This window comes from Telopea speciosissima, chromosome 3, assembly GCF_018873765.1.
Source record: "Telopea speciosissima isolate NSW1024214 ecotype Mountain lineage chromosome 3, Tspe_v1, whole genome shotgun sequence".
Classification (NCBI taxonomy): Eukaryota; Viridiplantae; Streptophyta; class Magnoliopsida; order Proteales; family Proteaceae; genus Telopea; species Telopea speciosissima.
The window spans coordinates 32306372-32378460 of record NC_057918.1 but is presented as its reverse complement, the minus strand read 5'-3'; the positions used below and the strand labels follow the sequence as shown (position 1 = coordinate 32378460).

Here is a 72089-nt window from a genome sequence, read left to right as displayed (position 1 = left end):
CATAAAATATGTGATGCTTGGATATGTCCCTTTGGTAAGTTGGGCAATTTCAACACTAAGATTGTTGTTTATTATTGCATCAATCCAAAGAAGGGTTTGGAATTTTGTTTGACATTTGAATATTCACCCAAAGGTTTGCATGTTTCTATGGAAAGTTCATGTGGTTGATGTTTCTACCAAGTGTCGGCTTCAGTCTTTCTTATCAATTGATCCCTGTTGTTTGTGTTATAAAGAAGTCGAAAGTGGGTGGCATTTGTTTTTGTCCAATGAGGGGTTCCTAAAAGAATCTTTGCAGCTGGACCTCTGGGATTGAGGACGGAATTTTTTGCATCGCCTTCAATCTATGACTTGATTGCTTCGCTTATATCTGATTCTACCACTAGTAAATTTATTTGAGAAAAGATGTATTGGTCCTACTTTAGCCACCACCTTTTATTTCACATGGATGCTATGGAATTCAGTTCTTTTTAATTAGGAAGGAAAAGCCTAACCTGATCAGTTGTTCTACTTATTTAAAAGTGGATCTATTGCGTTAAATGTTCTTCGCCTTCCTAAAGAAAACTTAGTTCCCCAAGTCTCTAATGTCCTTTTATTTCTAGAAGATTACCAAAGATTATTTGCAGGGATAGAGTGCTTGCTTATTTGTGATGGTAGTTTTGAGCCAGATTTGGGTATGGCCGAATGAACGTCTATTTTCTTACATGATTCTCAATTTCATGGTTGCAGTGTGTAGACACTAAATTTTGTCACCCCCCGGCGATGATGACAACAGGACACGGACAGACATCGGTATCTCTCTCAAAAAGGACTCTTGTCCCTACATCTAAACCAAATCACCCTAACATCCCTAAAATGACTTATAAGACCCTTTTATCAAATGCTGAAGGAGGTACTGCTCACCCTCCCCCACCACGGCGGTAAGAGGGTCTCCCCCCTCATTTCTCAAGCTTTTCTCGGGTAAGGAGACCCTCCAGGGCTTGTTTTGCCCCATTTTCGTCATCTTTTCTTTCGTCTTTTCCTCGTGAGTATGTGAGTGAGTGGAGTTCTTCGACGTGGGTAGATCCTTCGGTTACCCATCCAAGCATAGAACGATTCTGCTCTTGGGTATTGCTATCCTGTCAGTGTACGGATAACGAAAAACCCCCTTTACAGCCGTTATTCTGTCTGTATACAGATAACGAGAATCTCTTATATAGCCGTTACTCTGCCCGAAGTCTGAGTGACAAAACTCATCTCGTATAGCCTCATTCTATCCGACAAGAGAGAGAGAAGCCGATCGTCCGTCTCCACCTGAGCCGTGGGACATCACATATTTCGCCCTCGGTGCCTTTTCATTTATTTTTTGCATTTCTAGACAGGTATCTGTCTCTTTCCCTTTCATTATTTTTGGCATAATGTAGACAATTAAAGCAACTCGTTTAGTGTACATAATAAATGATTTTCTCTTCCTTTGTCAAGATTAGTGTATCATAATTTAGCCTTACATGTTAGTATAAGATATATTATCAAGGGAGAATATTAAAAAACCAGCATCTAGTAGAAAGACCGATTTATCTGGGCGAGGTGGGTGCCTAACACCTTCCCACCCTCGTAACCTGACTACTTACCTTGAATCTCTGACCAGACCATATGGAATCAAGTAGCCCTTTCCGCTAACCCCGGATGGGGCTACACCCATTGGGTCCTAGGCCCTAATCCTAGGTGGCGACTCCATTTCTTTATAAAGCAGGATCCTAATCCCCATGATGATATATTGGAATGATACGCCGTTATTCATCGAAGCCAATCTTTGTCGCCATAAGGCTGAGGAACCCTCATCCCGAGGACCACAGTACTTACACAGTGAATTATGGCTTTGTAGGGCCACCACAATAATCGAAGATTCGTGGAATGCTTCAAGGATTACAACAAGCAAAGGAGCATAGGTGACCATCGTTAACAGTATGGATGGAAAGTGAGCATGTCGTAATGTTGCGTGTGGAAATCTCTGACGCTTGGTTCGCCCACGGATGAGCCTGCAAGGACCAAGTGATGAGCACAAGAGGGCCGGTGTGGCTCCGGCCTAGGACTCTCCGATGCTCAAGTTAGATCACCAGTGCAACAGCATAACAGCTAGTAAAAAGCGAGATGAGAAATGGTGCTCCATACCTGGGTATTTATAAAGTGAGGATGAGATGAGGCGGTTGGGAGAGTCCTAGTATGGTAGGAGTCCTTCTTTCGGAAGGCTCTCTCGCGTAGAGCAGAATGGAGAGCTATTTTCGGGGCCGGGCTCTTATTAAGGTAAGAGTCCATGTAGAGTGTGATTTCGTATTGCGCTGGGATCGTGGCTCCATCCTCATCCCGTGATTCTCGGGATGTGTTGACGTGGCCTTGCGATCCCCGGTGGGGCACTATGGTAGCTTCTGTGGAGGAGGGCTCGGCCTCGGAGGTCGGTCTTGGCAGTCACCTCGGCCTCGGAGGTTGGTCTTGGCAGTCACCTCGGCCTGGGAGGTCGGCCTGAGAGGTCGGCCTGTTAGGTTGGTCTCGGCCAGGAGTTTATGGCTGACTTGTGTGGGCTTGGCTCAGAGCTCGGCCTCAGCTTCGGCCGACTTGTGTGAGCTCGGCTTTGTCAGGTGACCTATCGACGATCGGGTCAGCCCGGTTTCCTGCTCAGCTCAGTTCGGTTCTTGGATTGACCTCGGGTCGGCCACGTGGCAGCCTCTGATTGGTGGGGTGTTTTATGCCTCATCACAGGCCCCCCACTCATCAGGGGTCATCTCGGCACTGATGAGTGAAGTTTCCAGGTCTGCTTATCTGAAAGATTTTTGAGGCCGAGCCGAGCTTATTCTTTACCGTGGATTTGACGTTGCACGGTCTGACGGTTGGGCGTCAATGCCACGTCAGCTGAGTCATTATGGCAGGCTCGGGAATTCAAAACATCTTTTGATCTGGACCGTTGAATTATGTTGAGCTCTCCTCGGCCGTTGGATCAATTCAACCCAAGAGTTATAAATAGGTGACTCCTAACTGTTCATTCTTCACTGCTCCAAGTTATTGACTTCTCGACAAGCTCGAATTTCTCAGCTCTGCAGCGCTTGGTGCTTTCTGGTTCGTGATCAGCTCGGCCTTTGTTTCGTTCGCATTCAGCTCGTCCTCAGCTCTTCTTCAACCAGTAAGTCTTCTCCACTTTGTATGTCAGTTGGTAGTAGTCCCATGGGCGAGCTGCTCGCCGGGGCGGCAAAGGGCGCGAGTCCGAGCTGAGAGCTCCCCGCTCATTCTCCCACCAGAGACTTGTTGGGCTCGATTTCGAATGAGCCCGATGTAGTGGAGCCTCGTCAGGCCGAGGTGGCCGAGCCTCCGTTGCTCCTGGAGTTCGGCCACGCGGCCCAACCAATTGTCGTGGACCGAGCTGAGAACTCTGGGTCGTCCTCGTCCGATGAGGAGTCAAGTGAGGGAGATTCTTCCGAAGTGGGGGTAGGTTCGGTCAGCTCGTCCGCTAACGCCCCTAAGCTCGAAGAAGGGAGTGTCTTAGGACAACCTATGCCATCCCCGAGAACATCCAGTTACGAGCTCCCAACCCCGGGGAGATGGCCTGCTTCATCAGGCCCGGCGAGGTGGCTTTGTACGAGCTGCCTTTCAAGTACGCATTCCGGCTCCCCATCCTCGGCCTAGTGGACCAGATCTTGGACCACTTCCACCTGTCCCCAGGTCAGCTGGTGTCGAACTCTTGGCTGGCTGTGTACAGCTTCTTCGCCCTGTTCTGCGAGATGGGCCGAGGTGCAACCGTGGCGCTTTTCTCTCGGCTTTTTTTCTTGAAGAAGTCTCCTGAGAAGGGGTGGTACTATTTCAGCCGCCGATCTGGGAAGAGTGCGTCCCTGGGAGGCCATAAGTTTTTGGTCGGCACGCCGAGCTTCAATAAGCATTGGAAGCCCTGCTTTTTCTTTGCTTCCATTCCAAACAGCCCTCTCCGAACCGAGTGGAAGGAGATCAACTTAAACTATGTTAACAAGGTATTGCCCCTGACCGAGAACGAGCTGACCTTGCTTGACTTGATCCCCCAACGTCCGCCCTTCGATGTCCTTCAGCTTCAGGACGAGGGGTTTCTTCAAAGGTGGCACATGACCCCTGGTAGGAGCCCGAGCCGAGCCCGTTTCTATCGCCCGAGCTAACCTCTTCACTTAGTCTTCTTTTCTTTTTTAATTTGTTTTTGACGTTTGGTTTCTCTTGTAGTGGTCAGCCATATCCCCCCTATGGATATGGCTCGGCTAAGGGCCGAGACCCTTACGGACCGGAGGAAAAAAAATGCTGAGAAGAAGTCCCGGGGCGAGTCCTCCAAAGCCCCCAAGGGCAAGGCCGTGTTGTCGAGCCCGCCAGACGCTGTGGTCGGCCTTGAGGCAGAGAAGAGTACGGGCCCAACGGGGTCTCCGAGGAAAGGGAAGGGCCGAAAAGGTGAGAGGAGCCCGCCGAAAGATACCAAGCGTTAGAAGCTCTCGGTCAATCTGACTAGTGGTGGCCTTCCGCCCGTGGCTTCACCCCCCAACATCTCCCGATATGTCTTGGGGAGGGCCTCGACCAGCAACGTTCCAGGTGAGGCCAACCTGGTGCCTCTTCCCAGGAGACTCGGCATTGACGTCGGCTGTGCATGCCAAGGAATGGCTGGATGCAGGTCGGCACCCGGCTAACAGGGAGAAGCTCGAGGCGCTGTCTGACCCCGAGCTCCTCTCCACCCTGTTTCAGGATTTCAACATGGTAAGTTTCCTGCTCGGCTCTTGTGATTAGGTCCGACCTATGTAACCTGACCTAACTTTTGTTCTAATGCTTTCCTGTAGGGCTTCGCCAAGGCAGTGGAGACCATGCTTCATTTTGAGCGGTTCTTGACCGAGAACCACTCCATGGGCATCCAGTGGAAAAAAAGCCTACCAGGATGCCGTTCAGAGGCGTTGGGAGGCTCAAGAGAAGCTTACTGCCGTTGAGGCCGAAGTGGAGAGCTCTACGGCTGAGGTGATCAGGCAAAAGGAGAAGGTCCGGGCTCTACAGGCTCAGCTCGCCGAGGTGAGGGAGAAGGCCAAGGAGGACCTGGCCCTGGCTTGGGACTAGGCGATCAGCGACTACCTCCAATCGAAGGAGTACGTCGATGTGTGTCATGAGATCAGGAAGCCTCCTTACGTTGAAGGTTTTGAGATAGGCCGGGTTGATCTCTTGGCCGAGATCAAGGCGACCTATCCCGATCTCAATCTCTCACGTTTTGACTACGATGCGACTACCTTTACCTGGGAGTTGGGAGATGAGGAGGGAGCCGAGGTCACCCAGGCTCTGTCCATTGAGGAACCTACGCAAGCCGACCTCCTCACCCTTGACACTAAGCCCCAAGACCTCCTTGCCGAGCATACCGCCGTGGATGTTGCCGAGATCGCCTCCAAGTCTAATGCCGAGGAGATTGAGATGTAAAATTTTTTTTTTTGGGGGCCGAACTGCCCACTGTGTAACCCTGCCGAGCAGTCGGCCTATACTGAATGAGAATCTATTTTTGTCAGAATTTGTCCAAGTGTTTTAGCTCGGTATTCTTAGCCTTCTTTTTTCTTGTGTATGTTGTTTCATTTGATGTTGTGGCCGAACTGACTACCCGTTCCGCTAGCTGAGCTTAGGGACTTGGCATTTTTTTACCCATGCTTCACGGGGTCGTCGGTTCGGCCATGCCATGTCCGAGGTCAGGGTGATTTTTACCTTGGTTAACTAATTCACCGTTCTCATCGATCAGATCAGACCGGCTACCACATAAGCGGATGCGTGGCCAAGCAGCCTTCCTGGCCGAGCGCAATGCCTTAGCTTAGTTTCAAACTTTATCCAGCTCGGCCAAGGGGAGAATTTGCTCTTGTTGGTTCAGACGTCGGCCAGCCTTTGTGGGCTGGTCTTGTGACTTGATTGTCGACCTATGAGGGTCGGTCCTTGAGGCCTGCCAGGTCTATGAGGATCGGTCTTACGACTTAGTTGCCGACCTATGAGGGTCGATCTTCGAGGTCGGCCAGGTCTATGAGGACCGGTCTTATGACTTGGTTGTCGGCCTATGAGGGCCGGGCTTTGAGGTCGGCCAGGTCTATAAGGACCGGTCTTACGACTTGGTTGTCGGCCTATGAGGGCCGGGCTTTGAGGTCGGCCAGGTCTATGAGGACCGGTCTTATGACTTTGATATAAGAGCTTGCAAATACATTAAGTGGTGGAGAAAGACTTTGTTTAATTGAATCAAACGTTGGGGCTAAAGCCGAATACAAACATACTAGTCAAAAACCTTGCCGAGCAGAATACTTATGGAAGTTACTGAAAAAATTTCTTCAAATTTTTCGAGTTCCAAGGTCTCGGTACCTTCTTGCCCCCCGGAGTCTGCAAGCGATACGTCCCAGGGCGAATTTGCTTGGAGACTATGTACGGGCCTTCCCAATTTGGTGCTAACTTTCCTTGCTCCCTTGGCTGGGATGCGCTGAGCTTTCTGAGGACAAGGTCCCCTTGACGGAAGTACCGTTCTTTTACTCTTGAGTCATAGTACTTTGCCGTCCTCTGTTGGTGTGCCATGTTCCGGAGTAAGGCATTTTCTCGAACTTCGTCGAGGAAGTCAAGGTTGACTCTCAGCCCATCTTCATAGGTCTTCTCATCGAAGTTGAGCACTCAGTACGACGATGCCATAATTTCGACCGGGGTGAGGGCTTCGGTCCCACAAGTGAGGCAAAAAGGGCTCTCCCCGGTTGGTGTTCTTACTATCGTCCTATATGCCCATAGGACACTTGGGAGCTCTTCCACCCATCTTCCTTTGGCCTCATCTAACCTTCTCTTAATGCTGGTGAGTAATGTTTGGTTGGACACTTCTACTTGTCCATTTGCTTGTGGATGAGCTACTGAGATGGGTTAGAAGTCAATGTAGAAGTGTTCACAGAACTCTCGGAAGGCCGGGTTGTTGAATTACGTGACATTATCTATGATGAGCACTTTCGGTAGCCCGAACTGATAGATGACCTTATCTAGGAATAATTTTTCCATGTTCCTCTCGGTGATGGTTGCAAGGGGCTCGGCCTTGACCCATTTAGTGAAGTAATCGATCGCCACTACCACGTACTTCCTGTTTCCCGATGCCGGGGTGAAATCTCTGAGAATATCCATTTCCCACATAGCAAAAGGGATTGGGCTCAGCATTAAAGTCAACTTTGTTGCTGGTCGGCTCGGGATTGGTGCAAACAGCTGGCACTTCTTGCACGTCTTCACATACCTCATGGCCTCTTCTTGCATTCTTGGCCAATAGAATCCTTGCCGAAGTATCTTGCATGCGAGAGCTTGGCCACCCATGTGACTCCAGCATATTCCCTCATACACCTCAGCTAAGGCATACTCGGCTCCCTTCGGTCCAAGGCATCGGAGAAGAGGGGCCGAGATTGCTCTTTTGTATAGCACTCCATCGATCATGGTATACTTGGCAGCTCGGATCTTGACCTTTCTTGCTTCTTCTCGGTTCTTCGGGAGCAGGTCATTCTCCAAGTAGTTGACAATGGGGTCCAACCAGGTCGGCCCGTCCTCTTCAATGTGCTTTATATTTTCTTTTTGTAAGGATGGCTTCTCCAAGATCTCTATGTACACTGATCGGCTCAGATATTGGAGGTCGGCCTCGGCCAATTTTGACAAGGAGTCAGTCGCGGCATTCTCCTTTCTCGATATTTGAGTCATCTCAAAGTGCTCGAGTTCAGAAATCAGATCTCGTGCTCGGCTCAGGTAAGCTATCATCCTTTCGTCTTTTGCTCATAGTCTCCATTGACCTGGTTGACCACGAGTTGGGAGTCTCCTCGCACCTTCAACCGCTTTACGCCCATTGCCTTGCTGACTCGAAGTCCGGCTAGGAGGGCTTCATACTCGGCCTCATTGTTTGAGGTGGGAAACTTGAACCTCAGGGCATATTGGATTAGAAACCCCTCGGGGCTCACCAGGATCAAGCCGGCCCTGCTTCCTCTGGAGTTGCCTGAACCGTCGACATTCATGGTCCAGGTCGGGTCGATCGTAGCCCCAGCCTCTTCTACTGTCTCTTCTTCCCCGACTTCGAGGTCGGGCCCTGTGCATTCGGCAATGAAGTCGACAAGGGCTTGTCCTTTTATCACCGTCCTCAGACGATAGCTTATATTGTGCTCACTCAGCTCAACCGCCCAGGTGATCAGTAGTTCCGAAACATCAGGTTTGTGCAATATCTTCTTGAGTGGCTGGTCGGTCAGTACCACGATCGGATGAGCTTAAAAATACGGCCTTAGCTTCCTTGCAGCCGTAACAAGAGCGAATGCTACTTTCTCAAACTCAGAGTATCTCGTCTCGGCGTCGACAAGAACGTGGCTGATGTAGTATATGGGTTTTTGAGTTTGACTTTCTTCCCCAACCAACACCGCGCTGACCGCTACTGGGGTAGCGGCTAAATAAACTTGAAGCTCCTCTTTTGGCTCGGGTCGGCTGAGAAGAGGCGGGTTCTCCAAGTATTTCTTCAGCTCTTCAAAAGCTTGTTGGCATTCGTCTGACCAGATAAAGTCCTTCGGGTTTCGGATGTTCTTGAGGGCCTTAAAGAACGGCGAACACTTGTCGCCTGACCTCGACATGAATCGTGCCAACGTCGCCACTCACCCGTTTAGTCTCTGTACTTCTCGGATCGTCCTTGGAGGGCTCATCTCTTGGATGTCCCTGATTTTTTTCGGATTGGCTTCGATGCCTCTGACAGAGACCATGAAGCCGAGGAACTTTTCCGAGGTCACGCCGAATGCACACTTGGCGGGGTTTAACTTCATTTGGTTCTTCCTCAATATGCCAAAGGCTTCTTCCAGGTCTGCCAAGTGGTGCTCGGCCTTCAAGCTCTTCACCAACATGTCGTCCACATAAACTTCCATGTTTCTTCCGATCTGCCCACAGAATACATAGTTCACGAGCCGCTGGTATGTCGCTCCGGCGTTTTTCAATCCGAACGATATGACCTTGTAGCAAAAATTTTCTTGGTCAGTTCGTAATGCCGTGTATGGCTCGTCCTCCTCATGCATCATGATTTGGTTGTAGCCGGAATATGCGTCCATGAAACTCAGCATCTCGTGATCGGCCGTGGCGTCGATCAAGAGGTCGATCCAAGGTAGCGGGTACTCATCTTTTGAACAAGCCTTGTTGAGGTCGGTGTAGTCGACACACATTCTCCACTTCCCATTCGACTGGGGGACCATGACCACATTAGCCAGCCAGGTCAAGAATTTTTCTTCTCGGATGAACCCTGATCGGCGGAGCTTCTCCACCTCTTCTTTGATCGTGGTTTGTCGATCAAGGGCATAGTTCATTCTCTTCTGCCGGATTGGCTTTCGGCTTGGATCTATGTGGAGTCGGTGTTCAGCTATATGCCTGGGTATGCCCGACATGTCGGCAACCGACCAGGCAAAGACATCGGCGTTCGCCCTTAAGAAAACTCCGAGCTGATTCCTTTGATCTTCATTCAGCAATGATCCGAGCTGGACCACCTTTGCTGGGTCCTCTTCGCTGAGGGGGAATGGGGTTAGGTCTTCCACGGGTCGTCCTCTCCTCTCGATGAGCTCATCCCGTTGATCCTCAGGGAGGTGTTCGACGCACATTGCCATTCCTCGGACATTGTCTTTGTTTTGCTTGACAAAAGTAGCATAGCAATCCCGTGCCTTCTTCTGGTCGCCTTGGACTTCGTCGATACCGTTCTCAGTGGGGAACTTCATCTTCAAGTGCGTTGGGGAGATGATGGCTTGGAGAGCAGTCAATGAAGGGCGGTTGAGTATGGCGTTGAAAGCCACTACCGACCGTACTACCATGAATTTGACCTGGATCATCGCCTGGCATGGAGCTTACCCGATCGTGACCAGCAGGTCAATTGAGCCCTTGATGGTCGCGACAGCTCCCGAGAACCCGTGAAGTGAGGTGCCTTCCGGCTTGAGCGCTTCATCACCGAAGCCAAATTGTCGGTACGCGTCTAGCGACATAAGGTCCACGGATGCATCGGTATCAACCAATACTCGATGGACGGGTCTCTTCACAATTTCTACCTACACCACTAAAGCATCATCATGAGGCAAACTTATACCTTCGAGGTCAGCCTCGGTGAAGGAGATCGTCGCCGCTGGCTTGAGCTTCTTGGCGGGCATCTCAGCGACTCCGACGAAACCGTGCGTTTGCCTTGGCCTTTCGAGTAGTCTCTTGTCTGGGCCCTCCGAGGATAGTGTATATGGGAGCTCCCTTGTCATTGCTCGGCCCGGACCCGTCCTCTTTCTTCTCAGCTCAGGCTTTATTTTTGTTTCGCTTGATTCGCCTATTTTTGGGCCTCGGCTCAGTTCTTCTTTGATCGCGCTCTTCAGGTCGCCGACCCCCATGCTCTTCACGGCCTCCCTTGACATATCTCTTCAAGTGGCCCGCTTTTATCAGCTCTTTGATTGCTCTTTTCAGCTGATAACAATCCTCGATGTCGTGACCGATGTCCTTGTGGAATTGACAATACTTGTTGGGATTCTGAGATGACCCCGCTTGCATAGGTCGGGGCCGACGGATGTACCCACCATCCATTATTTGCATCAAAATCTCCTTGCGTGAGGTATTTAGCGGGGTGTAATCGGGGCTTCGAGCTCGATCCGATCTCTCGGCTCGGCGATCTGTCCTGGGCCATTTATCTTCCTTGCGGTCATCGATTGTCGGCCTTTTCCTATCTGCCTGGCCTTCGTTTCCCTTTTGGGCCTGGAGAACCTCGACCATATTTACAAATTCATTGCACCTCTCCAAGAGCTCGGCCAGGTTTCTGGTCATCTTCCGGGCCAAGTCCTTGATGAGGTCCATGTCGGCGAGCCCGTTGCTCATAGCCATATGGGCCGTGGCCTCATCCAAATCCTTGATGTCTAAGGATTCCTTGTTGAAGCGGGAGAAGAATGCTCAGATTGACTCGTCGGACCTTTGCTTCACGCTGAGGAGGTTAACCGTTGTTTTCTTATGTTTCATACTACTCTGGAAGCGCGTGACGAAGGCTCGACAAAGTTGAACGAAGATTGTTATGGAGTTTGGCGGCAACCAGGAGAACCATGAGGTCGCCGCGCCCTTGAGGGATGCAGGGAAAGTCCGACAAGAAACAATCTCGGTTCCCCCGTACATGGTCATCATCGCATTGAAGTAGTTGATGTGATCTGTCGGGTCGGTCATCCCGTCATAGCAGTCGAAGGGAGGAGGCTTGAACCCGGTCGGCAGTGGTGCGGTCATGATCTCAGGAGGATAAGGGTGGCGCCCGACCAGCGAATAGGCATCCGGGGTCGCCTATTTTTTCAATCCCTCCACTTGCTCCACCAAGTCTCGTAGCCTCCTCTCCAGCTCGATTTCAGGTGCTCGGCAGCTCAGCTCATCCACCCAGTACAAATTGTTTTGCTCGCTCGACCTAGGTCGACCATTTGGCTCCTCAGCCCGAGGTCAGTAGGCTCGGTCATCCCATTGTGGTATGCCGTTCTGGTCAGCTTGGTCAGCACCATCCCTCCTTGTTCTTCTTTTCACCTGGAAATTGGACCCACGGGGGCTCCCCTATTGTTCTTCTCGGGGAGGCGAGCTTTGACGCCCGGGGTTATGACGAGATCCTTCTCCTTGTCTCGCAATACGTCTCTCATTTGGCTCGTTCCCTTGTTCTCGAACTCTCCTCGGCTGCCCGTCCTCTCTGAGCCGTCCAAAAAATACCAACCTCCTCGCTACCGAACCTGCTGGGTCGATTTCTTGCCCTGTTTCCGAGCTTCGGTGATGCTCTTGCTCATCCCGTCGAGCGCCTATGCTAAGGTGCGGAGGAGGAGTCTTCTGACGAAATGGGTGTGAGGATGCGGCTCGGCTAGGCTCGGCCCTACATCGACCACCATTTTGCTGTAAGTTTCTCTCTGCGCAGACCGGGCCTGGAGGGGGTGCGACCAGTGGTTGGCCCATCAGCCCGCCCCGGGCCATCTGGTTCATGAAGGTACGCAGCATCTCGTTGGTGTGGAGCATCTGCAGCTGCAAGTCCATAACTTGCAATTATTTATCGGGGCTTCGGGGTCCAAACTCTCCGATATGGGTGGCGGCGCTGGTAGGCCCAGCCCGCTCAAGTTTGGCTTGGCCTGTACCCGATCAGTCGCGGTTGTGGCTAGCACACCTCCCCCATTTCCACCCTCTGGTGGGGGAATGGGATTGATCGTGGTGCCCATGATGGGCTACGCACCCGTTGCCTGAGGGGGTCTTCTGTTCACACCCTGCCGCGAAGCTTCAGGGGGCGGTGATCTCCTCGCCTGCATAATGGGCTGTGGCTCGTCCGCACGGGAAGTCGAGCCATGCTGCCCTGATCTCGTGTGCACCATTATCGTTGCTCTTGAAGTTGGTAGAAACGACGATAACCTGCTGATGTTGTTCCCACAGACGGTGCCAAATCTGTTGCGTGTGGAAATCTTTGACGCTTGGTTAGCCCACGGATGAGCCTGCAAGGACCAAGTGATGAGCACAAGAGGGCCGGTGTGGCTCTGGCCTAGGACTCTCCGATGCTCAAGTTAGATCACCAGTGCAACAGTGTAACAGCTAATAAAAAGCAAGATGAGGAATGGTGCTCCATACCTGGGTATTTATAGAATGAGGATGAGATGAGGAGGTTGGGAGAGTCTTAGTATGGTAGGAGTCCTTCTTTCGGAAGGCTCTCTCGCGTAGAGCAGAATGGAGAGCCATTTTCGGGGTCGGGCTCTTATTAAGGTAAGAGTCCATGTAGAGTGTGATTTCGTATTGCGCTGGGATCGTGGCTCGATCCTCATCCCGTGATTCTCGGGATGTACTGACGTGGCCCCGCGATCCCCGGTGGGGCGCTATGGTAGCTTCTGTGGAGGAGGGCTCAGCCTCGGAGGTCGGTCTTGGCAGTCACCTCGGCTTGGGAGGTCAGCCTAAGAGGTCGGCCTGTTAGGTTGGTCTCGGCCAGGAGTTTATGGCTGACTTGTGTGAGCTCGGCTCTGTCAGGTGACCTATCGGCGATCGGGTCGGCCCGAATTCCTGCTCAGCTCAAATCGGTTCTTGGATTGACCTCAGGTCAGCCACGTGGCAGCCTCTGATTGGTGGGGTGTTTTATGCCTCATCACGTAACATGGCTTACTCAGGAAACATTAGAAGGATGACCTAACATGGCTTCTTCTTGATACCTCAGCTCTTACCTGATGATATCTTTTCAATCTGTGAATATTGTAAAGATCGAATACTAGGGATATCTTTTCAGTCAGCAGGCTTGGACCTATCAAGCTTTGTTGGGTAGTGCAAAACTATAGGTCTTTATATAAGTAAAACTTGCCAAATCAACAGCAATGGATAAATTATATGATGGAGGACCTTATTGTTGGAAATAAACATCCTAAACATACATATCAATATATATATGTAACTAAGGGAGTTAAGATTATATATCTTTATGTAGACAAACTGAGGTCGATGACGGTAATCTCAAGCACCATATAACGCGTCATAAGTCTGAAAAACATGAAGAAACTAAAAGAATTGGTGGGATTGAGTCGTGATAAAAGTCACTCTCCTTAAGACTGTAAACGCCCCCTATGGTGCAACTAGGTTCTTGCGAATCAACCTTCAAAATAAAACAACACTCCAAACGAAGCTATCTAGTAATGATGCACTTCAAATACTAAGCTACTAAGGGCAGGGAGAGTTGCATTCAATTGGATATAAACAACGAAAAAATAATGCTAAGAGGAAAAAACAAAAGGAGATTGTCTCAAAATTATTAGAGAAATGGGCAAAACTCTTCTCTTTTTATAAGAGAAGGAAAAGCACCTCAGAAGATGTTTCCAAAGAATATGCTCACAAATCATGTCTTTTCCCATAAGACTTGTTTGTTGACCATTCAAACAAATCTTCCAATGGATACATCCATTTGTCATTTATGTGTCTATTAAAAAACGAGAAAACCCTCCAATAAACATTTTATAAAAAATAATAATATTTTAAATCAAATATTTTAAAATCATTTAAAATTCCAACACTTACTTAGCTCACTAGTCATATTTGAAGCCCCAAATAATTGGGGATGAAATTAAAATAAAAAATAAAAAAAATGTTTGATGGCCTTTACAAAGAATATCTAGAAGTCTTAATGTTAATTTGAAGTACCCGTAAGGATACACTAAAACCCTACTCTAATATCATGTAAAGTTTTCCTCCCAAAAGTTCAAACTAATAGAAGAAGAGACTTCCAAATCAAACCACTAGATCAGGTTATCTTAGGAGAACCATTATCGTTATAGAATCCACTCACTCTCTTGGATTCCATATTGGTGGCATCCAACGTATTCTTACCCTTGGGTTTGCACCCAAAGCTTATTGAGATGTGGAACTTTTTAATCGGAGAGTAGTCTTGCACTGTTGCTCTTCTTCTTCTTCTTCTTTCCCCCTTAAGTAGAATCTTTAATTTACCAAAAAAAAAAATAAATAGAATCTTTTCCCTGCCATATAGAACTGTAGAAAGGTAAACAATGCCACTTGTCAGAAGCAATGTACGTGGACCGTTGGAAGAGAGCCCTTTCCTTGAGTTATGGGCATCAACGCATCAAACTTTCATAGTAAGACCAATCCTGTGGTAGCCGATGTCCCTTAAATTGATATTTAATCGAATATCTTATGACGTCTGTGGCTTGAACCTGCAAGGAAGATTCATCTAGTCTATCGTATGGCTCAGGCTGCTCAGCACAGAAAACCCGAAGTCACAATCCCATAAGTCCCTCTTCTCATTGGGTCCCTGAGGCAGACGATCGTCGATGTGTCAATTTCTTGCGCACAAAAGAAGGGCTTCAAGCATCTGGAAAATCCCTGAGAATCTGTATTGGAATTTGGGTAATCATCGATCATGGTTTCGAATTGCCTTCGTCTCCGTCTCAATCTGCATCCCCACCTCGCCCCCAACTCTGCAGACAAACCACAGCCAAGGAATTCTTCTCTTCTCACCAATCATTTCTTAACTACAAATCTAACCGTCAGTGCCACCCATCATCAACATCACCACTTGCACTTACTCCATAGAAGAAGAGGAAGAAAAAGAAGATGCTCTCCTCCAGTGATGGCCTCAAGCCAAGATTCACTTTACTATGACAAGGACGCAGCAGGCCTTGCCAATGACGATCTCAAGCCGACGACGCCGGAACAGAGGAATTTCTCCGGGTTGGAGATGGCCAGCCTCTGGGTGGGGCTTGTGGTGGGGGTCCCTACTTATTACCTAGCCGGCAGCCTTGTGGACCTTGGCATGGCCTGGTGGCAGGGCATCGCCACCGTCGTCGCCGCCAACGTCATCCTATTGGTCCCGTTGATCCTGACAGGGCACCCCGGGACTCGCTATGGCATCTCTTTCCCAGTGCTCGCCCGCTCTGCTTTCGGGATTAGAGGTGCCCATGTCCCCACTCTCCTGCGTGCTTTGGTTGGCTGCGGTTGGTTCGGCATCGAAACCTGGATCGGCGGTGAAGCCATCTTCCTCCTCCTACCCTCCTCCCTTAAGCATGCTTCTTTTGCTCATTCCCTCCCATGGCTGGGCACCTCCCCTCTTGAGTTCTCCTGTTTCCTTGTCTTCTGGATGGCCCAGATGGCCATCATATGGAAAGGTATTGATGGTATTCGGGACCTGGAGAAGTACTCTGCGCCGGTTCTCATTCTGCTTACTTCTTCTCTCCTCTGCTGGGCTTACGTCAAAGCTGGTGGGTTGGGACATATGCTCTCCTTATCTTCTCGTCTCTCCTCCTCCGAGTTCTGGGCTCTCTTCTTCCCTTCTCTCACTGCCAATATTAGCTTCTGGGCCACTCTTGCGCTTAACATACCAGACTTCACTCGCTATGCCAAGACCCAGACTGATCAGATCATTGGCCAAGCAGGGCTTCCCATCTTCATGGGCGCATTCACTTTCGTTGGCCTCGCTGTTACGTCCTCCACCAAAGTGGTCTTTGGTCGCGTGATTTCGAATCCGATTCAACTCCTCGGACAGATTGGAGGGTTCTCCACGATGATTCTCGCCATCATTGGAATCAGTCTCGCCACACTCACCACCAACATTGCTGCTAATGTCGTCGCCCCTGCCAATGCCCTTGTCAACCTCAGCCCTTCCAAGTTCACCTTCAGAAGAGGAGCTCTTCTCACTGCTTTGCTGGGGATTGTTTGTCAGCCTTGGAGACTTCTCCAATCGAGCGAGAGCTTCGTCTATACTTGGCTTGTCGGCTACTCTGCGCTACTTGGTCCGATTGGAGGCATAATTCTTGTTGATTACTACCTCCTGCGTCGCACTAATTTAAATGTCAATGACTTGTATTCCACAAAGCCTACTGGAGCTTACCATTACACTGGAGGATACAATCTCGCAGCAATGGCGGCTCTGATTATTGGGATTCTGCCCGTCATCCCAGGTTTCCTTCACAAGGTCGGAATCTTAACTTCAATCTCAGACACATTTGTCATCTTTTACAACAATGCCTGGTTCATTAGTTTCTTCTCTGCTGGTATTATTTATTGGATACTTTCATCTTTCGGAGGAGCCAAAAGGAATTATCAGTCTTCAGACCCCTTGCTGCCCACTACAGAGTAGTATTCTTAATATGTACATGGATGGGATTTTGCGCGCGTGATTGCAGACTTCCTTAGCCAGTTAATAACCTCAAGCTCAATCTCAGACACGTCTGTTGTTGTTAGCAGCAACACCAGATTCATTTGTGATTTTTCTCCATTGAGAAATTGCAACAAACAGAACCCCTTCATTAGACTGCACCACCACAGTTCTTGTATTTCAGTTGAAACAAATCATATTTGAGAGTCTAGGACTCTCGTGAAATTCTTGGAGATTTCTGGTCAATTATGTCACTACTGATTGCTCCTATAAAAGTCCAAGGTTTCTGTTATGCATTCCTCTTCTCTGCACTATTATTGGTATTTGGACAAGAGCTACAAACAATTTGTACTATTGTTTTGCAAACCAAGGGTAAGAATAATCCCTTGAAAGAACCTTAATTGAATGATGCTTTCTCCACTAGCTTCAGTCTTTAGTCTCATAAGAGACATCACAAAGAACATTTTATGCCATTTACAGCTCCTACTGTAGAACCTTAGTCCATCAAGTAAGAGAGCTCAAAACCCAATTCTGAATCTTGTGAATGATAGTATGTAACTATTTTTTGTGATGGTTTGTCCTACCTAACAAGAAACGCTAAAATGGTGGCTTTTGTGTGATCCACTGTTCTGATAATGATTATACGTGTCTCTATTGTTATTCCCATAGCAAAATAGTTGACTAATTAAATGGCAAATAGAGTAAGAACATGAATATTTTTTAAAATGAGAAAAGCTTTCCTTCTACTTTACTAATCCTTGGATGCAATGCTAATCCAAGTAGTGACCCCAACTCAGTCTCTTTATTTGTTAGATGTGTAACAATTGGAGTATTGTCTTAATCTGATGGCTCTCTATAATAGGTCCTTTCTTCCTCATGGATCCTAAGATATTAAACACTCTCTATTCGGCATGTCAGAAGCAGAATCTAGATTTAAGAAGCCATTTCAGGACTTTGCGGCTTAACTGATTAAAACATTGAAGTGAGCTGACTGATTCAAAATATATTCTACCCATTGAAGTGAGCAGATGGTTTCCATGCCACTAGATTTCTCCATTAAGTTTCTCTGAATCTTTTCTTCTTCAGCTGCTACTGATTAGCACCCCAACTTTTCTCTTGGCTTTCCCAGTGTTTTACATGAAGGTAAGGACTCACCCAAGGCCTCCTACCTGATAAGTATATCTCAAAAAGAAACTTTAATGGAAAAGTTCAATACATTACCTGTTATGTTCACTTGCATCCTAAGGTGGCTTGCCTTCTCTGAAGGCCTCTGGTTGCAGTCCTTTGACCACAGTGCAGATTGAGTGGTTGCTTGAGCAGTATGTGGGAAATTCATACTGAAAGGTCTTCATGGTATTAGCAAAAACAAACCACCACTGCAACTACTTCTGATGAAGATAATTATCTGAGCATTAGGGCCGTCAATGGGTCGGATTTGAGTCGACCCCTGTCCGACCTGAATCCAATTAGGGAATGGACTGACAAGATCCGGTCTGATACTCTGATGAATCACTCAATTTTTGTTTTTTTTGCTTTTAATAGATGGATTAGTCACACAATTATATGAATTTAATATGCCCCAATCCAGTTATGTAATATCTTATTATTGGTCTTTTAAAGAAATATGGAAATAGTATACACTTTTTGACAAGAAAGAGGGAAAATGATCAAATTGTGTCTCCAACCCACCTAAAAAATGTTTTAGAGAAATATTGTAGTATTCTATCGATACTACATGTGTGTTGTAATGTCGATCAGATCAGGTCAGGTCTGGATCAAGAACATATTAAAGCTTTCTATACCAGAGAACTCTAATTATATGTTGAACTTGCAGCTTATATTAGGATTCGTCATCCAATTGTAAGTCAATTCATAATGCCAAATGACCTGTTTATCATGCCGAATACACCTAATGAGGTGGTTCTTTGTGAAAGGAGGAGAGCTGATTATTAATCACCTTCTGTTAGGGTGTAACCGTGCTGAAGGGATCTGTTGTGGGCTTTCATAGTCAGGCTGGACTGCTGTCTTAATGCCAATGAAGAATTAGTATTGTATTCAAATGGGTCAGTATGGGGGGAAAGACAATGTGCAACTTAAGATTTCTTGGTATCACATGTATATGTATTATGTAATCTATTTTGTCCAACTTAAGTTGTGTTCTGAAAGGAATTCTCCTTGAGACGTATAGGGTGTATTGAATTAAAGCAAATTGGTAAGAAGTCAAATATCTAGCAATTAACCAATGAGAGAATCAGGGATCTTAAGACTTACATAGTAACAAGTCCTCTCTGGCTCAAGTCTCACAATCTCACCTAACCTTCATGAAATAATTTTCTTGCTGTAGTTTAGACCATAGAGCTGCCTGTCCCCCGTTTTTACATTTTGTATTAGCATTAAACAATGGATTGATGAGATAAAACAAATAGTTAACTGGGAAACAGCAAATATTTGTGTCTTGATTAGTCAAAATATAATTAGACATTTGGATACTTGGGTTCAAGGCATTATACATAGGTATTTAATTAGAAAGAAATCTCAGATCATTTTTCTTATTGATGTTCTTTAACATTTTATAGGGTTCCTGAAGAACCTGTTCTGATAAACATATTGAACTACAGAAAGGCACATTGACATACATGAACTTTGACATGTGGCTAATTGATATGTTGTCCAATTAATCCAACAATTAATTGATCAAAATCAACTGTCCGTATAACCCAAAATGATGAACCATTTGGATAAACAGGTTTGGGATACAAAATCTAAACATCTATCCGATGACAACCTAGAGTGATTCCTAGGAGATAGAAGTTGAAATTTGAAACTGTAGTTTTTTAAACAAGATTAGAGTGTGAAGCTTGAAAAAGGTCCTGTTGGCCAAAACTGCGAGGGCACAAACCAAAAAAGGGTGATTTCAGTTTTTCATTTGATCCAATTTTACTATGGTCTAAACTAGAGGTTTTTAGCACTAATTCATAGAGGCTGTGGAATCATCTCACCAGAACGCGAGGTAGCCAATTAGAATCAAAGATCTTCTTCTGGTTAAAACTTGTTGAACTTCCACCGAATTCCATTTGGACCATTTGCATTTTCAGTGTATAATCTTTCTCCTTTTCTGCATGATTCATGGTTGATGAGGGAGAAATACTCAAGTCACGGCAGGCCCAAAGGCTAGTGTTCTAAACAGTGCATAGCCACAAACAATAAAAATTAGAGACTTATTAAGAGTAATAAACTCTTAGCTAGTCATGAGGTTGGTTGGATTTTCCTTCTTCTTTATGGTTTATCCACTGCTTTTTCTTTGATTGGTAAGGATTCATCCTTAATCTGTAGTTGACTTGACTTGTGTGAGACTCATCCACTTTCTTATCTGAATTATGAAATCAATCTTGAGTTTCTCTCTCTCTCCCCCACCCCCAACTTATTGGTTTTTCTTTTTTGGTTAAAGGAGGCTGGTTATTGGTTTTGTAGTCTATATTCTATATAGGTCCTGTTAATTTAATTGTTTCTGCTTTTAGAGCACATTTGATGAATTTTGGGTAGTTAAGAATGGAAAGTTTTAAATAGTTTAGAATCATATATACTTACAACTTTGGTCTAACTTGGAAGTGTACATGGAATCTGTCTCGACCAGTAGAATGCCCATTTTAGATCCCTCAACTTACAGAGCAGTGGTCCTCTGGCATCTCCTCTTCATAGAACAGTCACAAGTTCTTAAAATAAAAGTGCAAAAGAGTAGTGAAGGTGTTTGGATTAGCCATGTGAGCACTACCCCTTTAATACTAGATTAAGTCATGAATGGTGAACCAACCACAGGCAATTTGCACTTCTTTTTTGTTCTTGCACTTGCTAAATTGACAGTGAAGGAACTCACTCCATTGAATTGAAGAACTCTCAGTAGGTGGTGTTTGGAAAATTTCACCAAATGATTAAAACCTCTACCATCATAATCAGAAACCTCCTGAAAACTATAAACTTAATTTCACACAAAAAATTCCATCAACTGTAAAACCATAATCTAGTCGCCACAGAGATTGTTGGAGAACATAGTGTTGGGGCCAGGGAAAGAGTGTTGAAGTTACAGAATTGACATAACTGCGAAGGCATTGAAGGAGGAGGAGGAGACGCCATCGGATTAGATCAAAAAGTTGTAGAAGTGCCAGTCAAGCAATGCGTCTAAAGCCAGTCTAGAGAATCTTTTTAAATGCAAGAAACTTGAAGGCTGTGTTAGTATGCATTCTCGGAATAGATTCTGGGTCTAGAATGTATTCTGAAACAGTGAAACTCAATTCTTCTCTATTTTCTCGCTTCAGAATGTATTCTAGATGACCCAGAATCTATTCTGAGAATACATGCCAAACACAGCTTTAGAACTATGATTACTCCAAAAGTTTGGATGAAATTCTGGTATTTCAAAAGGATTTAAGTTTGATCCAAATTCTTAGAATTTCAAGCACTATTAATTTGTAGTAAAATGCAAATCAAAACATCTAATGGTGTTCCTAATTATTTGTTTATTTATTGTGTAATTACTTAATACCATCACAGCCCCTATGATCTTTGGAATAGATCAATTGGATTTTTTAATTAATCAACAATTAAATATTCAGTCTCCCTATCAATACAAACCATAACAGGGCCAGGTCAGGTTGGGTTAGGTAATTGATTGATTTTGAACAAGGCCTAACCCTATCAAAAAACCCTTTTTTTTTTTTTTTTTAAATTGTATGGAAAAATAAACCCTATCTTTAGCCTCTGGGAAGTTGTTGAAAAGCTATAATAAGAATTTCAAGAAATTAAGTCAAAAATAAAAACTAATTAACATTATGGCAAGCAAACCTGTTAGAACCTACCAAACAAAAATTGACAAATCACTAAAGTGGAAAATAAAGTAAGAGAAGAAGAAGAAGAAGAAAAAAAAAAAAAGGAACCGAAAGTAAAATAGAGACACAAAAAAATAAGTTGGTAATCCATATTTCTTATCATAATAAGGTGGTAATTAGGTTTTTATATTCTTATTCACACTTAGTCATAATAAGAAAAGATACACTACAACAACATGTGTTAATTAAATCGTATTACTGTCATTGCCATGGTCAATAATCAAATCTCGAATGTCGCCGTCTGATATAAATCTGAGATTTAGGAGTGAGATTATGAACCATAAACCAATCAGCAGTCATCATAACATCAATTATGATCTGTTATGTCCAACATTGATAGTTGACACACACAAAATTTTCATTTCATTGTGTTTACTAATGATTTGATTAATAAAAAGATAGAACCTGATTTCTGGTTTCTTACTCTCAGATTCTCTGTGGGAACTCTTTAGAAAAAAGAAAATTGTTTCCATCAAGCTTGTACTTGGGGCTCTTCTATCTCATTTGGTGCTTTTCAACCAAATGTATATGAAATTGACAAGTTGACTATTGGTAAATATGAGACCCTTTGGTGGCCTATCCATATATGGTCTCTCCCTCTTGATTTTCCAACATTTTAGGAATTCATGTTGTATTCACCTTTTAGACCTTTCAAAAAAATTTTAAAAAAGAAAACCTTTAGAATGACACATGGGATGTCAAAATGGTTTGGTACAAAATTTTACATCTATGATTCTTAATTGTTCAACTGTAACTTTCTTTACAATTGACATGAGTCATAATCCTCTCATCAAGAAACACCTGGCATAAGAATCTACTATTCTTTATAATGTACTTTTCAATCCATGTATGAAATATGTTTATTTATTAATGACAATATAATTTAAGTTATAATAAAAATAAATAAAAAGAAAAACATATGGCATGCATGTAAGTCTCAGATTTATAAATGATTTAGGTGCCCAAGAGATTTTGCAAGGAGAAAATGATAGCAATACTAAAGAACATAAATGGAGGGGCTAGGGGTTTTTATGGTCCATACTCCATATAGGGATGTAACGGATCGGGATCGGATCGGATCGGATGTGATCGGGCGGATATTCCTGGCGAATCGGATACTCTAACGGATTCGGATGCGGATCGATTCGATTTTCACCATCCGTTACATATCGCCTTGTGTAACCGGACCTTCTCCCCTAGCGGATACAATTCTCTCTCAATCCATATCTCTTAGATCATGATTCTCTTTTCATCATATTCTAGAACTTGTTTAATCTTCAAAACCTAAAAATCATTATTTACTTAATTTTTATTATTAAGTATTGGATTTTTGACTTTTAATCGAGTATTGGATTATTTTCTCATTGATTCGTTATCCATTTACATCCTAACTCCATATAATAGCTCTACTCAACTTGAGTCAAGCTTCAAATCTTATTTCTACTTTGTGACCCATCCTGTAAGGATTTCTACTCTTGTTTTTCCAATCTTTAAACCAAGGTTGTCAAGTTTGATTGGGGAAGGTTTGTATACGGGAATTTCTCTCATCAACTCCATCAAATAGAGGGACTAGGGGTTTTTATGTCATTTCAGATTGACGTATATTTATGCCAATCTAACTGCATTTAATGCAGGTTGTACACACAGCCGTGCATGAAAACTTTTGCCTCAAATAATTTTTGAAAGTTTAAATCGTTGCAAGAAAAACAGTATTGGGCTCAAACTTGTGAGTTGATAGATGTTTACATGAACATGTCCAAACAGTGAGGCCATATGGAAGATATTTGGCCATAGAGCAAAGAATTTCTTTCTCTCTTTCTCTTGATGTCATTAGAGGAATAGGGACAAGATTTATGGTTTAGTGAACCCCAAAAACTTTATGAAGTGTCCAATACATGCTAGAAATTTAAAAAAACTACTTTAAACCTCATAGATGGTCACGTTTATATTTCGAGACCTATCTTCAAAAAGCTCATTGGAAAGTTTCCTTGATAGGCAGTTTGGCAACTTTGCTCAGTGTTAGAGTTGGAGAGGTGATACAGAAAAATAAGTGTGCACAGTAACTAACGTGGTTCGATTTCTTTGCAAACCTACATCTATACAACTTGGTAGTTTTTCATTATATCAAAAGTCCAACAATTCTCTTATTTTGAAGAGGTATGAGATGAGCGAATCATGAAGAGAAAACATGGCAGTTTACAAAAGGATAATTACAAGGGATAATACAAGGAAGATAAGCTTAAAAACTACCAAGAGCAAGGGGGAAAAGCACCTTGAGCTTGTTGATAAGGAAGATGAATCACGGTTGAAAAGGGCCTTAGTGAATATGTCGGCAATCTGATATTTAGTAGATGTGAAGCGAACAACAAAGTCGCCTTTGGCAACCTTATCATGGATAAAGTGGAAGTAAATCTCCACATGTTTTATCCAGGCATGGAAAACCGGGTTCGCAGTGAGATAGGTAGCGGCGACATTATCACATCAGAGTACGGGCACATAAGAGAGGTATATACCAAGTTCCTTGAGAAGGGATTGGAGCCAAGTGAGCTCGGCTGCGACATTAGCAACATCATGATACTCAAATTCTATACAAAAGTGGTCCATGGTAGCCTGCTTGTGAGAGCTCCAAGATATAAGATTAGTGTCATGGTAAATAGAAAATCCGTCATTAGATTTTCTGTCATCAGGGCAACCAATCAATCAACATCAAAGTAGGCAAAGAGTTGTATGGTAGACTGTTTATGAAAGAAGTGGCCTTGCGTGATAGTGAATTTGAAGTAACGAAGTATCCACTTGACGACTGCCCAGTGATCTATAGTAAATTGATGCATAAATTGCAAACTTTGTTGATGACAAAAGCCATGTCAGAACAAGTGAGTGTGGCATACTTCAAAGCACCGACAACACTGCAATACAACATCGAATCATCCACGGGTTAACTTGACAATTTTGATAGCTGATGAGAAGTGGAGATATGAGTGGAAATAGGCTTACAATTTGTCATATTTTTACGATCAAGAATATCTAAAATATATTGTCGTTGCGAAAGGAGATTGTTAGGCTCCTGGCTCACATTGATGCCAAGGGGAAAATTCAATGGTCCCAAGTCCTTGATGGCAAAGTAAATTTAGAGAAAAATGAGGCATTGTTACCAGCGAAGATAATATCATCGACGTAGACAAGAAGATATATGGTGACACCGACGGTGTTGTAGATAAACAATGATGTATCAGTCTTGGAGCCAATGAACCCAGATTCAATAAGAAAAGTACTGATCAACCAATCAAACCAAGTCTGGGGAGCCTGTTTAAGGCCATAAAAGAGACTTGTGTAGCCTGCAGATAATGACGAGGAAGGTGAGGATTGGTAAGCTAGAGGGCTGGGTCATAGACACCTCTTCTTATAAAATTCCATGTAGGAAGGCATTCTGAATATCAAGTTTCCGGATCATCCAACCATGTGAAATAGTAATGGGGAGAATCAAATGAATAACTGTTTGTTCCACCACAAGGCTAAATGTCTCAGTATAGTCAAGGCCCTTTTATTGATGATGGCCCTTGGCCACCAAACAGGCTTTATAACGTCCGATCTTGCCGTTTGCCTTTCTTTTAATGCTAAACACCCACTTACAACCGACAACATTCATAGTGGGATATGATTCAAGGGAACCATAGTCCATGTGTCGTTCTTTAGAAGGGCATTGAATTAAACATCATGTTGAGATAGTATGTAATGAATATGTTTCTAGTAATTACTAACTTGTGTTTTATTGTTAAAAATCCTTAAGTATGAATGATTCATTTAGTACCCTCTCAAGCATTAATACTTGTATGGAAAACTTACCCAAGCTACAGGAAGGAGTTATTGAGCAAGCATCTCAATAGAAGATCCAAGACTAGCTCGAATGACAAATGGCATGAAGTTGAGAAGCCCATTGACTCGAGTTTCACTTCAGTATGGTCAATGCCATGACGAGTTGAAGATCAAGTTTCAAAATACCTTCATGAAAATCAAGACTTAGGAATCAATTTCAATCCAGTAAATGCTTTATTTCGTAAGTGTTTGTAATAGAGTTCAATATCCCTAATTAAGTAACAAAGAACCTAAAAGAACAGACTCTCAAACTTAGGAAGTTCAATTTTGTGACTTGCTCTATTCGGACACAAAATAATTATGTCACGGACATCCACGTACACTTGAGTACGCATCTCCACTTTTGGACAGACCTCTGCGCGCACCCTTGCGGCTTTGTCCAAATGTCTGAACCAAAAGAAAACTTTTTGAGTGGTTTCTAGGACCTTTGTATACAGACGTCCACATGACAGCTCAAATGTCCCTTTGAGATTTGACATCTATTCCCTTTGACTTCATATGTTGAGATATGTTGAGATGTTGGGAGTTATATAGGTATATATAGTCTTACATCGGTTATCTAAGACCTTGGTTGTATCTTAATAGTAAAGTTGATAATAGTAGAGTCTAATTTAGTAGCACCAACAACAGGGGGAAATTTAGGTGGGGCACTTGGCCGATCCTACGACCATGCGCCATGGAGATCACCTCCACGAAGGATGGGTACGTATGAACTGAGAATACCAAAGAAGGTAGTTCGAGTCCTTCAGTTTGATAGAGATTTCGTGATTCAGATATGGAAACAGGGGTGGAAGAGGATGAACCTAGAAGAGGTGTAGTGTTGATGGAACTCATGGGAGCCTGGTCTTCTAATACCATGTTAGAGTTGGAGAGATGATAGAGAAAGAGAAAAGTGTGCACAATGATTAACGTGGTTCGATTTCCTTAGAAACCTACGTCCACACAACTTGGTAGTTTTTCACTATATCAAAAGTCCAACGATTCTCTCATTTTAAAGATGTATGAGATAAGAGGTCATGGAGAGAAAACATGTTAATTTACAAAAAGATAATTACAAGGGATAATACAATGAAATTAGGCTATTAGGATAAAAATCCTTTATCTAATCATTTGTATCTTTCCTTGTGCATGCGTGGATATTAAGAATGACTCAATTAGTTAGGTGGTTGCTGCGCACATTGCTTGTGTGGAGTCCTTATCTATTATACCAAGTCAGAAACCGTTATCCTTATCCATAGTTCTACAACTTGATTTAAATAAATTGTAGTTTGTTAAATTATATTTTGTAAATTAAGAGAAAATTAGTAAATTATATATATATATATCCCTTGGACTTCATATGTTGAGATGTTGGGAGTTATATAGGTATAGATAGTCTTACATCGGTTATCTAAGACCTCGGTTGTATCTTAATATACCCTTGACCGTCTCCACCTAATACTTAAGGTTTTGGGTTGGATCCACAATTGATTTTTCATGGGTTTTCTCACTTTATTCACCATGGTATCAGAGTTAGGTCTGTTATAAGAAGTGTTGAAATGTTAGGAGTTATAAAGGTATTGTCTCATGGATGCCATCTGACCTTGAATATATCTTAACGTACCATTAGCTTATCTCTCCCTTATGTCTTCTAATGCTTTAAAGGTTTTGGGATTCCATTCTCTCTCTCTCTCTCTCTCTCTCTCTCTCTCTCACACACACACACACATCAAGCATCCATTTTTTGTCTATAGGAAGTAGTAATCATGAATCAGGATCTTTATCCACTTCAATTCTTTGCCCGGTCCAGTTCCTCAGTGCTCCTAACAAGGGGGGCTACAATGATCACCCTACCCCTGTCCGAACACTCTACCCAGGAGGGGTCCACCCCCCTTATTAAAGGCATTGGACCAGGCTGGGAACTGGTGGAGATAATTTTTCTCATGAATCATGATACCAAATAGTGCTCCCATTAACATAGAGATCCTAAGTTTGGTGGCCAACAAGATAGTAGTAGAAAGTTGTTTCAATGTTTATTTTAGTCACTAACCAAGATGGATATGCCATCTTTAATTGGATTGGCCTTCTATTTTGTCAAATCATACTCTTAAGATGCTTTTTAAGTATTCATACATAAAGCCTGCCTTGGTTTGGTTTTCCGTTAGTGATGTCATGTTCGATCTCCATCTCATACTACCCTGGCCTGGCCCCTTGATGGTAACAATTTATCCACCTCTCCTAATAATTTTGATCTGCATGCAAGCATCCATCACTGCACTTTGCTCATATATGAGGTGATCATGGCGTCTCCAAAGCAAAAAAGGGTTACATGCAACGTAAGGGATTAGCTAGCTACACTTGGGTCACTAATTAACCAAGTTGCTCACGTAGGCCTTATTGATAGATATGATCCGATCGTTGGATCTTAAGGGGACCCACTAAACTACCTCAATTTTATATCCCACCATGCCTTGGAATTTTCTCTTATTTTATCAGCCGTCCAACTTTTTTATACTTAATAAAAAGGTTGACATTTCAACTATTTTTTTATAGATTTTTTTTTTACTATCTGGGTTTAAAGTTTTTAAAAATTTGAGTAAAGCGTGATGAGGACAACATGTGGATTCCTTTCCGATTGACACCTACAATACATTACCACGTGTCAAGTTTTTGAACTCCATTACCAAATAATATAAATTGAGCTAGATTCATTTGAGGACTGGAATTCATTTATGGATGGTGCATGGAATTATATATGCTTAATGTCTAAATGTCAATGATACATATACATAAAGTGCATTCATTTGGAATAGATTATGTTAACATTTAAAAAAAAGAGAAAAAAAAAGGGTAAATTACACATCATCCTTTGGTTTTCAAACGAAACTCAGTACACCTCCTGATTTTTGAAAAAACTCAATCACCCTCTGGTTTAGACCCCAATATGACAAATTAGTCTTTATCGTTAGTTTTATGCTTTAAGTGATGATGTCGATCGATTAAATAAATTTAAATCCCTAAACTACCCTTGACCAATGTTGAGGATGAAGGAAGGGTGAAGGAAGGGTAGTATTGTAAATTTAATTCTAACGTTTTAGTACAAGGGTAAAATAGTCTTTTCACACCAATAACTAACAGCAGGCTAACACCGTTATTGTAGAAGGGGTAATTTGAGTTTTTTCAAAAATCAGGAGGTGATCCGAGTTTCGTTTGAAAATCAGGGGGCGACGTGTAATTTACTTAAAAAAAATTATGTACTAAAATCTAAGAAAGAGAAAGGTATATTAATTTATGGGAAAGTGATCTTTGAGCTGATAGGGTGGGAGAGCCAACCAATGAAGAGAGCGGGAGACAAAAAAGAGAGAGAGTGTCAAGAAGAAAGAGAGATAGAGAGACGAATATAGAGTGCTGTCTTAGCGTTCGCTGCTAACTTAGAGACCTTAAGAGAGAGAGAGGGGGGGGGATGGCCGGATGGGACAGCATATAAAACATATGGATTATTAATAAGCAATAGGTGATTAGGAACTAATTAAGGTATGTTCAACGAATGGAGAACAAAGGACAAAGAAAACTTTGGACCAGCTTGCATGGCAGCAAATTTCTCCAATAGGTTAAGGAAACAAAGCGGCCCTATTTGCTAGCTAGGTTTGGGTTCTTCTGTACTCTGATTAGGTTGACTTGAGACTTGAGAGTTTTTTTTTTTTTTTTTTTTTTTTTGGGTAACTTGAGACTTGAGAGTTGAGAGGGTGGTGTAAGGTCAGTATTACGTAGTAAAAATGGATGGTAGGGTCTTACATATATATGACCTAATCAGACATGAGGGGTACACGGTTTCTCAACTATCAACATTACATTTAATTGATTTCATTACTGAGAGGTACCGTGGAGAGAATCAAACTCAAAAGTTGATGTTCATCAGCAACCTCTACAATTATTAGTAATCTAGCTATCAACCTCCAACCATCCTCCCAAAGTTTTATATATATATTAAAAAAAAAAAAAGAGAACAAGTTCACTGCACTTAAATGGTCCCTGACCTAGTTCTAAGACATAAAAAAGAGAGGAACTAATCTAACACATACTATAAGTCTATAACTAGAAACAAAAACATCTCAAATCTCTTATGTCTACCTTTGTTTAATTAGGCAGTGTTTGGTATCCAAGTCAGTGAGAATACGAAATCAACCTAGAATGTATTCTAAGAATACATATCAAATACAGCCTTAATCTACTTGTGGTTCTATGGTTCTCCAAATCAATATGGCAGAAATTGAAAATATAAGACACCTGGGTTCTCTCAGACTCAATTGGATTTTGGGTGGAAACTGAATCATGATGAGTTGATCTGGTGAAGCTAGCATGGCTTGGTTTAATTGATGAAAAAATTTGATCTATTCATTTCTCCAAGGTTGTACAATTTTTCTTGGAGAAAGTTTTTCTTCACCATGAGAGGAGAAATCCACCACGACAATCTCATGATGACTCTCTCTCGAATGTGGTGAAGGTCCATCCAAGCACCAGAAACCATAGATTAAAAGATTTTCTCTTCACCGTGAGTGAAAGAAATTCCTCTATATATATATTTGTAACTTTTCTATAAAATGTATAGTTGTGGTGTAAAGCTTGAACTAGCCAAAGGTGGGGAAATATTAGGCTTTTTTTTTGTGTTTTGGGGTTGTATTCGTCCTTAGTTCTTGTATTTTTTTCCTATCCTGGTGGTTTTTAATATATGATCTTTTAGCAAAAAATAAATAAATAAATAAAGCTTGAGCTAGCTTCTAGTCCAAGGTTTAAAATTTAATCTTTTGGGGTATTTGAGTGTGGACTAATAATCCCAAAATTAAATTCTAGGTTTCCTAGTTTTTTTTTTTTCTTCTCAAAATTAATAGGCTCTCTCTCTCTCTCTCTCTCTCTCTCACACACACACACACACACACACACTCTCTGAGAAGTAAGTGTTTGGAGGATTCAAAGAAGAAGAAAGTGAAGATAGGATTCAATCCCAAGACTTCGCTACATACTCTCATGCTAAGGCAAGTGGCACATTAATCGATTTTTTTGTAGAAACAAGATCCTAAAACAATGCAGAAAACAAACAGAAAGAGCAATCAATCATACAATGGTAGGATTAACGTGGTTCGGCAATGTGATAAAACCACAGAGAGATGAGAGCAATTTTTAATAACAATGGAGAGAAAGGGCTGTAAGCTCTCTTCCTCATGCCTCTCTGTGTTTACAAAGAATTTATCGTAACTCTAATAACCACCATCGAAACAATTTATAGGGAAAAAAGGGATTCAAAATTTCCTGAATTACTCCTACATAAATCCTAAAAACCCTACCAGCTTTTAATGACTATTCAGAAGCAGCCCACAACCCAATCCACAAAGTACAAGCAGACATCAATTCTCAACACCCTTTTAGTTATAAATAAAAGGATAAAAGAGCGTTGCTTGGTCGAATAGCCCCAACACTAGCATGGGGGCCAATGAGAGCATGCGCAAAGGCATCAACGTAGATGAGATTTCTTTACTTCAGGTGCTCTTGTGTCTACCTAGGCGTAGGTTCCACACGACCAAGCAGCGTTTGTTTTCTTTAATTAAAAAAAAAATAGATTAATTTTGTTTTTGATTGAGTTTCCCTTCCTCCTTCGTTGATGGGTGTCACTGTGTCATCACCTTGTGATAGTCATAGAAAACAAGAATGATTTAGGTTCTCGTATGATAACCATTCTTGTACACCAGATGGTGAACAAATGGAATCCAAAAGAGTGAGTGGATTTCATCTCTGCACCATCTGATGTACGAAAACCTAATCCAGCATCATGAAAAACAATGGGAGGTTTAATTATTTTCGATGTGAAACTATAGGGTGATAGAATAATTAAAACTCTAGGATGGTGGGTGAACCAACCACAAGGATGGTAGCTTTTGTTTTTTCCGATATATGGAAAAGGGCTAATACTTGAACAATTTGTTGAATCCAAAGATGATTTCATGGAAGTCTTGAGCCTTTGCAGGGGAGGAGGAGGAGGAGATATTTCTTTCCTTTTTGGATTGCAAATGAACTCATGAATCATGAGTATACGTTGCTCCTTGGACTTCTGTGACAAGTCAAAATAAAGATTGGTTTGTTATTATCGATGACTTCTTTTTGTTTTTTTAGAAAAATCTTAGCTATGGCTTATGAGCTATGATATTGTTTCTTTCTGCTATGTTCTTCGAACTAAAATTAAAACAAGTCCCCCCTTCACCCCCCCCCCCCCCTAATTCACCTTGGAGAGAGAAAGAGAGAGAGAGGCCGGTCTAATACTCTTTAATTAATTAATTTAAGGTAATGGGTTTGCATGTCTTCCTTCATCCCATGTAATTAAGAGTTTAAATTAAGTACTTGTACTGATCATGTACTTATCTCAATTACTAATTAGAGTAATTTGTATACTTCATATCCTACCATGTGCAACGTACGTGTTTCCTAATTGGCGGTGTGGTCTCTTTGTACACATTTTATATTTATAGATACATATATATACACATATATACAAATAATGTCGACCTTTTAAGATGTCCTTTCATGATTAATTAAGATCGTGGACCCAAATCACCTACCTGTATAATTAGTTGATGACATTTATCCCTCCTGCTGCCATTAAGAGTGCATGAAGGAATATTTATGCGAGAAAAAAAAACACACTCACGGAGGTAGATTAATCTTTAACTAATTTACTCTTGACAGCTAATCCAGTGATTAATGACATCTAGCTAGCTCCCTTCTATCTTATAAGTAGAATTATATATATTATTTGGGTTTGTATATATATATATATATATACGTCTTTCTTGTTATGTGCATGGCGGCATTAATCTATAAATAAATTTCCTATGGAGGGTAATGATCGAGCTGTGGTCAACTAATTAATAAAACCCGGCCCCACTCTAAGGTCTAAGGTCATGCACCAAATTATTTTATCAAATAAATGAATGGTAATGCTATGATATGGAAGAAGAAATTTTGTCTCAAAGAAGCTTCGTTATCATATATTAAATATATATTATATTAAATATATATATACAAGTCAATAAAGGAAAGGAAGAAAGAAAACTTCACTTCACAAGGTGAGCCATAACTCTCCCATTTTTTATTTTTTTTTTATTTTAATTTTGTCAACTCTTTTGAAGTCATCTATTGGTGCATATGAGACCATAGATATGACCATTAGATAGATCAGAGAGAGATAATTGGTTGCTTAGGTTAGTCACAAGTGGAGGGCTATAAGAGAGAGAGAGAGAGAGACAAAGCTCAGAGTTGAAATTTAGAGACAGTGAGAGAGAGAGAGAGTGGTAGGTCGTGTGTCTTGACTGCAACTTTTGTCAACGTTCTTGTTGGGTTGTGCAAGTAGTCTTCTTCTGGTTTCCCCAAAATCCGAAACCGGCCGGTTTTAACAAAACTAGCTACTTTGTGTTTTAGTAATTCCCTCTATAAATACACTGCTTCCCCTCTCAATTCTCTCATCTCTCACTCTCTAGCTATATATTCTCTTCTATTTGATCTCTTCATCATCTCTCTCTTTCTCAACTCTCAAGGTTAGAGTGGTTAATTTTCTTGTCCAAACCAAAGTATGTATACTAGTAGTACTCCAACTTAACCTAGTTGCTTTTTCTTTATATATTTGACAGGAAATTGGGTTCAGCTAGCTTCTATGGGTGGTTTGGTAGTAGCTGATCAGAACAAAAGAGAAGATCAAGATCATCATCATCATTCCTCATCAGAGAGTCAATACCAGAAAGGAGTGAAACATCTATGTGAAAATGGCATTACTAGAGTTCCCAACAAGTATGTATTGCCGGTGCCGGACAGACCCAATCTCCGGGAACAACAAAATGCCACCACCACCACCGCCTACGGTAACCATATTAAGTTGCCCATCATCGACTTTGCTCAGTTACAAGGTCCTGAAAGATCACAAGTTCTTAAGACCTTATCAAAAGCTTGTGAAGAATATGGCTTCTTTCAGGTGTGTGTGTGTGTGTGTGTGCCTCATAATAATTATTATATAGAGCTAGAAAGATGAAAAATGCGAGATAGAAAAGCTTAACAAAAAATGGGTTTCCATTAATTTTTCTATTACAGGTGACCAACCATGGCATTCCCACTGATGTTATACGTAATATGATCGATGTAAGCAAACGGTTCTTCGAGCTTCCTTATGAAGAGAGGGCCAAGTATATGACACCAGATCTGAGTTCTCCAGTTCGTTATGGGACCAGCTTTAATCAGACTAAAGATGGAGTTTTCTGTTGGAGAGATTTCTTAAAGCTTGTCTGCAATCCCCTTCCTGATATCCTTCCTCTTTGGCCTTCCTTTCCTCTTGACTTGAGGTGATCTCTCTCTCTCAATTAATTATTCTTTTTTGGGGGGTTGGGAGGGTTTTTTCCTTGAATTGATTAATGTTTTAATAATCTAAAAAATGCACATGCTTGCTTTCTCCCCCTCTCAATCTCTGGGGAGAATCAAGGAAGTTGGTTGGCATTGTTTATTTACATTTGCGACAGTCATTTCGTGTACGGCTGTGTCTGAGCACAGGTACATGCTGCGCTGCATAATCTCTGGTGACTGAATTGTGAGGTTGTTTTGGGGGGGGGGTGTTCGAGGAAGCTTCACCAACTGAAATTTAATACTAATCTAGTTCTACTTTATATGTAATTACTTTACTCTTTTAGATTAATTAATTTATTAATTGGGTAACTAATTAAACAGGCAATCGGCGGTTACTTACTCCGAAGAAACCAAATCCTTATTCGCCATGCTTATGAAAGCAATCCTAGAGAGCCTAGGATTGGTGGGAAGAGACAAAGAAGAAGATGGTGATGATGATGAAGATGAGATCAATAAGGAAATATTAAAACAATTCCAAGATGGAAGCCAGCTAATGGTGATTAACTGTTTCCCACCATGCCCAGAACCTGAACTTACTCTAGGTATGCCTCCTCATTCTGACTATGGCTCCCTCACTCTTGTTCTTCAAGATGAAGTAGAGGGTCTTCAGATACAGTATCAAGGACAATGGTTCACTGTCCAACCTCTCCCCAACTCTTTCGTCGTCAATGTAGGTGATCATCTTGAGGTAAATGATCAATTGGTTCATTCACAAATTCGTATTATTAAGCTTCCATCTTAAAATCAATTGGTTCGAAATAGGATGGTCTCTTGTGGCTCTTATACTTGAACATATGAGAATGGGTTAACCAACCATCCAGATGGCATCCACGAACTATGTGTGGGTCCCACCATAATGGATGCCATCTAGATGGTTGGAACTCATTGAACGTACGAGAATGTGAATCCATCTCGCACCCACAACCGATGTGGAATTATTACCTCATTAATTAATTGTTTTATTGAATGTTGTGTTGCAGATATTCAGTAATGGAAGATATAAGAGTGTATTACATAGGGTTCTGGTGAACTCAACAAGGTCTCGTTTGTCGGTGGCTTCTTTGCACAGTTTACCTTTCGAGACTGTGGTCCGACCAGCACCAAAACTGATCAATGAATCTAATCCAAGACGTTACAAAGATACTGACTTTGCTGCTTTCCTTAAATACTTGTCATCTTGCGAACCAAAGAAGAAAAATTTTCTTGAGTCAAGGAAATTGACTACTCATAATCATTCTTCTGTCTCTAGAAGTTCAAAATCTAAGAATGAGTCTAAGTAGTCAAGTTAACTTTGCTTGACTTTTGTAGCTAATTAAGAGCAATATTATTAATAGGTAAACCAGCAATAATTTGTTGGGAGTGATCATGTAACTTAATTTGTCAAGGAATAGCATCAAGTATATATAGTTTTCATCCCTAAGGAATATCATATCTTACATGAAATAAAGTAAAAAGGATAATTAATGACAACCTTTATAATCCAACTCGATCGATCTTCTCTTGCCCATTTTTTCTGTTTCACACTGCATGAACGAGTGTGGAAACAATCTCTTTGCTAAAGTAGGAGTAAGGTTACCTACATTATGGCAATGGGAGCTTCCACTACGTATGCCCATTTTTACACTCGTATGAACGAGAGGGAGCATTCTCAAAGACTAATCAAACACTTGGAAACATCTCATGTAGAATGGCAAGTTTCGCCCGCCCTTAACCCAATTGGGCCTACGTTGGGTTTTTCAGCTCAAAAGCAGGCCAGGGTTCAGAATCCTAGGCTCAAGCTAGGGCTGGGCTGGGTTTGGGCTAATGTGTTGAGCTAAGCCCGATCCAACGTGGTTTTGTATATAATTTGGTTGGGAATTGGGTTGTTGGGCTAGATAAATCCAACAAATCCAAGGGAATGAAAGTTTATAAATAAGAGGGAGAGATGGTGGATATTTTCAAAGGTGTTTGAATTAATAAATACCTTCATTGGTTGGCTAAGTGTTTTGCCTGCTCATTTAGTGACAAAGTTGGTCTTCCACCCTGTTAATTCAAAAACTCTTGGACTTCTTATTCACCAAAAAAAAAAAAAAAACTCTTGAACTTCTATTTTAGACCAATATGTATAAAAGTCTTTCTTGTATGATTTTTGTAAAGATAAGGATGTGTGAACTGTGGACTATGACCATAGGACCTCATAGTCTCCACCCATCTAAATCACTACTAAGTAGGGATTAGGGAAGTGCTTCAAAAGTCAGTCCAAAGTGACACAAAATTATATTACAAGACATTACTAGAAGGATCGAGTTTTCTGTACGCTAGCACCTTCCCTCTCTATCTCATATAAAATGACCTTGCTACCTCTTTTATATATGAAACCATTCCGTTGTACCTCATTGGCCTTTACTCTTCTGTATATATTGCATGCTTAAAGACCTCGTCCATAAAGTTTTAAGTGTGAAAGTGAAAAAAATTGAAACAAATAAATAAATAAATTATGAAAAAACACTTTCAATAGGGGTTCTAGGTAGCTAGGATTACTAGAGATCGATGATGTAAAGTGATCCAAAGAGATGTGGATCCAGAACATAGAGATGGTAAGAGGTGTACAAAAATATCAATGAAACAAAGTGAAATAGAATTTTGCTACTATCTTTAATATGTAATTGAGGTAATTACTAAATTGTTTTTGGTAAATGATTAGAAAATTTTCCATTTTACGTACGTTTCTATATATGGACCTCATTAGAGAACCTCAAATAATGCTTTAAAACAATATTTGAGTTAGAAATATGGGTAAATTACATGTCAGCCCCTTGGTTTTCAAACGAAACTCAAATCATCCCTTGGTTTTTGAAAAAGCTCAAATCACCCCCTCTACAGTAAGTCAGTAACGGTGTTAGTCTACTGTTAGTTATTGGTGTGAAAGGACTATTTTACCCTTATACTAAAACATTAGAACTTTCTTTACAATACTACCATTCCTTCATCTTCAACATTGGTCATTGGTCATTGGTCAAGGGTAGTTTAGGGATTTAAATTTATTTAACTGGTTGACATCATCACTTAATAGCATAAAACTAACGGTAGGGACTAATTTGTCATATTGGGGTCTAAACCAGGGGCTGATTTGAGTTTTTTCAAAAATTAGGGGTTGACGTGTATTTTACCCTATAAATATTTCATGATGGTTCATTTCAAGTGAAAGTTGATGTGATAATTCTTATTGTTGGATAAATAGGGGAAGCGACCATTTTGATATGTCTCTACTGATCAAATTTCGGATTGACAGTGAGAATAACCAACATGCCAAACAGTCCCTTTTAGGGATTCAACATATAGAGGAGTCATGATGACCTTAGATTTGTGGCTGAACGTACCCTTCATCTTTATCATGGGTGAAGAAAAACTTTCACTATTTCTTTTTTTATATGTAATTCATGGGAAAGGGTTCTCATGCCACCATCCCACACTAAGAAAATCCACATGGTTAGGGAAAAGAGAGTGTCCGTGCATGCCCACATGGTAAGGGTGTGAGAGAAATTGAAAAAGGGATCATCCCTACACTATTGGCATGGGGAATTTTTTTTTTCAATAATTCAACATCAGTGATATATATAACTCAGAAAATTAAATGCAGTTTCTTCTCAGATTGAAACTTAATTTGCAATTTCTCTTCCCACAAAAAAAAGAAAAGGGACCCGAATTTCTAAGAGGCCCCATTTAGAGAGAGTTTTCATTGCAGGACTTGTTTCTACCATTTGTCATTTAGTAACTTTATGCACAGGTGGACCTTAGGTTTCCTACTCACAAGTCGCGCTTACCCTGTTTTATAGAGAAGTTTTTTCTCGATTCGAATCCATGACCACTAGGTCACAATGGAGCAACCTTACCGTTTCGGTTGCACCAAGGTTCACTCTCTAAATTTGAGTTTGCTAAGTAATTAAATAAAATTATAAAAAAATTTCAAGATTTTAGATAGGGTACATAAGAAAACATAGATACTTGACAAATACAAGGATGCATAGAGGTACATTGAATTGGAGTTTAAAACTTGACACGGTTAATCCAAACCTGACATTGGCTCGATAGGTATATTTAACGTGTTCCATTAGCTTTGGAGCTTTTGACGTATCAGTCAAGTACCTAACATTTGATATCAGAGTCAGACACCATGTCATGGATTCGAGTCACAAAAAGGACTACCTAAGAAAGGACTACCTGGAGTAGAATGAAAACCGTCAAGAATAGATTAATACTGCCAAGTATAAACCCTGGGTCAACGAATTTTTATCCGCTGCTGTATGCATCATGCGGCGCAGCAGCAGCCATGTGTGCACAGCAAGCCCCACTATGCAGACATGGCCGCTGCTGCACCACACGATGCGTACAGCAGCGAATAAAGGTCCGGCAGAGTGAATCCCCTTGAAAAGGACTACCTACCTTTTTCTATGGAAGACTTCTATAGTTGGAACTCTTGATGAAGATTTGAGGGCAAAAATTTTTGAAAATGGTCCAGGTTAATTTAGTCATTCCCTACCTGACCCGAGCAAGACGTGAGGATGGAGCAACCAGGCCCAATTAAACCACACCAAACATATTTGGGTAGCTTCGAATTAACCTTACTCATATTGGAGTTGTACAAGCACAGAGAAGGTACGAAATCCAAATGGGGATGGGGAGTTCGTTTTGGATTTAGGACCAAGTATTCCAATACCAATATGACTCATGGGTTTTAGTGGTTAGATGAGACTCCTGAAATAATGGGGAGGTTAGTTCAGATATTCACAAAGAGGAGATAGGTCATTATAGTATCCCAATAACGGGTTTCGATTCACCAATGGTGAAATAAAACTTTCACCATGATAGAAAAGGCTGAGGCATTGGGGGCTTTCTTGCCTTTAATCATCCATAAAAGAGAGGGAACAAAAAAATTGAGTTTGGTCCAATTCCAATGGTCTCAGGGCCAAAACAAATTGGGTTGGGCTCAAATGTCCCTTTAAAAGCTCCTTTACCATTCAGCTATGCTCAAAAATGGGAATTTACATCAACAAGTTTTACTAGAGAGTTTAAGTTTTCTTCAGCTTTGGAGAAGAATTCTTTCATTAATACTAATGATGTGACCTTATGATTGGATTATTGTATCATCATTAACCATCACTCTCTTTTGTATAGGATTGAAAATACATTTTTGCATACTAATCAAAATATCAACACAGTGAAGAGAGATTTTTTTTCACCATGGATGAAAAGAATCTGGATATACTTTACTTATTATTTACTTTATATGCTAATTTCTTGTTGGCAAGAGATAGCTTCTTAGTCGGGTCACCCTACATTAATGCACAAGCCAATGAGAGTGGGCACCTCAAAAAAATATTATTCCTCATTATTCCTCCGGTCATCCAAAAAAATTATGCGATAATAGCTGCTACCATCATGCAAAATGAATAGTCGTCTACAATTATTTTTCGCAACAATATTTTTTACCGTCACTCCAAAGACCTCACTATCACTATGGACACTAAATATACAGTGATAACTCATTTCTACTGTAGCATTATCTATATATATAGCGATGTCTATTATTTTACTATCATGGTAAACCTATATACAACGATGGATCTTCTTTTATTGTCGTAATAAATAATTTTGGGTAGTATACATAAAGTTTTCGTCATAAAAACTCAAATTGGGTAACGAGCATAATTCTACTATTGTAGTAAATGCTTTAAGGTGACAAATTTTTTTTTATTACCATCAGCATAAATAATATATGGTGACGATAATAAAAAGTTCGTCGCCCAATTTCGTAGCCAAAAATGGCTTTTCTTGTAGAAGTAGAGGCATCAACACCGATGAACTTTTTATTTTATTTTAGGAGGGACTAGGCAGTAATTCGTGCACTCCTGTATCTGGGTGCAGGAGCCATGCGGTCAAGCAACTTTCTTTTTCCCATTCTTCTTTAACCTATCATCACTCAACTGCCAGTATAGCAATATCTGTACCTTTTTCAAAAATCTTTATGAATCTATTGATTCTTTGGATGCTAATAATTAATTACTTCAATGCTTGTTTACCAAATATTGGTAAAACGCCAGCTCAAAAGTGAAATTGCACACCTCAAATATCATTGTTTATGTTAGGGATGATATGTCATAAATACCCCTCCCCTTTTCTTTTCTTTTTTTGTTTTTTTATTGTAACCAAAGCGAAAACAGCACTAGTGATGCGCCATAGAATCCCCCAACCAACCAAAAGCTGCCACGTAAACATACTGGGACTGCATCCAAGGATCGAGCCGAGCTATCATGGAACCGAGCCAAACTCAAGGACCGAGCCGACCTGGCTGAACCGAGCCAAGGGACCCCAAACCGAGCACCGGGGGCGAGCATCGCATTCGCCAACCACTAAGCCGAGCACATCAAGCTCGGTTGAAAGGGAAATCATCGCTAAGCACGAATGCCTAGTCAAGCCCCAATCCAGTTTAAGGGCTGAGCTGAGCCAAACGGTGCGACACCAAACACAGCCGAGCACGGAGGCTGAAGGAGAAGACCATCACCCTGATCACCAACACGGCCGAGCATTGTGGCCGAGCACTGAAGCTAAGGCCAAGGCCGAGCACTGAGGCCACGGCCGCCCGAGGCAGAGGCCGAGCACTGAGGCCATGATAGGGCATAAAATCACCTCACCAATTAGAAGCTGCCACGTGGCCGACCTAAGGTCAGTCCAAGAACCGAACTGAGCTGAGTAGGAAACTGGGCCGACCCGATCTTCGATAGGTCACCTGACAGAGCCGAGCTCACACAAGTCAGTCGGGGCTGAGGCCGAGCTCGCACAAGCCAGCCATAAACTCCTGACCGAGCATACACAGGACAGCCTAGGCCGAGGTGACTGCTGAGACCGACCTACCAGGCCGACCTCCTAGGCCGACCTCCGAGGCCGAGCCCTCCACCAAGGTCATCATAATGACCCGCCAAAAATTACGGAGCCACTTCAGCACATCCCAAGAATCACAGGATAAGGATCGAGCCACAATCCCAACGCGATACAAAATCACGCCAAGTATGGACTCTTACCTTAACAAGAGTCTGACCCCGAAAATGACTCTCCATTCCGCTCTAAGCGAGAGAGCCTTCCAAAAGAAGAACTCCTACCATACTAGGACTCTCCCAACCGCCTCACCTCATCCACACTCTATAAATACCCAGGTATGGAGCACAATTCCACATCTCACTTTTTACTAGCTGTTACACTGTTGCACTGGAGACCTGATTTGAGCGTCGGAGATTCCTAGGCGGAGCCGCACCAGCACTCTTGCGTTCACTCATCTTTTTGCAGGCTCATCCATGGGCGAACCAGACGACGGAGGTTTTTACACGCAACAACTAGAAAACAGAGTCCATACAAGCATTACAAGCTAAGTTTGTAACTACAATCCTACTAAATTTACAACTGATAGGACGGAAGGAGACATTCTGGGTTAGATCTGAGATTTGTAATAACTGAGGAACTAAGTGCCATAGCCATTGGCATTTGGTTGGAGATGGTAGAGATTCAATGATCCATTGATTATCACACCAAATTTCCTTAATCTGCAATCCAATACCGGCGGCATGGTTGAGACCCTTAAGGATTGCAACAGCATAAGGTTCTACATCCACTGTACAAAGCAGCTTTCCTGCATAAAAAAACTTAAACTTGCCATCAACCAAAAGGAGATAGGCCCACCCCGCCCCTGTTAGTCCAAGTGTACTGAATCCTGCACAGATCAATATAGAATAATCATAATGAGGCAAAGCAAAAACCGGTGAGGTTAGAGAAGTTGTAGCATCAGGGATACACCCAATTTGTGTACAATTCGAGTTGAAAATAGTTATATTCAAGTCCGCCAGCCATTGTGAGACCACCTGTAATACTCGTGAAGGATTAGGTTGTATAGACTGAAGTAAAAACCTATTTCGACATGACCATATGAAATAACATGTTATTATGAAAGTACTAAAAAACCACTTTAACAAAGCCTTATCAGTGCAAAATTGTAAATGAAAGAACCGACAGAATTGGAGTAAAGTATCAAAGGCTAGAGAGTCAGTCCTCAGCGCCAAAGGTCCAGCTGCCCAAAGCCGTTTAACCCAATCACAAGAAAGAAAAAGGTGGCAAGGTGTTTCAACCGCAGTTCAACAGAGAGCACATATCGAGTCAATCTGGCTCCACCTTGATAGAACATCCTTGGTAAGAAGTCCTGCATTAAGCAAACGCCAAAAGAAAGCTTTAAATTTAGGATGAAGTGGAAGTTTCCAAAAAAAAAATTCACCAGGCGGTCGCATTTTCAGAGCTTGCACTAGAGCAAGAAATTAAATGCTTGACAGTAAGTTTAGTGGTGAAATTTCCTGAATTAGAGTGCAGGCAGTACCATTGATCATTAGATGCATAGAAAGTAATAGATTGAATGAGAGGAACAACAGTTGGGGGAATATGTCGATTAATGAGTTCGTAGTTCCAAGTAGAGCCCTCCTTGAAATCACAAACATTTAGTAATTTAGTATTATTGGAAATGTGATTAAGGGCGGAGCAAGCAAGATTATCAGGAAGGGAAGGAAGCCATTTATCATACCAGAAGGAGGTAGATCGTCCCCTTTTTGTTTATCACATAAACGCTCTTCACATGATCAGTGATATGTGAGGAGGTGTGCAATTTCACTTTTGAGCTGGCGTTTTGCCTAACCCTCTCCCATAAAAAAATTATTGAAGAAAGTTTTCAATGGAGGAGAGTGTACTGTCCATGCCCAAAGATAGAGGGGGCAAATTGATCACCCCCACCCTATGAAAGGTGTTCGTTCTCATTGGCCCCGTGCACACGCATGGACCATGAAATAAGTGTAGCAGCAAAATTTTGTCCCCAACCAACTGCCCAAGAGAACTCCGAACCTAAAATTCAAGAAATCATTGGAGCTGCTGATGAATTAATCTTTCAGCACCTTGAGGCATTTATGTTCTACTGAAAAATAAAAGAGGAACTTTATCGCTCTTAAGAACACTTGGAGACCATAAATCTGCTTATCCATCAAAACTACTCACATAATCCCATAACTACACACGAAGACGCAATTGTTATGCCAGTTATTAGATGCTAGAGTACAATGTACAGGGTGGGAATGAGCCTTATTGAGCGTTAGGGTGTTAGATAAGATGGTGTTTGATTTGGGAAAGGGGTAAGGCGGGCATGTCCCCCCATTTGTATTCTGATTTTTATTGATTTTCATTAATAAAGTTTTAGGGGTCAGTCCGGGTCCTAGAGAATATTTGGATTTAAAAAAAAAAAAAAAAAAATCTCATAACTAAATCCCTCTTTAAATTTTTTATTTTTATTTTTTACAGAAAGAAGCTTTACTGATAAACGGGTGATGAGCCAAGAGCTTCATTAGAACATACTCTATGAAGATGCATTTATCCCTCCTTAAATTACTTCTAATATCCTGAAGATGCATTTTTATCCCTTTCACATCATGGAAGATGAATCGATTTGAGAGAGAGAGAGATGGAGTAAGGGACCCTTCACGTGGCTTATCACCTCCAGGCTCCAACACATTACTTGGTTTGTTAATAGCCACTTGGATCACAACCAAAGCTTGCAACCTTGCCGGTGGAAGAAGGTATGGAAATCACCCATTCTCCCAAGACACAGAATTAGAATTTAGAAAAATATCATCCTTTTACTAGAAAAGGAAGTGTGATCCTTATTTCTCCTTCTGTAATGGTCATACGTTACATACTCTTCAATTCCTACTCTACAGTCTGATAAGGATCAGCCGTATGTATTTAGCCACATGTATCTTCTATGTATTTTGGAATCCCTTTAAAGATATGTATAAATAGATTACTGAGAGATGAATAAAGATACAGTTCATTTCATAACATGGTATCTGTTTGAGTTAAAATAATACCGCAAGCGTACGGGTCAATCGTAGCTACGGGTCGAACACGAGGAGATATATGCCACTCTATTTAATTAACTTAAAAGTAATGTAAAGTGAACCAAATTAAAGTGTTAAATTAAACTAATTAAACTAATGAAAATTAATGCATCCTAACTCATAAGCATCTAACAAAATTAAGGGATTAAATTGACGTCCTAACACATGAGCATCTAACCTATCAAACTAAAGCGAATTGAAAGGAATAACAAAAGCGCAGCCACACTTCATAATCACATAAAAAGAAATAAGGGAATAAAAGTGCATCCACATACCACAATCATATAAAAAAAATAAAAGAAATAGAGGGAGAAGAAGAAGAAGATAGAGAGAGATAGAGGAAAGGGAGAATGAGATTAAGGGTTTAGAGAATGAGATACCTTGATGTGCTTGAATACTTGAATAAACTCACCATGGCTTCCTCTTCTAAATCTCCATGTCTTGTCATCAACATAGGAACTTAGACTAGGAAGCTTTAAACTAAAACTATTACAACCATTAAACTAGACTTATGAAATCAAAACTAAGAACTTGAAATCAAAACTAAGAACTTAAGCCAAAAATAGGAAAAGAAGAGAAAATTTCACTAAGTGAATGAAATAAAAATTACACTAAAAAACTGAATTAAAATTGAACTAGAAACTAACTAAAAACTGAACTAAAACTACTAACTTCTTACAACCCAGAGGGTAAGGGGTATTTATAAGAGGAAGAGAGGAGAAGAGAGAAGAGGGAAGTGTAGGAGAAATATTCCCTAAGAAAAGAGAATATTCTCTTCTCCTTCCTCTTTACAATGCCTTGAATCCTAAGAAAAAAGAAAAATAGAAAGAAAAAGAAGAGAAGATTGTTTACATGAACTTCTATTTCTAGAAAAGTAAACTTCCAATTCTAACAAGTGCTTCATTTTCTTTGTAGATATCTTCTCCAAGCAATAAAATCAAAGCATCTTTGATTTTTCAACTTTCCATAGGTGAGAGAATATCTTTCAAAATAAATCTATCCCAAGTAGAATTCCAGAAGTGCCCTTGAGAAGTTGGAGGAGAAAGAGAGTAAGGGTGATGACTAGGATTCCTTCAAGAATAAATAAAATATCTATTCTGTCCTTCAGAAAACGTGGAGCATGGGGTGCTTATATAGGCCTCACCATTGTGTTCCTTGCGAAAAATCACCCAAAATAGACCCAAATTTCGTCCAATTTGGAGTTCGGGAGCCCAAGATATCTCAAGTTGAAGTTGGACTGTCCAGAGCCCTCCAAATGGAATCTTTCGGGTACAAGAAATATAACTTCTGGTTATTGCGTTAAGACCCCTGGCATCTGAACTTTTGCTTCATTTTGTCCCTGTCCGACTGTCGCATCTGAACTTTTGCTTCATTTTGTCCCTGTCCGACTGTCAATAATTACAAATAAACCCCTATAGACCATTTTCGCACTGCGTTATGGAAACATCCATAACTTCTTCGTTTCAACTCGGAATCAAGTGCCGTTTGAACCGTTGCGAAGCTGACTCGATGGGCTACGCATCCAAGCCATTAACACCTCTAAACAGCTTAAAAACATTTCCTTAGCATCATCTCCTCCATTTTCACAAGAATTCACCTAAAACCTGAAAAGCACAAGAAAGCACCGAGTAACTCTGTCCAATGTGGTAAAATATATGTTTTATGCCCTAAGATTTCACACATAAATGTGCTCATCAGTATCAGTTTAGTCTTTTTTGCTCTCACGAGTTTTGTCTTTTCGCTCACACGAGCTCTTCCTGGTTCTGGAGCCTTCTGTTCCACTTCATTTTTTTTCGCTGCTTTCTTGATTTTTCTTCTCTGATTCGTCTCTCATGGAGACTCCATCAGCTACTCCGAGTTCTTGTTCGCCGCTGGTTACTCTCAATGTCTCACCATACCTTTCTCTCAAGCTTTCTGCAATTAATTTCCCTTTGTGGCGCGCTCAATTCATCCCGCTGCTTAGAGGTTACGATCTATTAGGTTTCATTGACGGCAGTTGTCCTCGTCCATTGCCGCCAGCTGATTCGCCTGATTCGAATGAGGCTGCCCTAGCTCTGCAATGGGACAGGCAAGATCAACTCATACTGAGTTGGATCATATCCTCGTTGTCAGAGAATGCTCTGTCTCAGGTTGTGGCTTCTCCCACCTTCAAGCATGCTTGGGATACACTTGCAAGAATCTATGCTCCCTCCTCTCGCACGCGTATCTGGGATCTCAAAGATCGCCTCTCTCGTCTACAGAAGGGATCGGATTCTATTGCTGCCTATCTTTTGAAACTCAGATCCATCTCGGATGCTCTGGCTGCCATTGATCAGCCGATCAGCGATGAAGATCTAGTGCTAACCACACTTCACGGTTTGGGCCCTGATTATCGCGATTTTGTGACATCTATTTGCCTGAGAGCTGATCCGGTTTGCTTTGTGGATCTTACCGATCTACTTCTCGGTCATGAGAGCTTCCTTTACTCCATCACCGATGAGGTTGCATCTTCTATTGCTACGGCCAATGTGGCATCTGATTCAGCCAGAAATGCTCTATATCAAAGCAATAAGCGATATGTGAACGCTCGTTTCAATCGCAACCGTGGTAACCGACGCCAATTCCAGCGCTCTGCTTCTCGCTCTATAGATCATGAACAATATTCTTTCAACCCTGTTGCTCAAAGATCTCAAGATCAAGTTCAAGATTCTGGATCCAACACTCATTCTCGCAGTTATGGCAAATCTGTGAGTACTCAATCTCAGAATGGTTCTGGCTTTGGTGTTCCAACATCTTCTTCTCGATCTGGCTTTGGTAATGGTTGTCAAATCTATGGTAACGAAGGACACTCAGCCTCACTGTGTCCCCAACATTACAACCATGCTTTTCTTGGTAATTTCTATTTCTCTTCTTCTGCTCAATCTTCTTGCACTAATTCGCAGTCTTCTTACACTACCTGGTTGCTAGATTCCGGTTCTAATAACCACCTGACTGCATATATGAGCAATCTTGCTCTGAGTGAACCATTTTCTGGTACTGAGCATATAATAGTAGGCAATGGTCAAGGTCTGTCAATAACTAGCACTGGTTCTGCTTCTTTACTTGCTCCTTCTTGCTATTTTAAGCTTTCAAATATTCTCTGTGTGCCTGAAATTCATAGAAATTTACTTTCTATTCAACGTTTTTGTCAAGACAACCACACCTTTTTTGAATTTCATTCTGGTTGGTTTTTTATCAAGGATCAGGGGACCGGCCAGACATTATACCAAGGCCAGAGTAAAAATGGGCTCTATGAGCTGCACCTCCCACTGCTGGGTACTTCTGTTTCTCATTCTGTTGTTCATGCTTCCATGGATAACTGGAATTCAAGACTTGGACATCCCTCCTTTCGTATTGTGAAACATATTGTTCATTCATTTGCTTTACCTGTATCTAGTACCATTTCTACTATTTGTAAGGCATGTAACTGCTCTAAGAGTCACAGACTCCATCTTCCCATCACACATACTATTAGTACTGCACCTTTGGATTTACTGCACTGTGACGTTTGGGGACCAGCCCCGGTTATCTCTCATGATAAATACCGCTATTATGTTCTGTTTGTAGATGACTACAGCAAGTACTCTTGGCTGCATCCTCTCTCTAAGAAATCCGATGTGTTACCTATATTTTCTCGGTTCAAACTCATGGTGGAAAACTTCTTTTCTACAACAATTAAATGTTTACAAACAGATGGTGGTGGGGAATTTTTGGGTTTGGATCCCTTCTTGGGCTCTCATGGCATTTCAAGGAGAATCTCTTGTCCTCATACTCAGGCCCAGAATGGAGCAGCAGAATGCAAGCATCGCCACATTATAGAGTCCGGGCTTGCCCTGCTGTTCCATGCTGGTCTACCAACTTCCTTTTGGTCTTATGCCTTTTCTACTGCAATTTACTTGATAAATAGATTGCCTTCTTCCTTGCTTCAGCACGATAATCCCTTACACTGTCTTTTTGATACCCAACCAGACTATTCCTTTTTGAAAACATTCGGTTGTCTCTGCTTCCCTTGGCTACGGCCTTACAGTACACATAAACTTGAGCCACGATCAAAATCGTGTGTGTTTCTGGGCTATTCCCTAACTCATAAGGGATATAAGTGTTTTGATGCTTCTGCAAATAAGATGTACATCAGCCGACATGTTGTTTTTGTTGAAGATGTCTATCCACTTCAAACCACATCCACTTGGAATGGGTCACTCCAACACATTATTGATACTTGGTCCCAACTGAGCAATCCATCTTCTGGATTAGATTCTGCACCTGAGGTCTCAACCGTGCCCGTCCAACCACCACCGTTTGTAGCAGGCCCATGTGGCCCATTGCAACCTACTGAAGTTACTGCTTCTTTGCAGCCACATGTGGTAGTTACAGGTCCGTTAAGTGGTTTTGGCCCATTTGATGATACTGACTCTTCCCGCATCTCTATATCTGATGTCCAACTTATTGGCCCATCAAGTGGTCCACCTGCTCCTTCCAGCCCAACACGGGGTACAGAGTGTGACCGTGCAGCATTACCTAACATGAGTGCACCAATGCACCCTATGACCACTCATTCTAGAACTGGGTCCTTACGTGCGCCAACGCGCTTTAATCTCATCGTTGCCTCTCCTAGTATTCCGGCTGCCATGGAGCCTACTTGTTACACGCAGGCAATGACGGATCCCGCATGGCGTGCCGCCATGAATGAGGAATTTGATGCGCTACTGCGCAACGGCACATGGTCTCTTGTGGCTCCCATGCCGAAGCAGAATGTGGTGGGCTGCAAATGGATTTTCCACATAAAGTGCCACTCCAATGGCACCATCGAGCGCTACAAGGCCCGCCTTGTGGCCAAAGGATTTCATCAATGACCGGGTATTGACTATACGGAAACATTTAGTCCAGTGGTTAAACCGGCAACAATCCGTTTGGTTCTCTCTATTGCTGTATCTAAACAGTGGCCTGTGCGGCAATTAGACATTAATAATGCCTTTTTACATGGCTTGTTGACCGAAGATGTGTTTATGGTCCAGCCACCAGGTTTTGTGGATCCAGCTCATCCTAATTACGTTTGCCACCTTCACAAGTCACTATATGGGCTCAAGCAAGCCCCTCGTGCTTGGTATACCCGGCTTCGTGAGTTCCTTGTTGCTTATGGCTTTCTTGCCTCCAAAACGGACACATCCTTGTTCATTTACACTCGTGGTGCTGTGGTTTTATATTGCCTGGTTTATGTTGATGACCTTCTCATCACAGGCAGCTCCGCCACTGCCATTCAAGGTCTTATCTCCACTCTTTCAGCAACTTCTGTGTTGAAGGACCTTGGTGCTCTCAACTATTTTTTGGGGATTGAGGTGTCACACTCTCCGGCTGGCATATTTCTTTCTTAGCACAAGTATGTCACTGATCTTCTTCGTAGCACGGGAATGATTGAGGCAAAACCAATCTCCACGCCATTAGCCATCAGTCCAAATTTGAATCTTCACTCAGGCACACCTCTTGTGGATGGGACAGAGTATCGGCGTGTTATTGGGGCATTCCAATATCTTCTAATGACTAGGCCCGATATCAGCTTTGTTATCAATAAATTGGCCCAATTTATGCATCAGCCCACGGATATGCATTGGTCTGCTGCCAAGCGTGTCTTACGCTATCTCAAGTACACATTGAATGATGGAATTTTGCTACGCCCTTCTATCATTGGCTTACAGGCCTATGCGGACTTAGATTGGGCTGGATGCCTTGATGATAGGAAATCCACTACTGGTTACGCAGTTTTTCTTGGGTGTAATCTCATTTCATGGAGCTCCAAGAAACAAAAAACTGTCTCTCGATCATCAACTAAGGCAGAGTACAGGGCTGTTGCTGCTGCTGCCACTGAGATAGTTTGGTTACGTTCCCTACTCCATGAGTTGGGTGTTTTTGTCCCATCTCAGCCTCTTATTCGCTGTGACAACATTGGTGCGACCTACTTATCGGCAAATCCGGTGTTTCACGTCCGCATGAAACACATCGAAATTGATTTTCACTTTGTTCGTGATATGGTTGCTACTTAACAGCTCACTGTTCATTATATCTCGACTGTTGATCAAATTGCTGATGTTCTCACCAAAGCTTTGTCACGGCAACGATTTACGTGGTTAAAAGGCAAGCTTACGGTTGGCTCTCCACCCGTTCAGCTTGAGGGGGGTGATAAGGATCAGCCGTATGTATTTAGCCACGTGTATCTTCTATGTATTCTGGAGTCCCTTTAAAGATATTTATAAATGGATTACTGAGAGATAAAGATGCAGTTCATTTCATAACACAGTCTACACACTCCCAACTTGTGAGCGTAAGAGTTGGGAGAGAAAGAATTCTCAAATAAGACATCCCTGCAAGTTCAGCACAATGGCAGTTAGCTGAAATCATTTTTTGTTGCTCGCTTTCACCATGGCTTCTTCATTATCTATTGCTTCTCTTCCCCCTTTCGCCAGCCCCAATCAGCAGCCACTCCGTAAACCCATCTCTCTCCTTCCAAGAAACCCTCCTTATTCTCTCCCCATTATATCCTGCTTGGGCAGAGATGACTCTTCTTCTTCTTCTTCTTCTGCTGATTCCAGCAAGAAATCAGGCAGCAATGGGTCATGGGTCAGTCCAGATTGGCTCACATCATTTACCCGGCTCCTTAGCATCGGCCGTGATGATTCTGGTATACCAGTCGCCAGTGCCAAGCTCGAAGATGTCTCTGATCTACTGGGCGGTGCCCTTTTCCTCCCTCTGTTCAAATGGATGAACGAGTACGGACCCATCTATCGCCTCGCCGCAGGGCCTCGTAATTTTGTTATAGTCAGTGACCCGGCTATCGCAAAGCATGTGTTGAGGAATTATGGCAAATATGCCAAGGGCCTTGTTTCTGAGGTCTCTGAGTTCTTGTTTGGGTCTGGCTTTGCCATTGCCGAAGGCTCACTTTGGACGGTAATCCTACAAAACTCACTTTTGTAGTTTTTTTTTTGTTTTTTAAGCTTGAAAATCCTTACACAGTTAATTTAGTTCGCTCAGTTTGTTTTTTGTGTGTTCTTGCGTGCGTGAGTGTCTGATGTAACGTTCAATTTGTATCAACGGTAGTTATTTGGAATGGCTTATCTCAGTAATAATGTGAACCCAGTTTTCCAAGTATGGGGTTCACAGTGGAGCTAGTTTGCTTTGCAACACTGTTGTTTGACATGGATTCACTTTCACATTTTTGTGGAGCATTACCATGTTTGTATTCCCCTGTCAAATTTACTACATTCTCTTAGACATCTTTAATCAACTGGGGTGAAATTGAAGCTTGGATATGGTTCAATAAATGATCGAATTTCTAGTTGAATCAAAAAAATGAAACTCATTGGACTCATATTTGATATCACTTATTAAATGGATCCAAAAACATGATTGTTGAGAGTTTTCTTGGGGAGATTTTTTTCGGGTTACATTATAATAAAATTTTGAACTTATTCTATATTCCTCGATTTCCAGTTTTTCCTTCTTTTATTTTCTTTCTTTTGGCACATCATGTTATATTTGTATGTATATCACATGTCAAATCATGGTATTGAAGGATAATTTGATGTCATGCGACCCCATGTCAATTTGAGTTTACTTGATTTAAATACTTCCATGCCTAGAAACTTTTTATATGGTCTCTGAACTCTTTTTATAGATAGGCCTGTTGTTTTAATTCATAATTTGACAGGCACGACGCAGGGCTGTTGTTCCATCTCTTCACAAGAAGTATTTGTCTGTAATTGTTGACAAAGTATTCTGCACATGTGCCAAGAGATTGGTGGAGAAGCTCGAATCTGATGCACTCAGTGGTGCTCCAGTGAACATGGAGGCCAAATTCTCTCAATTAACTTTAGATGTCATTGGTTTGTCAATATTTAACTACAACTTTGATTCTCTTAATACAGACAGTCCTGTTATTGATGCAGTTTATACTGCATTAAAGGAAGCAGAGGCTCGTTCAACCGATCTTTTACCATATTGGAAGGCAGGTTATTTCCCATACCCTTTGCTCCACCCCTCTTTTTTGTTTCATAATGAAAAATAAAATCTTATCTCCTCCTCCCCTTTTTCTGGGTTCATGTTGCAGATTAAAGCATTATGCAAGTTTACTCCTAGACAAATTAAAGCAGAAAAAGCAGTTGACATTATCAGGAGAACTGTTGAGGAGCTTATCGAAAAGTGCAAAGAGATTGTGGAAAAAGAAGGTGAAGAGATTGATGGGGAGGAGTACGTAAATGACACAGATCCAAGTATTCTTCGTTTCTTGCTTGCCAGCAGAGAGGAGGTGTGACCACTGCTCTTTGATAGTTGATTCATGTTTCAGTTTTTCAAACCCTGATGTCACATGTTTTGAGATTTTTCTTGTGATAATTACACTTACTTGGATGCCCAGTTATGCAACTTTGCATAACATTTTAAAAATGGACTTCAGTTTCTTATTTGGAAATTGGTATGATAAAAGAATGGAGGAGAGAGCCCACAGTGGACCATCAGCTCCATCCCTACACCCTTGACCATTCATTCTTAGCCCCATTACAATGCCCTGCCAATCCAGAAATAGCTTACTATACCACAAATCCAAAAACCACTAATGAAACCACTGGAATGCATCCCATTTACTTTGACGTTCCACATACAATTCCAGTTGACAAGACTTGAGGGGATCTAAGCTTTCTGGCTGGTCATCCTAGTCTCCAATCACATATTCTAGTCATTCATTTGACATTTGAAGTTTTCATCACTCACAAACTGAAAGGCACCTAAGTGGGAGGGAGGTATGAGCTGTTTGAGACTTGTGCAGTTAATAACTTAGTATCCATGTAGATTTGTTACTTTATTTTTAGAAAATAGAGCAAAAAAAATTGATTACTCATGGAATATGATATGAATCATCCAATTTCTATGTTCGTTTTAGTTGGAGAGAAAGGGTGATAACAACTGAAAGTTTGATAAGGTAAAATTTTAGTTTTAAGAAATAAAATGAAAAAAAAACATGAGGAAATAAAAAAATATATATATGGAAGTTATGTGTTCCCAAAGAGCAGATGGATGTCATGAACAGTTGAAGATGAAAGGTGAGGTCCTTCAGCTCCAAAAAAACATCTCATCCTCATGGAAACCGAGATCTCGCAATGCAGTTGCAGATTCATTAGCTAGAGACAGATGGGGAGAGAATTTCTGTACATTGGGCCTTACCTATAGATGATTTAAAGATTGGGGGATTTGTTTGTTTGTAGATAATGCACCACTCTGGGTTTTGTATAGTATACTGTCCCTGTTGGGGTGGACCTGGACATTCTCTTTGGCAATATGGCCAACAAATTATTCTGTTATCTGTCAAAAAATAAAATAAAATAAAATAAAAGATTCATGGCAGTCACAGCAAAGTGGAGTCAACTAGGCAGAGTCACTGAATTTACTCTGAGTCGGTAAGTTATGCCATTGATTGGTGTAGTCTCCTGGTTAGTTGGTTATATGTTAACCACCAGCTCATGGGTAGACTGTTTTCTTATTATACTTCAGGCATTATGCTTATATACCCTATACTGGTAAGCTTCTGTGCTGTTCCTATTCATTAGTAACCATGCATTTCCTGATGACTTATATTTTAGCCCCCGCTCCCCCCACCCCCCCCCCCCCCCAAAAAAAAAAAAAAAAGGATCCAGTTCAACCAGTCATTAATTTGGATGCGGATTTTGGACATTGAAATGTCTAATGTCTTAATGAGAGCTCTCTCTCTCTCTGTATACGAGTGGCATGACTAAAAATGTTCATGACTCTTAAAGCCGTTGGTCTTCTGCAATTCTTGTAATTGTGGTGGTTTATAAATTTGACCTTCTGCTTTCTAGTTACTAGACATATGAGCTAATATTTAGTTTCAAGTATGATTCATCAAAAAGAGAAGAAGAGAAAGAAGAAAAGGGAGGGGAAAAAATCCCATTTAACTACTATGTTTGACTTCCATTTTCCAACAATGGCTTAAGATTAACTGGTTTGTTTGAACCTGATCCAATATTGAAGATGCTCTTTTTTTGTTTTTGCTTCACAACTAATATGATATTTTAATGTATTGCAGGTCTCAAGTGTACAACTACGAGATGACCTTTTGTCAATGTTAGTTGCTGGCCATGAAACAACTGGCTCAGTCTTAACATGGACTCTCTATCTTCTTAGTAAGGTATCGTCATTATTGCATTTTCTTGTCATGGTATGTGCTATTTTCTTGTTCTCTGAAAGACAATTCTGATTATTGTCAGTGATGCAATCCAAATCCATACACTGAGGATGGGAAACATGAAATGACGTCAAACGGCATATACAACAACAACAACATCATACCCTTATCCCAACTAAATGGGATCGGCTACATGGATCCTTACTCTCCAATCAGCTCTATTCAAAGTCATACATAATACAACTCTTAAGCTATGCATGTCTTTTCTCTTTTTTTTATTCTTTCTTTTTTTCTTTTAAAAAAAAAAAACCAAACATTACCTGGGACCCGGGCCAGCCCCTGCAATTTTATTGAAAACCAAAAATTGAATAAAGAATACAAGGGGGAGACATGCCGCCTTACCCCAACCCAAAGGAGTAAACACTCTCACCTCAAAGCTGAACCCAAACCATACAATCAAAGACAATTCAAGAAACAACCTACCCTATTTCCTTAGGACTGGCAAGCCAGCCCTGTCTTCCCGGAGAATGCGCTGGAATTCCCCTGGAGGCTGGCTGCCATTGTGGAACAGGGAGGATGAGCCAGAATCACAGGCAAGATTCGCCATCCAATCAGCCGCCCTGTTACTTTCCCTGTAAGCAAAAGAAACCAGAGCACAAGTAGAATCAATTAAGGTCATGACTCATGACTTTCTGGAAGCAGTATCAACCCCTCCACAAGCTACACCTTTTGAGTTTGATCATCTTGAGAGTGGAAGCAGAGTCCGAATTAACCACAATATCATAGAAGCCCAACTCATGGCACAACTTCAAACCATCTCTCAAGGCCCTCAGTTCTCCCAATGAGTTCGTGCAATCCCCATAGAAGCTCGAGAAGGCTGCCAGCATAAAACATTTCTTGTCCTATGCATGTCTTTCCTCACCACCTCTCCTATGGTAATTTTAGGCCTGGCTCTTTTAGTTCCTTAAATCCAAATCAAATCACTCCTCCGTATTGGAACATCCCAAGGCCTCCGTTGTATATGGTCATGCCACCTCAAACGACTTTCTCGTAGCTTATCATGTATCGGAGCTACTCCCAAATCAGCTCTAATATGGTCATTCCTTATGTTTGAGAGGAATGAATGGACTGTCTGAGAGACAACCCTACTTTATTTATAATAACTGACACATAGGTACTAGTACATTAATGTCTCTATGGACATATTTACCCTTGTACCCATATTACAACACTCCCCCTCAAGTTGGTGCATAGATGTGACACATGCCCAACTTGCACACTATAGGATGAAACAACTTACTACTTAAGCCTTTTGTAAAAAGTTCTGCTAACTGATCTCCAGATCTTATGAAAGGAATACAAATCAGTCCATGATCCAACTTCTCTTTGATGAAATGATGATCTACCTCCACATGCTTGGTGCGATCGTGCTGAACTGGATTGTGAGCAATACTGATAGTGGACTTGCTATCACAATTGTTGGAACCGCTTCCTCTAAAAGGCCGATCTTATAGGAAAGGGAGGAAACAATATGTATATCATACAGGAGTTCTAACATGGTGGACTATCCAAAGGGGGACACGGGTGGAAAAATAAGTTTTTTAACACCTGCCCGCTTCCAGGGGGACTCGATACCGTGACTCTTGCCTGCTTTGATACCATGTTGGAACCGCATCCTCTAAAAAACCGACCTTGTAAAAAAGGGAGGAAAAAATATGTATATCATACAAGAGCTGTAACACGTCGGACTATCCAAAGGGGGGCACGAGCGGATAAATAATTTTTTAACAACAATAAAGCATCATAGAAAGGAAAACGGGGAGGTCCAAATCTTTCAAGAGACCTTGAAGCCACATCATTTCACAGATGCCATGAGACATGACACGAAATTCAGTTTCAATACTGGACCGAGCTGCAACTGTCTGCTTCTTACTCCTCCAAATAACTAGGTTGCCTCCCACAAAAGTACCATAACCTGTGGTAGATTGCGATCATCTAGAGAGTTGGTCCAATCAGCATCCGTAAAGGCCTCAACTCGTGGATGGCCATGAGAAGAGAGGAGGATTTCCTTTCTTTATGCAGAATTCAAGTAGCACAAGATCCGGAACACGGCTTCTAAGTGTGAGGAATAAGGATCAAGCATATACTGGCTTACCAGACTAACAACAAAGGCAATGTTAGGATGAGTGTGGGATAGGTAAATCAACTTTCCAGCCAATCGTTGATACTATCCCTTATCCATTGGATTGTCAGTCTTACTAGAGAGATGAACATTCGCTTCAAAAGGAGTATCTAAAGGCCTACAACCCAGCTTCCCCATTTCAGATAAAAGATCAAGAGTATATTTCCATTGAGATAGGAAAATATCCTTGGTGGAATGCATAGTTATCAAGGCGGCAAGGCGACCATGGCGTTTGAGGGCCTTCCTAAGCGCCTTGGCGATAGGGCGGTCTCAAGGCGTCGCCTTGGCGAACAAGGCGTTCTAGTGTTCTTTTTTTATATGACCATTTTATTAGGCATGAATAGCATATTAATTTTTATATAATTCTACTTGTATCCTAAATAAATATGAAAGAATTGAAGTACATAATCAAGGAATTGCAAAATAGCATAATCATGACATGTTGGCAAAGGGTAGGGCATATCTACAAACACCTTAAAGACCTCCATGGAAAAGAGGGAAAGATAAAACGAAACGAAAAGACCTCTCTCCTAAGTCCAGCCAAATGCAGCCAAGAGAGCGGCCCAATCAAAAGTTCAAAACCATTCATAAATATGAAATATTTACAAGTTTTGGTCTTGTGATCACTTCATTTTAGTCCAATAAAGAAATCATTCAATTTTGTGAAAAAAAAGGAGGAAAAGAAAGAAAGACAAGATTGAATGAAGTTAAAGGAATTGTTTGTTACTTCACAGTCCACGGTCCTCTTTAGAAACAAACAAAAGAACATACAAGGCTGGAGATGTCGATGGAGAGTGGAGATGTTAGAGGGGGTTTAGGTTTAGAAGGAAAAAAGAAGAAAAAAAAAAGCACAATACTTACAAGGTTGGAGATGTCGCCGGTGGGGGTGGAGGTTGCTTCTCTCGCCGGTGGGGGTGGATGCTCGAGATGGGGGTGTCGGTGGAGAGGAGAGGTTACAAGTTAGAACTTAAAAAGGGGAACGGGGTTTAGATTTTAGAAGGAAAAAGGGAAAAAAAAAACACGATACTTACAATTAGCCTCGCCGGACGCCGGTGGAGGATGGAGACTGAGAGGGAGGACTGAGAACTTGAGAAGGAGTCGAAGGATTGAGGTCTGAGCTTTGACAGAGTCGCTGCAAGTCGCCACCTCGCCAGACGCCGGTGGAGGATGGGGACTGAGAGAGAGGACTGAGAAGGAGTCGAAGCCTTGAAGGACTGAGGTCTGAGCTGAGCTCTGTTGGAGTCGCTGCAAGTCGCCGCTGCGCTGCTTCTTTTCTCTTTCGTTTTTTTCTTTTTGATTTTGGTATGTCCCGCGAAGGTGATTAGGTGAATCGAGTTTGGCATTGGTATTTAGGTTGTGGTTTTTTTTCTTAAGTTTATAACATATGATTCCATGCTTCTCACAGCATGGAACCAAAAATGTACAACCAATGACATATTTTCAATTAGAATAACTTAAAGTACCTAAAAAAAGTTAAAAAAATATATATAAAAAAAAACACCAAAAAGCGACCGCCTTGCTCACAAGGCGTCCTAAGGCGTCGCCTTGGTCGCCTAGGAGACGCCTTGGTGACCAAGGCGGTCGCCTTTCTTACATACCACAAGGCGCCCCATCGCCATACCCCCAGATTTCTGCCTGGACACCATGGCGACGCCTTGATAACTATGGTGGAATGGGCAACCTCAATACCAAGAAAACAACGCAGTTTACTTAGGTCCTTGATCTCAAACTCTTGACCAAGGTAAACCTTTAGGCGAGACATTTCCTTAATGTCATTCCTAGTGACTGCAATGTCATCAATGTACACAATGAGAATAGCAATCTTGGATCCAGTCTGCTTCATGAACAAAGTGTGATCAACATTGCTTTGAGTGTAGCCTACCGACACCATAGCTTTGTGAATCTCCCAAACCAGGCACGAGGAGATTGCTTTAACCCATACAAAGCTCGCTTGAGCTTGCAAACCTTTCCCTTGGTTTTTGTACATGAGAAACCAAGAGCGATTTCCATGTACACTTCTTCCAGTTCATCATGAAGGAATGCATTCTTGACGTCAAGTTGTTTCAAGTCCCATCCTAGATTCACAACACATGAAAGAATCACATGGATGGTATTCATTTTTGCAACTGGTGCAAACATCTCCTAGTAATCTAGGCCATAAGTCTAAGTAAATCCTCTCGCAACCAACCTGTTCTTGTATCGGTCCACTGTCCCATCCATATTTTGTTTTACAGTGAAAACCCATTTGCAACTCATTGTCCTTTTCTGCAGTGGAAGAGAGACCAAATCCTAGGTACCATTCTTTTTCAAGGTTTGCATTTCTTCAATCATGGCGGCCTTCCTGCATGGTTCTGCGGTAACTTCCTGTCAATTCTGGGCAATAGAAAGTAGATGACCACCAAAACAACGGCCTCTACCACATCCACGACTGGCAGTTAAGGCAGAATTATCTCTGGAGGAAGAATCAGGCTTTGCAGCAACATGTTGAAGGTGAGAATATGTATCATTAAGTGTAGGAACAGTATCTTCAACAAGTAGATGACCTTTCACAGCCTTCACGTCAGGGTGCAAACTAGCTAAGAACTTAGACACAAAAAAATTCATTTTGTTGAGCCTCGAGTTTCTCAATATCAATAGTAAGAGGCTGAAAGACATTTAACTCTTCAATCATGCCTTTGAAGGCATTGTAGTAATCCTGTAAAGGCTTATCCCTCTACTGAAACTGAAATAGCTTTTCATACAGATCGTAAATACCGGTCATTTTCTTCCCCTGAGAATATGTCTCCTTTAAGTAGTCCCAAACACCCTTAGCAGTGGTGTGGAACATAACATTAGCAGCTATGTCTGGTTCCATACTATTCCACAACCAAATGAGTATGATAGCATTGTCTTTCATCCACTCACCATATTCCTTATCAGTAGTAGCAGGAGGGCCAGAGGTATTATACTGGAGCTTATCTTTGGCTATGGTATACACTTTCACAGCCTGAGCCCATAACTGATAATTAGAGCTCCCTTCGAGCTTAATGGGTATGGTTTGAACATTCACATGGTCTGTAGTAGGGGTAGAGGACTTGGTCTCAGCCATATATGTGAATCCAAAGTACGGACAACAACTATAGTATCAATATAAGCAGCAGTAGATGCACACAAGGCAACATAAAAAAACTTGCAAACCATGCAGCAAGGAAGTCAAAAACAGCTCCCACAAACAAAATCCATAACCCTTAAGGGTTTTCAAAAATACAAATAACTTGGTCCAGCAATGACTGTATCAATACGAGCAGCAATAGAGAACCAATATAGAGAAACTAACAATCAGCAGTAGAGTAATCTTCACACATTGAAGAACAACAGCAAACCATAAACCCAAAGATCGATTTTGCAGGGTTGGGAGGGAGAAGCAAGAAATCGATGTCACCTGGTCAGAAGACTTATAGATCTTGAGGACCTACTGAGAAACAACATAAATCACCATTGAACAATCCCAGATCTAAAGAAAGCAGCAACCAAAAAGCACCAAAGAAAAAAATCGATTTAGCAGGGTTTTCCTTGTGAAATCAATTTTTGTAGGAAAGAGTGGAAATCAATTCTTACTCCACAAGTTATTCAAATCAGAAACTGTAGATCATCAAGTAGGTAGAACAACAATACTCCATTGATGAGGGAGTAACTCTTACATCATAGTAGGTGGCTGCTCACCACAGGTTTTGAAAGAAAAAGGAATTCAGCAGAAATGAGATGGAGAAAACTAAATCTGATTATAGGATCTCTGATACCATGTTAGAAGTCCAGGATCCTGCAACCAAATTAGTGAAGAGAAAGGAGAAGAGAGAAGAAGAGGAGGAGAGGAGAGGAGAGAGCGATCAAGACAAGCAGCCAAGGGGAGGAGGCTACCTGCTGTTAGTTTAGAATACCTAGCCGCAGGCCTCTCCATCAATATATATAACCTCCAAAATAATAGAGTACAAATGACAGCCCCTAAAAACTCAACAATCATTATGAGTCCCATGACTCTATCCTTCAAGTCCAGTTGATACAATAGAGTCAGCCAACATAGTTACCACTCTAGTTGATGCAAGGCGCTTCGAACAATCGAAGGAGAGATGAAGCCTTGAAGGGATCGATGATCATCACGAAGGACTTACAAAAAGTCGATTAGAGGATCAAAACCCTGAAAAAGTCGATCCATGCCTCAAAACCCAAAAAAACTCAAATCTCATCTCAAAAGCCTGAAAATTTTGATAGGAACATAGAAGTGCTCCCAGATCATTTATTCAAGGGAGATCTGAGAACCCAACAGGAGAGGGGATCACCCTCAGTAGCCTAGGATAGACCCTCCGAGAGCAGCTGTGGAAGGTAAGAAAGAGAGAGATGCTGAGAGAAGTCGGAGAAGAGAGAAAGAGTGGCGGTGGAGGGTGAAACTGAGGGGAAAAAAAAGAGAGAGAAAGAGTGGTGGCGGCTAAGGCTGGGATCCCGAGGTGGATCTCAGCTCTGATACCTTGTTTGATTGAGAGAAATGAATTGACTGCCTGGGATACAGCCCTACTTTATTTATAATAAGTGACATTCAGGTACAAGTACAATAATGCTCCTATGGACATATTTATCCTTATACCCATATTACAACACCTTACTTTATCCCTCTTAGTTTTGCCACACATCCATCTCAACATCCTCATCTTTGCTACACTTAATTTATCCATTTGATGCTTCTTAACTGCCCAACATTCCACACCATACATCAATAGCTGGTTGTATGATAGTCTGATAAAATTTTCCTTTTACCTTTAAAGGAATACGTCGATCACACAACACTCCAGACGCACTTCTCCACTCTATCCGTCCTATTTTAATTCTTTGAGCAACATCATCCTCTCTATCACATTCTTTATTTATTATTGAGCCTAGATACCTAAAGTAGTCACTTTGTTGAATCTCCCTCATCAATTTTCACCACCTCATTAATCGTTCTAGTGTAACTAAAGTTACACACCATATTCTCTGTCTTTGTTCTACTTATCTTAAAACCTTTTGATTCCATGGTTGATCTCCGGAACTCCACTTAGCGTTAATCCATGCTTCTGTCTCATCCACCAAAACTATATCAGCAGCAAAAACTATACACTAAGGAACCTCATCTTGAATGTCTCTAGTTATGTCATCTATGATATGCACAAACAAATAAGGTCTTAAGGTTGATCCTTGATGTAACTCAATTGCAATTGGTAATTTACAACCTTGACCTCCCACAATTCTTACGCTAGTCACCACACCATCATTCATATCTTTAATTATGTTGACATATTTACTTGAAACCCGTCTCTTTCTCGAGAATATGCCAGATCAACTCTCTACGGACTCTGTCGTATGCTTTTTCTAGATCAATAAAAACCATATGGCGATCCTTTTTGCTCTCTCTAAATCTTTTCATAAGCCTCCTTAGTAAGAAAATAGCTTCCATCGTGGATCTTTGTGGCATAAAACCAAATTGGTTCTCCGAATAGTAGTTTCTTTTCTTAGGTGGGTTTCAATAGCTCTCTCCCATAACTTCATAGTATGACTCATTAGTTTTTTGCCTCTATAGTTATTGCAACTCTGAATATCACCTTATTTTTGTAAATTGGGACCACTATGCTTCTCCTCCATTCATCTAGCATTTCCCTTGTGCTCATAATCTTATTAAACAGTGTGGTTAGCCAAGATAAACCACAGATTCCTAAGCTCTTCGATACTTCTGTTGGGACCTAGTATAGACCTATAGCCTTGCCTACTTTCATCTTTCTTAAAGCCTCTTTAACTTCATATACCCTAATTTTGCGTATATATCAATGACATGTGGTGTCTAGATGAGTAATACAGTCTTCTAGAGCACTATTACTTGGAATGACTTCATTTAGTAGGGTGTGGCAATACTCTTTCCATCTCTCCTTAATGTCCTCATCCCTTACTAGGAATCTACCATCTTCACTTTTAATGCATCTATTATGGTCAAAATCTCTACTCTTTCTTTCTCTCATTCTAGCTACCTCAAACAGCATATAGGACTAATAAAATTTATTTTAATGATTATCACGGACATTCATCTGTTTGACATTGGCCGATGGTTCACAATGACCTTGACTTTAGGGATGCAGCAAATAGTCTCATACTCTCATAAGCTATGTATTTTATGCATCCTATACTCGTTTTATTATCATAGGCTTCTATTTCATCATGTTGAATATTTAGTGTAAAAAAAAGAACCCTAACTTTAAATATCTCTAGGGTGATTTACTTCCAGAATAACTTGTGATCATAGTTATCAAGGCGTCGCCATGCCATGACGTCCAGGCTCCTTGGTCGCCTTGGACGCCTTGGACGCCTTGCCACCATTGTGGTGTTGCCTTGAATTTTGCCCCTCTAAAATGCCATGGTCGCTTTCCTGCCTTGATAACTGTGCTTGTGATTTTGTGTTGTCACAAGTAATGCCTTTGCAATGCATTGTTCTATCTTGTTAAGCTCTGTTTATATGCATTATTATTATTGTTGTTGTTTTTCTTTTTCTTCATTTTTTTCACTTTCTTTAGGCCATTGATTCTTGTTCGAAGTCATTCAGTTCATCAGTTAGTTAATTTGTCTACCATGATGCATGACATCAGTCCTGTGGATGTGGTCTCTATTTCTTGTTCCCCTCTCTCTTATGCAGGATTTGTCCTCTTTGAGAAAGGCACAAGAAGAAGTTGACAGAGTTCTACAAGGAAGAATGCCTACCTATGAAGACATAAAAGAGCTGAAGTACTTAACACGTTGCATAAACGAGTCACTGCGTCTCTACCCACATCCTCCTGTAGGTTGCAACTTTCATCTTATTATTAATTAAATGGATTTTCCTTCTAGATACTGAGTTTTGTTTTAATGTTTCTTTGTTCCAATATTTATAGGTGTTAATAAGGAGAGCTGAAGTTTCTGATGTGCTTCCTGGAAATTACAGGGTTGATCCTGGTCAAGATATAATGATTTCAGTGTATAATATCCACCACTCCTCGCAGGTATCATCTTATTGTCTGCTGCTTTTTTGTTTATTTTTGTTTTGTTTATTGATTTTATTTCAGCAGTATAAATGCACTTCTACTCATTTTGAGAATCGAGTATCAACATGACAATATGTGGCCTATTCAGACCAATTTGACCTATAGGCTTCAGTTAAGTCTAACTTTCAAAAAAAAATTTTCTTAAGAAAGGAAAAAAAGAAGGGATTATGGGCATTTTTTTTTACTGGTCTTGTTGGTACTTATGCCCAATTGGTTTGTGCTTGTAATTTCCTAGGTATGGGAAAGAGCAGAAGAATTTGTGCCTGAAAGATTTGATCTGGAAGGACCAATTCCTAATGAAACAAACACTGATTACAGGTGATCATTTATTATAAATCTTTCTTTAGCTTTTTGTTCCCCCACCCCCAACAAGGTGTGAGATCATTGGAAATGTTCAGAAAATTACAACTTTTGATGCACCTACACCTAAAGATATCTATGGGAACGACCAATGTTTTTCCTACTCTGCATTAGTTCTTTGCTTTATCATTCATATTTATTCTCTTTTTGTTTGACGCTAATTGATTCTTACTTGGGAAACATATGCTCTAGATTCATTCCTTTCAGTGGAGGGCCTCGAAAGTGTGTTGGTGATCAGTTTGCCTTGCTGGAAGCAATTGTTGCCCTTGCAATTTTTCTGCAACACATGAACTTTGAGCTGATTCCTGACCAGAACATTAGCATGACTACTGGGGCAACAATCCATACAACAAATGTAATAGTTATTTTCTTATTTTCTTCTTTTAGATCTGCAGCGCACACAACTCAGATGCACTAAGATGCTTCCGTAGAGGTTCTGCATTTTCCCTTTGTCATGAATCTGTCTTTTAGCAAACCTGAAGAAGTTTCACTGTTCTTTTTTTCGGGGCTGAGGTTGCGGGGGGGGGGGGAGGCGAATTTAGATTTTTCTACTTAGAACAATACTGCTGGACCAGATGTAAAGATATGTGTGTGTATTACTAACGCAGGGCTTGTACATGAAACTAAGTCAACGGAAAACTCAGCCAGTATTTGCTTCATCTTCTAGGTAAGTCCTTTTACATTAACCTCTTTGTTTCCAATATCAACTTGTATTATAGTACAAACTTGAAAGAAATGAATGTCATTTGTATTTCTCTTGATTGTCTTCCCCATACTTAATTTTAGTAAGAGAAACAGCAAAGAGTGAATTTTGAAAACGGTAACTAATCGAAGTCCTTCCTACTGTTTTATATTCATAAGAAAAAAGATATGAAAAATCTCGACACTAGATTGATGCAGTTGCATTACATATTAATCTCGTATGAAGGCCTATGCGCAACCTTGGGAGGCTCACAAGCATGGAACTAAATCTCGGCATAGTTATCAAGGTGTCACCTAGGCATTCAGGCTCCTTGGTCCCCTTGGGCGCCTTGCCGCCTTGATGGTGTCACCTTGATTTTGGACCCTCAAAAAACGCCATGGTCGTCTTGCTGCCTTGAAAACTATGAATCCCCGTCAAAGCTGTACGAAATCTCCGAGTTGTCTCAGTTTCGGACCTAGCCAAAACGAAACCCATGGTTAATACCCAACTTTTGACCTAGGTTTCAACCCAAGGAGACCCAGGGTCAAAACCTACTGTCGAAACCTCGAAACGAGATCCGTCACGTCTTGGTTTCAAGCCTGACCGAAACCAGGTCCGAAACTGAGATCTTGATCCTTGCTCACGAGGTGTTAATGCAAATCCAATGGGCTGAAATTGACCTTTGGGCAGTTATGTAATAGGTTGGGCTTTTATTTTTTTGAGGTTTCATTGTAACATGCCTAATTTATAAGCTCATAAAGTGGGTGAAGTTTGTTCCGATTTATAAGAATAAATGTGATATCCCGAATTGCAATAACTATAGAGGCATAAAACTAATGAGTCATACCATGAAACTATGGGAAAAAATCATTGAAGCCCACTTAAGAAAAGAAACTGATATATCGGAGAACCAATTTGGTTTTATGCCAAGGAGATCCACGACAGAAGCTATTTATCTTCTAAGGAGGCTTATGGAAATATTTAGAGCTTACAAAAGAAACCTCCATATGATCTTTATCGACCTAGAAAAGGACTATGATAGAGTCCCTAGAGAGCTCATTTGGCAAGTCATAGGGAAGAGAAGGAGCTCCGGTAACTATGTGGATATAATTAAGGACATGTATGAGGGCATGGTGACAAGTGTCAGAACGGCAGAGGGCCAAAGTAGTGAATTCCCTATTACAATTGGGTTACACCAAGGGTCAGCTCTAAGCCCTTATTTGTTTGCGCTCATCATAGATGATTTAACTAGACACATCTAAGATGAGGTCCCTTGGTGTATGCTTTTCCCTGATGATATTGTTTTGATTGATGAGACAGTGGAAGGGATTAAGGCAAAGTTGGAGTTATGGAGATCAAACTTGGAATCACAAGGTTTTAAGTTAAGCAAAACAAAGACAGAATATATGATGCGTAACTTCAGTCAAACTAGGAGAGGTGATGAAGTGGTGAAACGTGAGGAGCGAGAGTTACCACAAAGCGAATGCTTTAGATACCTGGGATCAACCATTAACAAAGAGGGTGATATAGAGGATGATGTCTCCAACAGAATTAAAGTAGGATGGATGAAGTGGAAAGGTGCTTTGGGAGTTTTATGTGACAAACGCATGCCTATTAAACTTAAGGGGAAATTCTACAGGACAATAATAACACCGGCCATGACTTATGGGGCAGAATGCTGGACAGTTAAGAAGAGTTATATAGATAAGATGAGTGTAGCAGAGATGAGGATGTTGAGAAGGATGTGTGGCAAGACCAAGAGAGATAGAGTAAGGAATGATTGTATTATAACCGAACTGGGAGTTGCACCAATTCAAGAGAAGCTCTGTGAGAGCCGCTTGAGGTGGTATGGTCATGTACAACGGAGACCTATGGATGCACCGGTAAGGAAGAGTGACCAGATTCAGTTTGACGGGGCTAAAAGAGGTAGGGGAAGGCCTATATTGACTATTGGAGAAGTAGTAAGAAAAGATATGTATATGGTAGGGCTCGATCCTAGTATGACCGCAGATAGAGTAGTTTGGAGGACAAAGACCCGTGTAGCCGACCCCTTGTGGGGGAATGTTCCTGGGATGCTGCTTTGACTACTGCTTGGACTTCTTCCTTTACTTATTGTCTTTTTTACTTTCTTTTACTCCTCTTACGCCTTTTTACTTCTCTTATCTCTATTACTGTCATAGCCTCTATCAGATTCATGTAGCCGACCCCATTTAATTGGGATAAGGTTATGGTGGTTGTTGTTTGTTGTTATAGGCCCCAAGGAGAGTTGAAATCATGACCTCTTAATTGTGAGGTGTTGGTCCTTTCCAACTGAGCTACCCCTTGGGGTTTAGTATACGGGATTAGTAGTTAAGTGTTTGAGTTGGATTAAGATACTTAATAGCTTTTAAGAGTTCTGTCTTGAGTTTATTTACTTTATTTAGTGTATGGGAGTGGTTAGGAGTCCTTTTATGAGTCAAATTAGGAATTTCAGAAAGTCTTTATATATGTAGTAAATCCCTCATCAATTAAAGATGTTTAGAGTTGACAAATTTGAGTTTTTTTTTTTCAAGAGTTTTGGTGTGGTTGAGCAGTGCATACGGGATTGGTATCCCCAGACCTGATTTCTTCTTCTTCTTCTGATCTAGTTTTATCAGATGTGATCTTACCCTTGTCTCTTCTTTTATTCTTTTTCTTCTTATTTCTCTTGATTCCACACCAGGTGGAACCCTGTTTCTGGTTCAATTTTCAGAGTGCTAGATTTGGTCATATTCCTTATTCTGGTTTCGTTTCATCCAGTATTTGCCCTGCTCTGTTCTATTGATTCTACATAGATCCTGATATTATTGTAGTTCTTGTTTCTAGAATCTTTTCTAGAACCCTGTACTACATTATTTGTATTTATGAGCTCCACTAACTAAATACAGAGAGTTTCTTGAGAGGTATACCCAATTATCAACCACTCAGAGCTCAGGAAGATCACTTTGCATGAAAATCAAGAAAACCCCCTACATACCATAAGATAGATGCAGTTTTGTGTTATGATATATGCTGTTTATGTTTCCTATTGTTCTAATTTAAAAAAGATAAGTAAATCCATCATCTGTTGCACATTTACTACGGGATGAAGGTCTTTGTATTTCAATATTTTTGTTAGAGTGAAACAAAGGAGCCCCATGATTCTGGAGGTGTTAGAAGAGTTCTTTGATGCTGCTTGAGAAGTACAGAAACTGCCTGAATTGCTGCTAGAAAGAAACTTTGATGGATTTCCATTTTGAAGGAGAATCTTGTGAAAGTAGTTACTAAATCATCCATACAAGGAAGAGAAATGACCCTAAAGTACCATCACTTTCTCTCTCTTCCTACTCCCCGCCTGATGCCTCCATTTTTTCTTTTCCTTTCTCCCCCACTCTTCCAAAGGAGTCTAATCCTTTTGTGTCTCCTTCCATAATCACTTTTATTGTACCAGCCTAACTGTGGTTGGTATTCATATCCTGAAAGGGATCCAGTGCTGTTAGGGATTGGTCAAAATGTTTTCCCAGCATTTACTTTTTCTTTTCCTTTTCCTTTTTTTCCCTGTTTTTTCTCCTGCTCTTCTAAGCGACACCCTGAGACCATCCTTTACGTTCATTTATGCCCTTTCCTAGGGGTAAATGAGACTCAATGTTTAATAGTACAATTGAACTCAACTCAACTAAGCCCTTTCCCAACTAAATGGAGATTCAACTCTACTTAAGGCCATGTTAGTTGTCAAGTCTAAGCTACTCATATCTTTGTTCACATCTTACTGTTCAACAATAAATTAATTTTTTTTGGCAACTCCCAAAGTCCATGATTTCTCCAGCATGCAAGTCATACTTCCAGACTTTGCTCAAATTCTCTTTGTCCACATCCACTTGACATCCCACAAACACTTTTCATGTTTATTTGCACTAATTTTGGAACATAATTTCACCTAGGAATGCGTATATTAACCTATCAATTGTTGAATGAGCATTAACGGTATTTTGTTGCCAACTGCTTCACTCTAATCCTATGACCTCCTTCAAGGTCTTGTATTTTGGAACTTGGAAGCAACAAATTCTAGCCGAGTGAAAGTCCATTTTCCTACTAATAAGTAGGTCCAACCAGTCTGACCATTGGATCAATCGTTGCTGTGATGAATAGCTTAACAAATAGGGACTATAATATTACAATTCTTAAGAAGTGAAACATGTCAAAATATATAAAAGATTGTTAATGCTCATGAAAATTTACTTCCCAAGTAACATATATGCTCTCTCTTTTGTCTGTTTATGCATCACAAGGGACACGTTTCCTCAAAGGGCTGTCAGACATCCACTTTTTTTTTTTTGTTGGTTTGAGCCTGTTGGACATCCACATGGAACTCCATTGGCCACAGTAGGCTCTACTCATGATAAGTTTAAGGAAATTCATTATGTTGTCCACATTAGGCAATCCACCATGTGAGAAAATAAAGGCAGTTCTTTTGAATGTTTGTTACCCAGAAAATTCAATATTTTGACAACTGAAATTTGAGCAAATTCAATACTTTATTAGCCATACAGTTGAGTTAGACCATGAAATTTGACATGTGGCTCGACCACAGTGGGAACCCAATTGTTCAAACAGTCAGAATAGCCACATCAGTACTACCCAAAAAAAGAAAAAAGAATAGCCACATCAATCCTCCATATGAACCTAAAATATCTGCCCCTTCATTTTACTCAAAGTAGCCATTTCCGCATCAGTGTGGATGTGGGATACCTTGTCAGATCCTCGTATTGCATTCTCATTAATTTTTTTGGTCTGGTAAGTGCCCTGTCATTGACATCATAACTATTGCTGGAATGCTAATCTGCTACTCAACTTGGTTCACTTTGTTTTGTGCCATATTGCAACTTCATAATTACATATTATTGTTGCAAAATATTTTTCATTTTTTTATCAATAATTAATGCATCTAGATTATCATAGAAATTGTATAATTATTGTTATGATATGCCCTTCTACCTGTTTGGTGGATGGATCCATATTAACAGCTCAAGTCCTGTGTCCTTGAATTTAACAGTAAAGCTGTATGCATTTGACTGTCGGACATGTATCCGCATCCAACACCTGCACCTGACTCCATGTCCCGCATCCAACACCTGCACCCGACTCCATGTCACGGACGTGGAAATGTTTCTCACCCTCTTGTTAGCTGGTAAGCGACACATAGATGTATTTTACTACGCGTTAGCATCAAGCTTTGAGAAATAGTTGATAGGCAATGAAGATTCACTCTTGAGTTGGACCATGAAATTATATGCGGTTAATATGTAAGATCACTGTTTTTCCAATGGTTAGGAAGGTGACATCACCCCTTATTGTGGTGCAGGTAGTATTGCAGTTTGGGAAACCATTGGTTAAATGGAGATATTTAGCACATCTCACAAGCTAAAAGTGTACCTTGAAAAGTGATTGTTCATTTTGTCAAACATGTTGCCTACAGACTACAGTTCGTATGTTAATATTTGTTAACATTCTCAAAGTAGAAGGTAGTGTTGTTGTTCTCATGTAGAAGTGTTAAGGCAGACTGACACAGTTGGACATATTCTGGGTCATATCCCATGGTTTTAAGATTCTTTCTTCATCATGGATGGTGGGAAACTCAATCCCAAAATTTCCTCAAAATATGTCCGAAGTGACAAAAACTGTCACTATATTTTATAGGAGAAAGTTTTCCTTCACCACACCATGAATTGATATCCATTCATCGTGAGGCGGGGGAGGGCATCGGGAGGGTATTTTGGGAAGATAATAAAATCACATAAGCCTAATATCTTTTGTTACTCCCCAACCCCCCCCCCCCCCTTAAAAAAAAAAAAACAAAAAACAAAAATATATCTTTCCTCTTCACAAGAGGCTAAGAAATCCAGAGAACCATTATATTAATAGGCTGCATAGTTGTGAAAGCGTCATCTAAGCGTCCAGGTTCCTTGTTCACCTTGTTGGTGTTGTCTTGCATCCATGCCCCCTCCAACGCCTTGAGTCGTCATGACAACTGTGATAGACATGTGAAATATTTGTACAAGTTCTACATCAAGATAAACTAGGACACATTCTCCCCAAAATCAGACTCATCACAGAATATGTACTTACTGGTAGAATGTTGCTTTCCTGGGCTAAAGTGAGGAAGCAATTTACAGACACTCCAATTGAAATTTTTGATTTTAGATCTCTATCCAAAGAATGAGTCACTGTGATTTTGGTAGCTAAGAAAATTTCAGTTAAGAAAATTGCATTTTATGTTCATTTGTTTTTTTAACTCTTTCTGAGGTAATCTTCCTGTTAGTTTTTGTACTCTTGGTATGATTTCTTCATTTCAGTAATGAAATTTCTTCTCCTCCCTTCTACTTAGGGATGTAAACGGATCGGATTTGGTTCGAATAGTGCTATATCTGCATCCGCATCCGATTAGCTTTCGGACGGATTTGGATAGTGCTAAATGGATACGGATCGGATATTTTATCCGTTTACGTGTAAATATAATTTTTCGGATAGCTATAGCATATCCGTATCTGTATCCGTTTAGCTTTCAGACGGATTCGAATAGTGCTAAACTTCATTTACATCCCTACTTTTACTGCCAACAATCAAACAAACAAAAAAAAAATTTACCTTAAAAAACAAAAAACCAAAAACCAAAAAAATGTCTTTTCCTCCTTTTTGGGATATAGGCTGCAACATGTGCATAGATGTGTAACCCCCCTAGAGTTATCTTGTCTCTGCAGAAATTGACGACTCCACTTGGGAATTTGGATATAGTGTTATTTCAATAGGTGGAATGATTCTGACCCATCAACTAACATTTATTTTTTCTCTGTTTTTTCTTGTTTTTTTAATAACCTTTACAAACTCCAAAGGACAATAGTGATTCAGCCAAGATGGATAATGTTGACTCCTTAACTTGATCTTTCTAGTTTCTAATAACTTCAGAGACAGAAGGTAGAGGAAGTCACGCAATTGAGGAAAGCCAACAAAAAGTCAATTACCCCAAAACCAAATCAACACTGTGGTGGGTCAACATTTAAACCTTCCATTTGTATGGGGCCCATGGGCCGTAATTATTTTGAAGTAAAGAAGTAGTGAACCCAACCCCACTAAACGGACTTTTCATTCATTAGATAGAGAAGATCGTCAAGATTCGTGATCGTCTGCCGAATTTATTCTAATTCCAATAGCTTGGACTCAGATCGTGGGGATCGTCGGAATACTTCGTATCAACAGTTACTCAGTATCTCAATATCGATTCAATCCAAGATCTTTTATTGAATTATTAATTCAATGAACATTCTCAATATTATGCCTTGAAGAGGACTCGAACCTACTCAGTCCTCGTAGTCTTTGTAAGTCTCTTTGCTGATGTGTTGAAATGGCGTGAAGTAAACGGTCTGAACTTATTTTTAATTTTTAATGTGTTGTTCTCTTCACTTACAGTTTTGAAGAAATCTGGATTTTCAAAACAATTGCAGAGTTTAGAACTAAAAGGGATTATTAAAATTATCTGAATTCTGAAATGGGGCCCACTTGAGAAGCCCGTGTGGCCCCCACTATAGTTCCTTGAAGATGACCTGATTTGGTCGCCAATCCATCTGTTTCCTTCCTCAGAGATTTGGGTCCATCTATCCGTCCATCAATCAATCACTAAGGTCAATACTGGATGATGTGGCTGATTCTTATTGGTTGAGATGGGCAAAAAAAATGAATCTTTCTCCCTAAAAGAAAAAATAAAAGGTAAAAGCCATTTTCCGTGCAGCTAAAACACTTTTTTTTTTTTTTTTGTTGGAAACCTAAAACACGTTTTTAAATGAAGGGAAAATATTGTTTAGCCGCCAGG

General features: G+C 41.2%; 3 protein-coding genes across 4 annotated transcripts; all 3 read left to right on the top strand.

Annotated features, from left to right (window-relative positions):
- The first annotated feature begins 14813 nt into the window (after positions 1–14813).
- LOC122656662 (purine-uracil permease NCS1) lies at positions 14814–16803 on the top strand. Its single transcript, XM_043851274.1, has one exon. The coding sequence runs from the start codon at positions 14867–14869 to the stop codon at positions 16580–16582; it is 1716 nt and encodes a 571-aa protein (XP_043707209.1). The 5' UTR covers positions 14814–14866; the 3' UTR covers positions 16583–16803.
- Positions 16804–33025: 16222 nt separating this feature from the next.
- LOC122655085 (probable 2-oxoglutarate-dependent dioxygenase SLC1) lies at positions 33026–35051 on the top strand. Its single transcript, XM_043849325.1, has 4 exons — positions 33026–33349; positions 33466–33713; positions 34093–34459; positions 34752–35051. The coding sequence occupies exons 1-4, from the start codon at positions 33035–33037 to the stop codon at positions 35049–35051; spliced, it is 1230 nt and encodes a 409-aa protein (XP_043705260.1). The 5' UTR covers positions 33026–33034.
- Positions 35052–50061: 15010 nt separating this feature from the next.
- On the top strand, positions 50062–69437 carry LOC122655775 (carotene epsilon-monooxygenase, chloroplastic). 2 transcript variants are annotated; one of them, XM_043850098.1, is made up of 11 exons: positions 50062–50684; positions 51445–51741; positions 51844–52041; positions 53833–53934; positions 62802–62942; positions 63037–63144; positions 63422–63504; positions 63739–63901; positions 64155–64213; positions 69279–69333; positions 69366–69437. In XM_043850098.1, exons 1-10 carry the CDS (start codon positions 50160–50162, stop codon positions 69295–69297), a joined length of 1695 nt encoding a protein of 564 aa, XP_043706033.1. In that variant the 5' UTR covers positions 50062–50159; the 3' UTR covers positions 69298–69333; positions 69366–69437. The 2 variants fall into 2 exon arrangements, with proteins under 2 accessions (XP_043706033.1, XP_043706032.1); XM_043850097.1 differs by lacking the exon at positions 69366–69437 and having other exon boundaries at positions 69279–69362.
- Positions 69438–72089: the final 2652 nt, after the last annotated feature.

Coding starts and splice junctions, on each gene's coding strand:
- LOC122655775 (XM_043850098.1), top strand. CDS start 50,160: ATGGCTTCTTCATTATCTATTGCTTCTCTTCCCCCTTTCGCCAGCCCC. Junction 51,742..51,843: donor ATCTTTTACCATATTGGAAG/GCAGGTTATTTC, acceptor TTCATGTTGCAG/ATTAAAGCATTATGCAAGTT. Junction 63,902..64,154: donor CAACAATCCATACAACAAAT/GTAATAGTTATT, acceptor TTACTAACGCAG/GGCTTGTACATGAAACTAAG.
- LOC122656662 (XM_043851274.1), top strand. CDS start 14,867: ATGGTTTCGAATTGCCTTCGTCTCCGTCTCAATCTGCATCCCCACCTC.
- LOC122655085 (XM_043849325.1), top strand. CDS start 33,035: ATGGGTGGTTTGGTAGTAGCTGATCAGAACAAAAGAGAAGATCAAGAT. Junction 33,350..33,465: donor AAGAATATGGCTTCTTTCAG/GTGTGTGTGTGT, acceptor TTTCTATTACAG/GTGACCAACCATGGCATTCC. Junction 34,460..34,751: donor ATGTAGGTGATCATCTTGAG/GTAAATGATCAA, acceptor GTTGTGTTGCAG/ATATTCAGTAATGGAAGATA.